A 61552-nucleotide genomic window follows, 5' to 3' on the forward strand; every position below is an offset into this window, starting at 1 on the left:
TGAAATGTTTCTAAGTTGCAAACATATTCATAGCCAATGGAGGTGTTGTGTAACAGTAATGTTTTTATAGTCTTTTTCTTCCCCACACATCCAGGAATAGATGTGTTGTACATACAGATGACAAGCTTATAAAAGTTGAGTTTTGAGAAGTCACATAGAACACATGTAGCAAAGCCATAGCAGAAACTCTGCACCTTCCAAATATGCCCATCATCATAGGGTGAAACAGAGAAATGCAGTGATTAGGAATGCAAGCACTGAACTGGACTGCTGCATTGAAATCTCAGCAGGGTGGCCTGAGGGATGTTATTCAGTCTCTGTGCCTCAATTTCCTTACGGGTAAATTGAAGATAATTATAGTATGTGTCACAGACTAAAACATGTAAAATGCTTAGCATAATGCTCAAATTACAGCATTATATTTATAACAATAATAGTTATGACTATCTTCTGACTCACATGCCCAGCCACCATTCTTAGTCTTGCTGCTTTAACTCTCCTTTATGAGCAAGCTTCTTGAAAATCTTTTCTATATACACTATCCCTACTTCTTTCAGCCCATTTCCTCTCCAAGCCTATTCTACTTCGTTTTTGTTTTCCATTCTGATACTGACAAACACAATAGATACTTTTTGTTTGTTTGTTTGTTTTGAGATGGAGTCTTACTCTGTCACCCAGGCTGGAGTACAGTGGCACAATCTCAGCTCACTGCAACCTCTGCCTCCTGGGTTCAAGCGATTCTCCTGCCTCAGCCTCCTGAGTAGGTGGGATTACAGACATGAGCCACCGCACCTGGCTACTTTTTGTATTTTTAGTAGAGATGGGTTTTCCATGTTTGCCAGGCTGGTCTTGAACTCCTGATCTCAGGTGATCCTCCCACCTCAGCCTCCCAAAGTGCTAGGATTACAGGCGTGAGCCACCACACTGGCCCCCAATAGATACTTTTTAATTGCTGTTTTTACTTGAATTTTCAGAGACATTCAATATAGTTGTCTGTTTCTTTGTTTTCAAACATTTCTGATTCTATTACTACTTCTCTGACCGCTCTTTACCAGTCTTCCTTAAGAGACTCTCCTTGTTCCTTCTCCCCAACCTTCAAATATTAGGATAATTTGTATCTCAGTCCTGGGATATCTGCTCTCCTCACTCAACATCTTTACTCCAAGCTACTTCACCCATTTCTGTAGTGTTAAATTCCATCTATATGTCCATCACTGCTATGGTACTCTGTGGCCGGGACTGCCCCAGGTAAGAGCTTAAAAGAACATAAATGGGAAATGTTCAGGTTTTATGACAAGAGTCTCAGATAAATTGAGATTGCAAAATTGCTGGCACAGAAGAATTTCAAGTCCTGGAACCTGGTCTTTGGGCACATATGATATGCCTTTGAGTTGCAGAATTATTGCCTTATATAGCAGCATAAGTTGTTTCTGACAAGGTCTCTCAAAAAGGAGAAGATTTGATTGTTCAGGGCTTCTCAGATATAGTGTACTTCTCACCCCATATGAGGTTGCTGAATATTACCACTGTCTTGAGTGAACTCTAGTGAAGAATAGCAGGGAAACTTGCTCAGATGTATAATTTGGTAGATATCACTGTTGAGTAATTAATAAAATATCCATGAGTCTTGTGTCTTTGAATTTGTCTCTGATTTCTTTGATCTAGGTCTGAGACATTTTTTGCATGTGAGTTGGATAGTAAAAATTATCGAAGAGCTTATGTGGGAGGAGAGGAAACAAGGTTAACACAGCACTCCTCTCATGTCAGAGTGCGCTAATGTTAAGCCTGGTACATGATGGTAAAAGAATCAAAGACTTATTAGGCACATTCAGTTATTGAGGGAAAAAGGGGAATTTATCCTGATGGATCCTAAAGGAGGCAAATTAAAGACTAACCCTTTCTTATTGCCCTAGAATGGTTGGAGGGCAGAAAGGCAGAACAGTGAGAAAGAAAAAGCAGAAGCAGACAGCAGTAGCCCAGGTATTCCTGGAGTACATCAATAAATCAAAGGGGGAGTAGTACATGGAACTGCTGATCACCAGGGCAATGGCGACTCATGCAGAAAATACAATGTCCTCCACCATCTTTAAGAAAGATGTAACTGAATAAACGGAAAGCCCTGGAAGATCTTGGACACAGAATATGATCAAATATGTCAACAGCTGAAAAATTTGATCTTCTGAGACTTCTAAAGTTAGTGGGTGCCCCCTTCTTCTTCTGTCAATGAATAGAGTATGTTTCACATTATCCTTCACCACAACCAGCAGTTTCAGCTTAGGTCTTCTAGTAGGAGAATAATGTGAAGCATCTGAGATTGAAATAGACAGTATACCTGCTTTCTTCCACAAAAAATGTCTCCAGCAGCTGGGTGATATGGTTTGGCTCTTTGTCTCCATCCAAATCTCATGTTGAGCTGTAATCCTTAATGTTGCAGTGTGGGGTGACCTGGTGGGGATTGGTCATGTAGATGGATTTCCCCCTTGCTGTTCTCATAACAATGAGTGAGTCTCATGAGATCTGGTTGTTTAAAATTGCATACCACTTCCCCTTTCACTCTCTCTCCCACTCCTCCACGTGAAGAAGGCGCTTGCTTCCCCTTCACCTTTCTGCCATGATTGTAAGTATTCTGAGACCTCCCCAACCATCTTTTCTGTACACCTATGGAACTGCTGTACAGGAAGATTAAACATCCTTTCTTCACAACTTACTCAGTCTCGTGTAGTTTTTTTATTGCAGTGTCAGAATGGACTAATAGAGAGAATTGGTACCAGATAAGTGGGGCATTGCTATAAAGATCTTTGAAAATGTAGAAGGGAGTTTGGAACTGGGTAATGGGCAGAAGTTGGAGCAGTTTGGAGGGATCAGAAGAAGACAGGAAAATGAGGGAAAGTTTGGAACTTCCTAGAGACTTGTTGAATGGTTGTGATCAAAATGCTGATAGTGATATGGACAGTGAAGTCCCAGCTGAGGAGGTCTTAGATGGAGATGAGGAACATATTGGGAACTGGAGCAAAGGTCACTTTTGCTATACTTTAGCAAAGAGACAGGTGGCATTCTGCCTCTGCTCTAGAGATCTGTGAAACTTTGAACTTTAGGGAGATGATTTAGCATATCTGGTTAAAGAATGTATCTTGGCTAAAATGGGCCAAGGTATAGCTCAGGCCACTGCTTCAGAGGTGCAAGCCCCAAGCCTTGGCAGCTTCCACACTGTGTTGGGCTTGTAGGTGTGCAGAAGGCAATAGTTGAGTTTTGGGGGCCTATGCCTAGATTTCAGAGGATTTATAGAAATGCCTGGATGTCCAGGCAGAAGTCTGTGCAGGGGTGGAGCCCTCATGGTGAACTTCTACTAAGGCAGTGCAGAGGGGAAATGTGGGGTTGGAGCCCCAACACACAGTCTTCACTAGAGCACTGCCTAGTGGAGCTCTGAGAAGAGGGCTACCATCCTTCAGACCCCAGAATGGTAGATTCACTGATAGCTTGTACTTAAAAGGAACTTAACACCAGCCTGTGAAAGTAGCTGCAAGGCCTGTACCCTGCAGAGACACAAAGATGGAGTGTCGGGAGGTCACCCCTTGCATCAGCATTACCTGAATGTGAGATATGGAGTTGAAGGAGATTATTTTGGAGCTTTAAGATTTAATGACTGCCCTGCTGAGTTTTGGACTCACATGGGCCTGTAACCCCTTTGTTTTGGTCAATTTCTCCTTTCTGGAATGGTAGCATTTACCCAATGCCTATATCCCCATTATATCTTGGCAGTAACTAACTTGATTTTGATTTTACAGGCTCATAGGCAGAGGGGAGTTGCCTTGTCTCAGGTAAGACTTTGGACTTGGACTTTTGAGTTAATGCTGGAATTAGTTAAGATTCTGGCAGACAGTTGGGAAGGCATGATTGGTTTTGAAATGTGAGAAGATCATGAGATTTGGGAGGGGCCAGGGGCAGGATGATATGGCTTGGCTCTGTGTCCCCACCCAAATCTCATGTTGAACTGTAATCCTTAATGTTGGGGAAGGGACCTAGTAGGAGGTGATCGGATCATGGGGACAGATTTCCTTGTTGCTATTCCCATGATAGTGAGTGAGTTCTCAGGAGATCTGATTGTTTAAAAGTATGTGTCACTTCCCCTTTTTCTTTCTCTCTCCTACTGCACCATGTGAAGATGGTGCTTGCTTCCCCTTTGCTTTCCTGCTATGATTGCCAAGTTTTCTGAGGCTTCCCCAACCATGCTTCCTGTAAAACCTATAAAACTGTGAATCAATTTAACCTCTTTGCTTCATAAATTACCCAGTCTCAGGTAGTTCTTTATAGCAGTGTAAGAATGAGCTGATACACTGGGACACCAGTTAAAACAGCACTTTGTCCAGTTTTGGTGAATTGAGGTAGGATTTATTGAGCTTCATGGAAAGGAGATTCACTGGATCAAAGGTTCCCTCCAAGAACTGCTAGAATAAGAGCACATAAACCTAAATGAGAGTCAGTTAACTTTTAGTGATGTAAGCACAAAACAGATGAATTCATCTTTTACCCTTGATTATTGGATGTCAAAGGAAGAAGCCATGTTAAGAGTAAAGAAGCTATGAATCTATAATCCCAATGGGTATGTGGTAATTACACTTCTGCAAAATGTGAGGATATTCTTTAACAACTATGGCTGGTAATTCTCAGGAATTAAGGTACCAGAAAGATTGTTATTGCAGGTATGTTTCAGAATCCCAGCATGCAAATTTAGGAGTGATTGCAAGCAATTTAAACATAAAGATTTCCAGTTAAATAAATTTTGCATACCAGGGCCCAGATATTAAGTATATTTCTGTCCATTTGTAACTGAGAATTTGTGGTAATAAAAAAGACACATCCTTTGCCTTGTATATAATTTCACCTTGCAAATATCTAGATAATTCACAGGGGCATGAAAATGTGAGGCCGGAACATTAGTGCATATTGAGCTATTGAATTTTCTGAAATACAAGGATAGGGGAAACTTATAACAAAAATTTTTAAAGAGAAGCAGTTGTATAATTCCCCATCCCACCCCTGATGAGATAGATGATCTAAGGAAAGAAGTTGTAAAGTACTTTCTGTTCAGAACTTTCAAATATGAAGACACATCATATTTATTTACTCCCTGACTTCCTTTACTTACTCTTTTTTTATAAAATCTCTCTATGCTGAAGGATTTAGGGTTAGGAAACCCAGAAGGAATATTTTTCAGCCTTATTCAGAAGCTGTTCCTTTTTGATATTTCATTCTAGTGTCTCAAATGCATTTAAAAATATATCAACTTATTTCCTTTTTTATATCAAATATATATATCAAAATTGGCAATAGCTACTTGTGTTTTTAATTCTGTTCTTTTAGTTTTAAGGTTCTTTAGGTATTTCTTCCTAAAGTTTAGAGAAAAAACAATGTACTTCTTCTGTGAATGGGAAAAGTATAGTGTCTGTAAGTTCCATACAATAATCCTTGATCAATTGTACAGTTTAAGTCCCTGAAAAGGGACTGACCAAAGTCAGCAAAATTGAAGATCATACAAAACAGAGAATTTGGGGAAAAGTATTTTTAAACATAAACACTTCCAGAAAGTATCCATTTCTAAAACATATCTGTTTCTCCTGGTAAACTTTCTCTACAACCACCTTCTCTGAGTTTATTCAGGAAATAGCCATGTGAAGTTGGCTAGTTCCCTAGAAGTTGACCTACTAGGGAAGGGTCAACCACAATTTTATAGTATATAGACAACACTTCTTAGTAAAAATATTCACCTAGACCTTATTAGATTTAAATGGAATGTGTTTTGAAGTTATATCTCCCCTTACTTCATTTGATCAAGACTTCAAAAATGCTTCTGTACCTTCCTGGATTTTTTACTCATCGTAACAGGGGTTATGAGTACCCTTCCTAAGCCTAGCATTCCATCAACACATCAGTAGGTGGGTTGAACTATAGACGTTAGCATCTCCAACACCTCTCCCAAAGGGCTGTCAACTAGATTTACACAAAGAGGAAGGATTAACATTGATAAATTAATCAATTTAGTGGTTCCAAAGTAAAAAAATGCATGTCAAAGTGCTATATAGCTTTAAATTGTATAAACACCCATTAGTCTGCATTATCTCCCAACTGTAGTCATCAACAAGGTGATTAATTTGGAATTGCTGTGCTCGCATTTTCATGCATTATAAAATGACTGACTCACTTCTCCCTTTCTCCCTACCCGTCCTTATTTCATTATGAAAGTGATAATCTATGCCAAATCTGAGTTTCACTGAATGTCAAGTGTAGATCACTAGGGAAAACTAAGGCAAAAGACCATTTGCCATTTGCCAACACTCATTCATGCACAACCACAAGGATGCATTCTATCTTATGAGGAAGTGGTGTCGGTATTTACATTAACATGGGAACACCTTGTTCACATCATGAGTAAGCCAAAATGGGCATGTTAATGTGTTTGAACAGATGTGTCAACGTTATTCTTCAAGAAAGGGTGATGCAGTTATACAATTTTTTTTGCCTAATTTATTTCAGTACATTTTTGAGAGCTATGATGCTGCAACATAACATAGGTGTAAAAATAGGATAGATTTATATAATCCTGACAAATAATGGAATCTTGAGCTTCGAGGCCATAGGCTTGATATTCAGTGACTCTGAAGGCTAAAGATCTGATCTGTCTTCTTCTCTATTGTGTCTCTACCACTTATCAGGGTGCTGCCTAAAACATATTAGATACTCCACAAACATTTCTGATGAATTAATGAGTTAACAAACTCTACTATTCATCTAAGCTATAGCCTTTCTAATTGTTCACGGTGTAGGCGTCATGCATTTGAGCTCTGATTCTGACTTCATACTCCCACTAGCACTGGGCTCCTGCTCTGAACCCTCTCAAGGGGGCCTTACCAACCATCTCCCTTTTAAAGACTTCCTCCTCTGGGGGTTGAACTCTTTCTACCATGTACCACCTCCTAATAGACTAGTTATGTTTGAGATGTTGCAGTTGGCTTTGAATACAATTCATTCTCCACATTTGTCTCTCTTGTGCTTCACCAGCAAAATTTAAATGTATTAAGTATGGAACATATGATCTAGGTCTTGAGGTTTGTGTAGTCCTATTTATTCCCCTTTGTGTCTATAGTGAGGATAGTTATTCCCTTTCTTATTTGTCTTTTCTTTAAAACTCTGCTCATGGTGCTCCAGCTTGTGCCAGCACCAGACTTTCCAGAGTTGTAAACAGTAGAAGAAAAGGAAGGGACAATGGGTAGAAATCAGAGAAAAGCATATTTTAGGTCACTATAAGAAAAAACTTTTTAATAGGCTTACCAGATTACCAAAAATGTTCAAATATGAACTGCATGACCATGTGTTAGGGGAAGAGTAAAATAAAGTTTTATGTTCATAAAAAGGTCCATGTGTACAATATCTGTGGCCAGCGGCTCCTTTCCTTCAATCCCACGTGAAAGGACATGTCAGATGTCCCCCACCTATGAATTTTAAAGGATTTGGCTACATTATGAAGGCCTTACAACCTCAAGGAGATACAAGCTAATGATTTCATTTTTAAGTAGAAAATAGTTAATTTTATGTGATCACCATAGGTTCAGATAAACTGCATCCTATAAAAAGGTATAGACAGTTTTAGAATCAATCATATCCAGTGATGGACTTCAGGTCTAATTCCAACAAGCAGTACAACTGTTGGCAAATTTATTCACCTTCCCACAGATAAAAATTTTATCTATAAATAACTACAAAAATGTATCGTGCTGTACACACACACACACATACACTTAATGTATACATATATATGTTGTATGTATAGTATATATATGATAGACATATATTCACAGTTAATTTTTAATATATGTTAAAATATGTTTTCTTTTCAACATGAATCTGGTAGTAGATGTAGTTGGCCATAATGGCTTAGTTTTTTTGCATTCATATCTTATTTTGCTGGTACCCCATTAAATACCTCCTTATATTGCATCTTTTATTCATCATATTATGTGGGGAAGAACTATGTAGATTAGAAAAACAAGGTTTAGAGCACTTAAGATATTCTCCTAATATGACTAGTAAGAAGCACAGTTGGTGTGACCTTTGGGCAGTTGCGATATCAGATCTAGATTTTTAGTTTCTAACTGATGCTGTCAAACCAGTGCTACCCTGGAAGGAATCACACCATCATTTTCCTATCATTGATAATACCTGAGAAAATTTAGTCTCAATATGTTGATGCTGTGAGTGACGCTGTTTAGTTTACTTTTACCATTCCACAAGTACCTTGTTGCCTCAAAGTATGCAATCCAAAGAGCTGGAAATTGTTTGATTAAGGACAATTAGAGCTGCTCATAATTGGGTAACACAGATCTAAGCAGGATGAAATGCATTGTTTAAAATGCCAGCAGTGTTTGTGGGTGAGTTGTCCAAAGTGCAATGAGCGTTTGCTATATCTTTCTAGAACAAGGGTGTACACCTTTCTACTGTGTTTGAGCAGTGACTCACTTCTCTAGTGAATTCTTTTACGAGGAAAATAATTATGTGCTTATTTTTACTAGGGGCAAATCTTGATTTCTTTTTTTATTATACTTTAAGTTCTGAGACACATGTGGAGAATGTACAGGTTTGTTACATACTTATACATGTGCCATGGTGGTTTGCTGCACCTATCTATCTGTCATCTATATTAGGTGTTTCTCCTAATGTTATCCCTGCCCTAGTCCCCCACCCCAGTGAGAGGCCTGGTGTGTGATGTTCCCCTCCCCATGTCCATGTGTTCTCATTGTTCAGCTCCCACTTATGAGTGAGATCATGCAGTGTTTGGTTTTCTGTTCCTGTGTTTGCTGAGAATGATGGTTTCCAGTTTCATCCATGTTCCTGCAAAGGACAATAACTCATCCTTTTTATGGCTGCATAGTATTCCAAGGTGTATATGTGCCACATTTTCTTTATCCAGTCTATCATTGATGGGCATTCGGGTTGGTTCCAAGTCTTTGCTGTTGTGAAAAGTGCTGCAATAAACATACATTTGCATGTGTCTTTATAGTAGAATGATTTATAATCTTTTGGGTATATACCCAGTAATGGGATTGCTGGGTCAAATGGTATTTCTGGTTCTCGATCCTTGAGGAATCACCACACTGTCTTCCACAATGGTTGAACTGGTTTACAGTCCCACCAACAGTGTAAAAGAATTCCTTTCTCCTCATCCTCTCCAGCATCTGTTGTTTCCTGACCTTTTAATGATTGCCATTCTAACTGGCATGAGATGGTATCTCATTGTGGGTTTGATTTGCGTTTCTCTAATGACCAGTAATGATGAGCTTTTTTTCATATGTCTGTTGACTACATAAATGTCTTCTTTTAAGAAATGTCTGTTCGTATTCTTCACCTACTTATTGATGGGGCTTTTTTTTCTTGTAAATTTAAGTTCCTTGTAGATTATGGATATTAGCCCTTTGTCAGATGGGTAGATTGCAAAAATTTTCTCCCATTCTGTAGGTTGCCTATCCACTCTAATGATAGTTTCTTTTGCTGTGCAGAAGCTCTTTAGTTTAATTAGAACCCATTGGTTAATTCTGGCTTTTGTTGCCATTACTTTTGGTGTTTTAGTCATGAAGTCTTTGCCCATGCCTATGTCTTGAATGGTATCACCTAGGTTTTCTTGTAGAGTTTTTATGGTGTTAGGTTTACATTAAAGTCTTTAATCCATTTTGAGTTAATTTTTGTATAAGGTGTATACAAAAAGGGGCCCAATTTTATTTTTCTGCATATGGCTAACCAGTTTTCCCAACACCATGTTTAAAATAGGGAATCCTTTCCCCATTGCTTGTTTCTGTCAGGTTTGTCAAAGATCAGATGGTTGTAGATGTGTAGCATTATTTCTGAGGCCTTTGTTCTGTTCCATTAGTCTATATATTTGTTTTGGTACAAATACCATACTGTTTTGGTTACTAGAGGTTTGTAGAATAGTTTGAATTCAGGTAGCGTGATGCCTCCAGTTTTTTCCTTTTTACTTAGGATTTTCTTGGTTATACGGGCTATTTTTTGGTTCCATATGAACTTTAAAGTAGTTTTTTCCAATTCTGTGAAGAAAGTCAGTGGTAGCTTGATGGGAATAGCATTGAATCTATAAATTACTTTGGGCAGTATGGCCACTTTCACGATATTGATTCTTCCTATCCATTTGTTTGTGTCCTCTCTGATTTCCTTGAGCAGTGGTTTGTAGTTCTGCTTGAAGAAGTCCTTCACATCCCTTGTAAGTTGGATTCCTAGGTATTTTATTCTCTTTGTAGCAATTGTGAATGGAAGTTCACTCATGAGTTGGCTCTCTGTCTATTATTGGTGTATTGCAATGCTTGTGATTTTTGCACGTTGATTTTGTATCCTGAGACTTTGCTGAAGTTGCTTATCAGCTTAAGGAGATTTTGGGCTGAGACCATCGGGTTTTTTAAATGTACAATTACGTCATTGCAAACAGAGACAATTTGACATCCTCTCTACCTATTTGAATGCCTTTTCTTTCTTTTGCTTGATTGCTCTGGCCCAAACTTCCAATACTATGTTGAATAGTAGTGGTGAGAAAGGGCATCCTTGTCTTGTGCCCATTTTCAAAGGGAATGGTTCCAGCTTTTGCCTATTCAGTATGATATTGCCTGTGAGTTTGTCATAAACAGCTTTATTATTTTGAGAAACATTCCGTCAATAAATAGTTTATTGAGAGTTTTTAGCATAAAGGGTGTTGAATTTTATCAAAGGCCTTTTCTGCATCTGTTGAGATAATCATGTGGTTTTTGTTATTGTTCTGTTTATGTGATGGATTATGTTTATTGATTTGTGTATGTTGAACTAGCCTTGCATCCCAGGGATGACGCTGACTTGATCATGGTGGATAAGGTTTCCAATGTGCTGCTGAATTTGGTTTGCCAATATTGTATTGAGGATTTTCACATCAATGTTCATTAAGGATATTGGCCTGAAATTTTTGTTATTGTTGTTTCTCTGCCAGGTTTTGGTATCAGGATGATGCTGGCTTCATAAAATGAGTTAGGAAGGGGTCCCTCTTTTTCTATTGTTTGGAATAGTTTCTGAAAGAATGGCACCAGCTCCTCTTTGTACCTCTGGTAGAATTTGGCTATGAATCTGTCTAGTCTTGGGATATTTTTGGTTGGTAGGCTATTAATTACTGCCTCAATTTCAGAACTTGTTATTGGATATAATAGACATTTACAGAACTCTCCACCCCAAATCAACAGAATATACATTCTTCTCAGCACCACATTGCACTTACTCTAAAATTGACCACATAATTGGAAGTAAAACACTCCTCAGCAAATGCAAAATAATGGAAGTCATAACAAACAGTCTCTCAGACCACAGTGCAATCAAGTTAGAACTCAGGATTAAGAAAGTCACTCAAAACCGCACAACTACATGGAAACTGAACAACCTGCTCCTGAATAACTGACTACTGGGTGACTAACAAAACTGAGGCAGAAATAAATAAGTTCTTTGAAACCAACGAGAACAAAGGCACAACGTACCAAAATCTCTGGGACACAGCTAAAGCAGTGTTGAGAGGCAAATTTATAGAACTAAATGCCAACAGGAGAAAGCAGGAAAGATCTAAAATCGACATCCTAACATCACAATTAAAATAACTAGAGAAGCAAGAGCAAGCAAATTCAAAAGCTAGCAGAAGACAAGAAATAACTAACATCAGAGCAGAACTGAAGGAGATAGAGACATGAAAAACTCATCAAAAAGTCCAGGAATCCAGGAGATGGTATTTTGAAAAGATTAACAGAATTGATTTTTATATATCTGTTTTGGTTGCCCTATATCTATAGTTATCTGCAGAATTGTACTGTGGCTGCCGTAAGTCACCTCCTCAATACTAATGCCTATGTGGACATTTGTGAATTGAAAAACAAAACAGTGAACACTAAATGTGTAAGGCAAGTTGCTGTATCCAGCATCTCTGTTAATTAATCCTCATCATTAACTTTGGAATGTAGTACAGATAAGTTGTTTGAGCCCTACTATAACAAGACCATTGTGGATGAATTTCCATTCAATACATGAGCAATGCACAGAAATTGGAGAAGACATTGCATTGGCCGTTTCAATCAGCAGGTTAACGGCATTAATTTCTTTTATATGTGAGCTGATTTTGGTAAATTGCTTAGCTTCCTTGGACCTCAGTGTTATCATTGGGAAGTGGCAGTAAAAGTGACTGCTTTTCGTCCTTCACAGAGTTTATCAGAATCAAATGAAAAATGATATGTGAAGGCATTTTTTAAAGCACAAAGTGCTTCACAAATTTGAGTTTTCATAATAATTTTAATTAAGTTTGTGGTGTCTTCAAAATTTCTTTCAGGCAAGGTTGCAGGATATACCTTATTTGTTGAAGTTCTGGTATCTTCTCTTAGAAGCATCACAGAAAAGATGAGTCATTGAAAGAACTATTATAACATTCACAGTAAATAATAATAGCACTTACAGTACACACAATAAATACTCACTTTGGGAGCTTAGAACAAATCAGAACATGGATCCTTAACATGAAGCTGCCCATAGGCAACATTTGCTGCATGTCTCTCCTTCCTCTCTTCTTATATATGAGATTTTTTTCCCACAGGTGTTTCTAGATTTTCATTCCTCATAATCTTGGATGGCTTTCTATCCAAGGAAACTGGCTTTGATTTGATGTCCTGCTTTGTAATTTGCATTAAACTTTCTGCCTTTAAATGTCATGTGCTATCATCTCAAAAGAGTTAAACTAGTAATCTGATAAATATCAAACATATAACAAATTCCTATTAAGCTGAATTGAATAAGGTATTAATGGGATATCTTGAGTTTGATGTCATCATATCCTAATGACATTCTATTTGGTTAGAACCTTCTGAACCTTCCTCCAGAAGACATGAAATGATGACAATTTTAGCTAGAAGACTTTTGACCTCTAATCTTTAATTTTAATTTTTAACCCATATGACTTAAAATTTGAGTTAAAAATTAATTAGTTGCCAACATTTTAAAATATGAACATATGTTACAAACTCCCAGCTTTCTGACTTCTCTTGAAATGTAGCAAGATTGGGTCCTTCCTAGCACTAGTAGCAGCCACTGAGGAGCAGCTGGCTCCTTTGGAAGGGCAAGCTGTGCTCAGTGCACTAGGGTCCCCACCTGTTCCACTTCATTTATATATGTCATCTGTCTGGCCCCTGTAGGATCTGAGTTTATGGCCCTTGTTGAACCCACAGAAATAACCTAATTAAATCCTATCTCATAACCAGTTAGTCATGGGTGAAATCATGAACAGATGGTTTAAGGTGAACATATGTTGTTGATCTGTTTCTCTTATTTCATTAACCATTTTGCCAGCATTTGAAACAGTCTAATCATATGTCACAAACCAGAACTGGAGTAGCAGTTTATAGGGTGATGATCTGCAGCATCTTTGAACTGTTTATTTTTAAATTCCTAGTGAAAGCTGCTTTGAGGTTTGATCTACAGTTCAAGGTAGAATTTTACCAGCTCAGTAAATGTGAGTTCTAGGCATGTTCCAAATTCTGTACCTCACACGTTTCTGTGATTTCAGAATATTAGAAGGGACATCTCCAGTAGGATTTTTAGCACATATATTTATGAAGAGTAAAAGGCCTCCCATGAAATGTCACCACGAGTGATATGTTAGAGGCAAGGACGATGGGGCCTGGAAATGATGTTGGTAGCACTTTGAAGCTTCCAGAATTTTCTTAAGGCTTCACAAACTCCTTCCCTCACTCCCCATGCCTAAGGTGAATAAAATTGAGGCAGGTAAACCTAAGATAAATAAAAATGAAGTTAAGTTAATAGCAGTGGGTAATTTAGCAAGAGAACTATAACTAATATTGTTTGTGAACAATTTCCCATTTTTTTCTTTTGATTTCAAGAGTTCCATTTTTCTTAAATCAGAGTGTGACTATATAGGGGCCTGAGATTAAGGTGTGGGCCTACAGAAAGGGGTCCAAAGCACCTACTTGTTATATGTTAGTGAAATTGGTAGATCAGAAGCACAAAAACAGTATTCATCATTCCACATAGTCTGAAACAAGACACAAAGCTAGAAGTCCCCCATATAAAAGTTTGGGGTTAAAGCATTTCTCTATCTGTGCCAACAAGGAAAACTTCCAAGTATGGCCATAGCCATAGGGTGTGACTGGTAAAAGATCTGGGCATCTTGGATTCAAAGATCTTATTATTGCTCACAGAAAGCCCTTCTACATGTCAGGCTTTGGGCCAGGGCAGGTTAGCCTAATCATCAACAACCTTCCTAATCATCACCAATAAACTGGGCAGTTATCCACTGGGATAGACACAGAGTGCTCTAGGGAGAAATGGTAGAGCAAATACCAAGAGAACAACTCATTTGACATCTAGACAACCATCCATCTTGTGCACAATTAGTAATTAAAATTCTCTCTCAAGACCCATGTAACCTGGTGAGCTACTGGGTCAATAACATACCATGTGTGAAAATATGAAAATCATCACAAAAGAGCATGATGATGGAGGCTCCATACCTTAGTTTAGCATTTCCTAGCTGTGTTGACTCAGATCAAATGTAGTATAATTAGGAAAAAAAAGGATGGATAATAGTAACTGTAATGATGGTCACAGGAAAAGAGCAAATACGTAGGATGAGGGAAGTTACTTTTTCTTCTTGATAAACTCACAGACAAAGTACATGGTAAGATGGCACTCTGTGTCATTCCATCGGCCAGAGCTCAGCATCTCCACACAGTCCTCATGACCATAGGGGTCGCTGGGTTCCCCCTCATTCCAGTTGCTATAGTTCTGCAGTGGAGTGTTGTCTGTGAACACGTACTGTCCCTCCCTTTCAAGGTCATTCACGCCAATGAACACCCGAAAGAAGCCACTCTTGGCAACATAGTCAGCTATGAGTGTGTTGGCAGCTTCATCCTTGGGCATGGCTAGCATTCCACCCCGAATCCTGCAGTGGGTTAGGGATTCCCTGTAGTTCTTCTCTTCCTGCACGATGTAGTAGAATTTCTCTTCAGTTTCCCTAATCCCTGCTATCACTGCAGGGAGAGAAAAAAAGGAGTATCATTATGTATCACAAAAAGATAAAAGGTAATAGAATTATATGATATTGCCAGATTTACATTTATTTATTCAATATTCAAGAATTATTTTTCAAAGTCCTATTATGAGGTAGTCACAGATTTAATCACCCCCACCTCTAGTTATCAAATAGAGAACAAATATCTACCGTTTGTTCTCCCTTCCTTTTCTCTTCAACTTCTCACACACCTGGCCAGCACAAAGTTGACAAAGACGTGTTACGTGAACTTTCAGCCAGCCCATCTCATACTATGTTTCCCAACATTGTTGATGCTTTAGCTCTACTTGTGACCACACAAGCAGACCCTTCTCTCTTGTACTTCCATGCCTTTTATGCCTAGAAATTTTTTTCTACCTGGCAAACTTCTACTTATCCTTTAGATCTCAGTGGAAATGTATCCTCCTATAGGAAGTCTTTCCAATGCCCTCGTGTAGACATGGCAGTCACTCTTCTCTGTGTTTCTATTGCCCCTTTCACTTCCTCCTTCTAGCACTCAACGCATTTTAGTCTCATCGTTTGTCTGCATTTCTCTCCTACTTACCTGTGAATGTCTTAAGGACAATGACCATGTCTTTGACACTCTTTAGCTTCAGTGCCTGGAATACTTATAGGAATGGTAAATGCTTATTGAAATGATGTAGGAATAATACAGATATTTGTCCACATTGGACCAAATTCCTGCGCTGTGAACATGTACATGAATTGGGTTTGTCCATATTTCATCCCAGGTACAAGAGGAAGACTGAGCTACTGAGTTAGCTTCAGGACAGAACTGGAGACTGAGAATCACCCTTCACTCATAATATGGCATGTATGTTTTGGGTGTCAGGGGCCTCTATATATGCATTTTAGGATCCATAACTTTAATTCACAAAGAAATCTATGACCACTAAAATGTTCAGAACTATTGCTCTATGTTCTCCCTGTATGGTCTGGCTTATTCACGACAGTTTAAGTCATATCAGAGACAGAATCTGCAGTACAGATTATAACTAGAGTTATAATTAGTGTGGTTAGTTAATATCAAGTATTTCCTTTGCCTCTAATGTTACAAGATGAGGATGAACATGAGACAGCATCTATGTGATTCCAACAATGTACAACAAATATAGCTGAGTTACAATAAATGAAAGTATATGAAAAAGAAACTAATTTTAACTGTAATTATAATAGTTACCTTATTAATACCATTTCAGAAGAAAATACATAAGCCCTTTCCACTTCAAGGGCTTTTCTGATAACTACTATTAAAAAAATGGACAAGGGATAACAAAAATGACCAATATTGGAAGTTGCAAAACAGATAAACACATAATGTTTGTATTGTGGATAGAGGAGTCAGAGAAGCTTGTAATACATTCCTACTCTACTGCTCATTAGGTCTGTATCATGGGCAAGGTACTTCCTCTAAGCTTTAGTTCGATCATAGTATCTACATACTACATAAACAACTATGAGAACTCAGTGAGATAATGCTAGTAGTTGTTCACTATTCCATGCACTCAAGAAAGCAGCTATTGTTATTATTACCTCTCTTTTCTGAGATGCTAGTTCTGACTCTTACTGTCTCTTTTTATTCTTACAGCATAGCTTGCCACACTCTGCTCTTTTCTCCATTCCCCTCACCTAAGAAAGTCTTTCTCTTCCCATAGGCAATGCACATACATATAAATATATGTAGTGGACTTGAGGTGTCCTGGGGGAGTCTTAGTGGATAATTAGCAATTTGGAAGACCCTTAAGCTGGTGACACTATCTCAATAGCCCTTTGTCCAACTCAAGATATTTCCACCTAAGAGTATTGGAATTGTAGTGTTGATAGAGATTTATCAATAGATACATAACACAAAAGAGAATATGTTCACCATTCTTCACAAATTTCATAGATGTCTTGAGCCGAGCAATACTAATATCCAGTTGTCCAACAAATTTCCGGTATCTTCCACAATCACAGACGGTACCTTTTAAATGACAAAAACTGTGAATTCATGTTGAAGTACATGCAGACCAGTGGAAAGGAACATTTGCTCTCTTTCCAATATTCACTATCGTTTTCTAGTCTGGTTCTACATATCTGTGAATGGCTATACTTTAAACCTTTTATTTAAAATAAGGTTTCCAATTTACATTATTGATAGAATTTCAGAATATATCTTTGTAAATATTTTGAATGAACTATAAGACAATTCTAAACTAGATTATTAAAAAGAAGAATACATACAACAAACCACTGCATACACATTTTGGACCATTTGGCATTTTCTTTGTTGAACACAGAATGAGTCTGCCCAATCTCAGAATAAAATTTTTATAACTTTCTTGAAACGTATTTCCTGCCAGTGTTCTCTTGTGTTATTGCATTATTCACTAGATGACAGTTTTTCCAAGACAGAAGAAACTTTTCATGATTAAATCAAATGTTAATTCTAATTATCCATTTAAAATACAGCTTGCATGTTTCAAGGACAAAGTTTAAATCATATAAATAGATTCGACTTAAGTTTGTAAAAGCCAGTTGCCCAGTTTGTGGATTAACTATGATTTTAATGTGTCTTTCATTCTTCTTTGCTCACCTACCTTTTCAACAACCAGCAAATATTGCTGTGACAGAGAGGGAATTATAAGGAAACTCATGTAAAATTCAAATGATTCCCTTTTTCTATTTAATGGCTGTTGTACATAAACATTTCAATGTTTTTTCCTTTGGTAGCTTGAAAATTAAAAATAATTTTATTAGCCAAAGGAATAAATATGGCCTTATTTATCCATATTCATATGAAATATGAAGAACGTCAAACAGTTCTTAGAATTGTCTTCACCATAGCCCTGTGAATAGAAAACAATTGAAATTACCAATCTTTCTTTCCCTGTGTAAAGCACTGGGAATAAAGCTCCAGGAGAATAACCCTAGATAATCTCCCGGTCATGGAAAGCATGTACTGTAACCAGGGGCCTGTTTGTATCAGGTCAGGCTGCTGCTGCACTCTGATGGCCAGTATTTGGTTGAGATGCTAGTGAAAGGCAAGGCATGGCATGCTGAGGCAGGGCCTAGTGCCAGCTTTTCCTCTTGGCCCAGAAGAATTAGGCTGCTTCCTGATGGACTGGGCTTTCTTCTCATAGTAAGCATGGCAGGGATGAAACGTGCCATCATCCCCATCCCCAGGGCTTGGAAAGTCCCCAGCAGGGAGACAGGAAAGTCCCCTTCTTCCCTTTCTTCTAGCCTGAGGAAAATAAGGTTAAGCATACTAAAAGAACTCTTGCTTTTCATTTAAAATATATTTATTTTTGAGATGAATAAATTTGGAATGGTGCTAGAAATCAAAGAGAACATTGAACATATCATACCTGCTTTGCCTTTTTCTCCAGGTATTCCAAGCAAACCTTTTTCCCCTTTGTCACCTGAATAAAAACAATAGCAACCAAAATAAAATAAAATTAAAGTAAAAGAAGAAAGGAAATAAGGAAGGAAGGAAGGAAGGAAGGAAGGAAGGAAGGAAGGCAGGAAGGAAACAAGGAAGGAAGGCAGGAAACAAGGAAGGAAGGAAGGAAACAAAGGAAGGAAGGAAGAAAAGCAAGGAGGACAGAAGGAAGGAAGGAAGGAGGGAGGGAGGGAGGGAGGTAAGGAGGGAGAAAGGAGTGAATTCACATCTAGAGTCAAAGCAGTTTTAAATTTTATTTGCAATATCTACAACTAATATCTCTAATATCTCTTGGTTTTTATAAATAATGTGATTTTCAATTGGCTACACAGGCACAACTAATTAAATGAGTCATAATTTATTTAGATTGAATATAGAATTCCAGCAGGGTTTGTGAGAAGCATTTGAATTTGTGTAACCTATCCTACTAATACTTTTTTAATAACGTGGCCCTCTGAACAAGGCTAATACAATTCTCAGCATGTTTTCAATTTTAAAAATACCATTGTTTTGTGAATCTCGATCAATTTGTTAGCACACTGCAGTGTCTTTGTACTTATTATGCCCCAAGTTATTCCAAGGGGCTTTGCCCTTGGATTTCCAAAACAAAACAAAACAGAACAAAAAACACATGTATTGTGCTTTTTCAATTTAATTAGACAAATATTTACTATTTACTTACTCTATGAAAAACAAAAGACTGGGTACTTTGAAAGGATATACAGAGACATGACTTCAACCTATGACTTTAAGGAGTTTACAATTTTTAGAAGTGAAGTGTGTATGCAAATACTAATAATGCAAAGTCATGTCAAATATATTATACTGAAATAGCAACCTTGGTACTTTCCCTTTCTGTACTTCTTTATATGTAACCATTTTCTCACTCGCAGGTATCCACAAAATAATTCTCAGAGAAGCAGGATTTTTAAAGCAGAGAGAAAGAATAAAACACGTTAATTTTTTTTCAACTTCAAAATAAGCTCTTGAGGCCCACATCAGACGCAATAATTGAAAGCAAAAGCTTTTGATTTTCAGGAAGAAATGTTTGGCTGAGGTTCTTGAGAATCAAAAGGGAAGACCCTGACAGAAGTAAAATAGAGTTTATGCTTCAATAGTGATCTGGAAAAAAAGAATAAGAAAGAACTCACGAGGGATGAATACAGGATGAAGGTCACCTAGGCTAGGTGTATGGGGCTTACCCTCACAGGAATGTGGTGTGGTCAAAGAATTGGTTATATGGCCCAAGGGGACAATGCAAAAGGGAATGCAGTTGGTATTAAGGTTCTGCCAAGCCTCATCCTTCACCAGAAACAGAGAAAAAGTGAAAGCCACTCTAAAATCCATAGGGTGCCCCATGTTGTGTGTACTGAGGACACCCATTGGCTTTTCTCATCATTGTCTGATGTGTACTTTTCCTTACATAGTTACTCTTATCATTCAGAAGAAGGCATGCCTGCTGGGGCCCCAAAGATTTGCTGAGCCTTTCTAAACTGAGCCATGTGGACACTTTTCTTTAGAGTTGATGCCAGTCATTCGTGTGCTCCCCAAACAGAAGGTGGGGGTCTTTGAAGGCCAGAATACAATTTACACATGCAGGAGGAAGGCTTGGAACTTGTACTTGGAAGAAACGAGAATATGGTGAAATCTATACCAATGGAACATGATACATGTTGTGAGAAAGACATTGAACAGAGAGATAATATACTCTGAGAGGAAGGCAGAAGAGACAGTGCTTCTAGTGGAAGGGTAAAGGAAAGCTTAGCATTTGAGCTTTGCTATGAAAAGCTTCAGCAACTGAATGAAAGTGGGCACAAGGTCAGGTTCAAGATACGGCAGAGGATATAGTTGGGCATGAACATATGTCAAACACCCTACTCAGTAATATCAATCTGCTCACACCTTAGTTATATCCTGCAAATTCCTTATTTCTCTTATATGTAAGTTGGAAAAAGTAAGAATAGATTTTGAGATATTAATGGAAGAAAGGGAATATACATTTTACTAAGTACCCATCAATCATCAAGTACTATTCTGGATACCTTATACATATTATCACATTAAATCCTATGAACTAAGTGTTATCATTGTCTCCATTCTACAACTTGAAGAAATTGAGGATCAGAGAGGCAAAATAACTTGCTTAAGGACATCTAGCCATTAAATGGCAGTGCTCGTATTCCTGCCCAACCATTTCTGACTCCCCTTTCATGGTGCTTCCAAATGAGTTAACCAGTGGTTTAATGAAAAAAAGCAAGGTGTTTGAAAAATGTTATCAAAATTTGCAAAGAATAACAGTCCTCATCACCATCAAAGACATTATGCACTTAAAAGATTGTATGACTATGGGTTTAATGTTTTGATTTTTTAAAACATTATTTTTTCTTCGCATGTGAATACCTTTTAATTCAACATAGATGGAACGTTGATTCCAGTTATGCTATGATCCTAGTTCTGGGCTAAGCTTTATAATGGACATAAAAGAAGCATAAATCGAGTGCCTTGGGCAAATGATGGGCTTTTAAGGAAAGCAAAACACACATAAGAGAACAAAGAGATGAGACACTATCATGTACTAACAGAGTGAAGTAAATGAAAAGCCTGGCAGGAATTCAGAAAAAGAAAAGATGGTGTGGATCAGAGTGGAGAAGACTTCACTGAAGCAGTAGCCTTTAGCTAGAACTTAATAATATAGAAAACAGTTTCTTGAATTGGTATGTGACTGCTTTTTCTGAGAAGATGTAAACTCTGTGACTGCTTTTCAGTATTTTGACATGAATTCTTTTCATTTCATGACAAATGGGAACACCAAAGCAGTGTGGTGCAATGAAAGATCACGAAAGCTCCCCAAAATCAGGGTTTGAATCCTGGCTTTGCCACTTACCGGCTACACATGGACGGGTTACTTAATTTCTCTAAGCCTCCTTTTCTTTATTTTAAAAGCAGAAATAATTAGCACTTAAAATTATGAGATCATTAAGGAGAATAAATTAGATATAGTAATGTTTTCTTATAATGGGATCAGCACTGGGCTTGACTTACAGAGAATGCTCAACCAATGTTAACTTCTGTTTCCTGAATCTGAGTTATGGTAAAGGAATGCATGCCAAGTACTTAGCCAGCTTTTGGAAGATTTGAGCTTAGAATATCTACTTCCCCAAAACAAATTATGATTTAAAGTCATCCACAAAAACTGATTTTGGTCCATGAGTGGGACCATGTCTGTAATAACTGTCCGAAAGTTGAAGAATTAGAGGTCACATTCAAACAAACAAACAAAAAAATCATAATGCTTTCAGCGTAAATGGATTATTGACCTTAAATAAAAGCATTTATTTTGCGATGAGATGGAATTTACCTATACTAAATCACTATTATTTCTTATTCCTAAAATGAAATATTGACATCTAGAAAGCTACCCTATCCATGCAAGTGACAACGTTAAGGTCAGCCTAGAAAGTTGAGATTAATCTGAGTCAGTAAAAAATTTAGAAAGGCAATCATAAAAATGAGGACAATAAATTTCAAAGTACAGGTTAAAAATGAAATTAATCCAAGCGAGCTGGATCATTGTATCTCCATTTTAAAAAATTCCAGGACATGCTCACAAATTTGGTGGCATATCTCTAGAGGAGAAGAAAATCTTAGTAGCTAATGGTGGAAATCGATATTAAGGAAAAGTGGTACTTATAGGAATACGGAGTAGTAAAGAGAGACAAACTGTAAAAAGTAATAAGTTTTATTAGGCAGTTTTTCATGCTTAATGCAACAAACATCGAGAAAGTGTCTATAATATATAATAGGCATTAAGATAAAGTGGTTAAATACTAGGGTCCTGACAGAGCTTATTTTATTTAAACAAACAAACCCAGTGAACTTTTCATTCATTTGTTCTCCCAAGAAGTTCAGAGTCTATGAGGGGAAACAGAGAAGCTAATCAGATACGACAGTGAGTACAGTGACAAAGGTATGTATTAGGTGCTATATACCCGAGCCTTACCGGAGGAATTAGCATGAAGTAAATAAGGTTAGTTAACCCTAACATTTCCAGACTGTTACTTTTTCAACATTTCTGGACGTTCATCCACTTTGGGGCTCAGCTAGTCATACTAAAAACTCTTGAGCCTTTCTTGTCTTCGTCATCTACTATGTTCCCAAGTTACGCAGTCTTATTGTATTCAAGGGTTAAGACTGTGCTTAAGATCATTAGCTTTAACTCTTCTAGATGGAATCCCATCAAGACTTACACATCTAAATCCAGGGAAGTGCAAAATCTAGAATGACCATAAAAAAGAAGTTCTTCAATTCTGGACTTATTCATGGCAGCGATTTACCCTCTCCCTCCACTTCTGCTATCTCCACAGAGCAATACAAGACATAGATGAGATCTTAATCACATTTAGCATAGCTGCATCTCAAAAATTTTGAAGTCCAACATCCCACTTTCCGGCTATACCTTTCTGTCTCTTTAACCACTGGTTTAAGGAAGTTGATACAGATAGGGACAGATCCATGATGCATTTTATCTGAAGCTTATACAATTTGAAGGGACTTCTTTGAAAAAAGATACAAAATTAAAAATGGAAAAGTGGTTGTAAAAATGAATATCTATCATAAGAAATAAAAACAAATCACTAAATTTTAAAAGTAGACCAATGGCACATTACAAAATTCACTAAACATCATAATATTTTAATCAATAAATGAATTATTGTGCCTTGAAAATGCTTTTATTCATAATTATTAGCTATGTATGTTTGGCTGCATTCATATTGCTACTTTATCTGTCCACAAATTTCTAATATCATTTTTAAGAGATGATAGAGGGATAATGTAGTCAGATAATAATCTTTCCCTTAGCACAGTTAACGAAAAATTATTTTATTAAACTTCGCTTACTGAAAAAAACCACAAAGAAAATTTGCCAACACAAAGATTCAGCTTGATGACTTTGTACAGAATAAAATACCCATGTAACCAATACCAAGATCCTCAAGCAGCCGCTTTTGTGTCATCTGCAGATTATTATAGCCCTCCTTTCTAAAGATCACCATACTGACTTAGAACTGTGTTACAAGTTTTCAAGCCATAAATTTTTCATGTTGTTGAAATTTCTATAAATAGAACCATTTGGCATATAGGTTTTTTTTTCTGTATAGAATATTTTCCCCAATACTGTGTCCATATCTTCACTCATTTTTTTGCGTATTGAAATAGTATATTTATTTCCATGGTATGGTGAAGCAAAATATGAGAGTTTCAGTTGTTCCACATCCTTGTCAACACTAGATATTGTCAGTCATTTTTATTTTAGCCATTTTGGTTAGTATGCAGTACTATCATAGTTTAGTCAAATTTCCATCACCCTGATGAGGTTGACACTTTTTAATATATTTATTGATCATCTGAATATGTTCTTTTGTTAAGTGACTATTCTTTTGACCTTTTTTATTCTTTTGGGTTGTCAGTTATTTTTCTTACTGATTTGTATAATCTCTTTGTATGTTTTACATATAAGCCCTTTATTGAATACAAAGGTAGCACATAGCCAACTTTGTGGTTTCCTTTTTTGTTCTCTGAGAAGTATCTTTTAATGAATATAAGCTCTTTATTTTATTTTGTTTTTGAGATGGAGTCTCACTCTGTTGCCCAGGCTGGAGTGCAGCAGCGTGATCTTTGCTCACTGCAATCTCCACCTCCCTGGTTCAAGTGATTCTCCCACCTCAGGCTCCCAAGTAGCTGGAATTACAGGCATACGCCACCATAGCCAGCTAATTTTTGCATTTTTAGTAGAGATGGGGTTTCGCCATGCTGGCTAGGCTGGTCTCGAATTCCCGATCTCAGGTGACCTGACTGCCTTGGCCTCCCAAAGTGCTGGGAGTACAGGCATGAGCCACTGCATCTGGCCAGAAGTTCTTTATTTTGATAGGCTTCAATTTGTTAGTTTTTCTTACATGGTCTTTGTCATATTCTGTTTAAAAAATGTGTTGGCTACCATAGGATCAAAAATATAGACCTCTATATTAACTTCCAGAGGCATTATTGCTTTACCTTTCAAATTTAGGTCTCTCAGATTTGGGTTTACCACCAAATTTAGATCTATAAACCATTGATTTTAGGTACAGTGTTAAGTATGGGATCGAGACTATTATTTTTATACATGAATAACCAATAACTCAGTACTATATATTGATTAGCTTGTGACTTCCATTACAAAATAGTGTCAGCTTTGCATAAATCAAGTTTGGTAGTCTGTTTCTGGACTCTTCCTATTAATTCATTTGTCTGTCTCTTCATGAAATTACACTATTCTAATGGTTTAGTTTCCTAATCAATGTATAAACTCAAACTCAGTAATTTAAGTCTTCTACCTTTGTTTTTATTTTTCATTTTTTCAAGATTGTCTTGGGTATTCTTGGTCATTTTCATTTACACATACATTCTGAATTGGCTTATCAATTCTAAAAGAACACTTCCGGGATTTTTTATTTTTATTTTTATTTTTATTTTTGAGATAGAGTCTCACTCTATTGCCCAGGCTGGAGTGCAGTGCGGGGATCTCGGCTCACTGCAACCTCTGCCTCCCAGGTTCAAGCCATTCTCCCACCTCAGCCTTCCAAGTAGCTGGGATTACAGGCATGCACCACCACACCAGGCTAAGTTTTGTATTTTTAGTAGAGACAGGGTTTTACCATGTTGGCCAGGCTGGTCTCAAACTCCTGACCTCAGGTGATCCATCCGCCTCGGCCCCCAAAAGTGATAGGATTAAAAGCATGAGCCACCACGCCTGACCCACTTCTGGGATTTTGATTGAGGTAGCATTGAGTCAATGGATCAATTTGGGAGAGAATTGGCATATCAACAATATTGAGTCTCTGAACCCATTAACATAGTTTTACCTTCATTACCTTAGATATTTTTTAATTTCTTTCATTGTCATTATGTGGAGTTTATTATGGAGGGCTTGTAACTTTTGTTGGATTCATTTTTACATATTTACTTATTTTGACACTATTATAAATGTCTCTTTTTAAACTGTTTCTATGTAGAAACAAAATTGATTTTTGTATGTCAAGCCATCTAAAAAACGCATCAATACAAATAGATTATCTATAGATGCTTTTGTACTTTCTACGTATACAATCATGTTCTCCACAAATAATAATGCTCAAATTCCTTTATTTTCAATTATGATTTTTATTTTTCTTCCATTTTTGCTGTGGTTAGAACCTCACACATAATGTTGATTAGAATTGCTGATAGAGGGCTATGCTAATTTAATTCCCAGTCTCAGGAGATAAGTGTTCAGTATTTTATTATGGAGTATCATTTTTAAGTAGATTTTTGTTGTTGTTGGTATTCCTTTACAAATTATGTTTCCTTCTATTTCTAATTTGCTAATAGTTTTTAAAAACATGAATAGGTATAGGTTTAATTAAGTGTTTTCTGAAGTAGTATTTCTGGAGTTCTAACTGGGAATATGGGGGCATTTCCTGGGCCACTCCTCTTTGACAGGCCTTGAATATGAATCCAGTTTCAGTAACTTTCTGCTTAAGCCTTTTAGCCACTTAGGGCTGCCCCACTTACGAACTGGTGAATGACTTGGAAGGAAGGTAGTACAGAATGCATGACTTGCCTTAGTATGATTCCCTTCTCCTCCAGATCATGGCCCCTAAAGTTCTATTCATTTTGGTTGCATTGTCATACCTTCAAATATATATTTAAATTTTTTTCTGGACCCAGCTAGTCATACTTAGCAGAAAGATTAATGTAAGGCAGGCAAATCTGTCATGGCCTATAGCAGAAGTCTGAATTTTGTCTTTATTAGTAGTAGTGTCAGATTTTTCTTTCACCATTACAACTTGTTATTGGTAATATATGTCAATTAATAATATTGTCAATTTTGAGAATATACTCTATAGTTTTCATATATAAGCTGTTAGATTTGGAAACTTTTTTTTCCACAGACTAGCTCTGGCCCTGTATATTTCAACCATTGCTTTTTTTCCACAACCTGCACGTTTCGTGGGCTGCATGCTCCAGGACACATTGATATGATGATCTGACCTCTGGCTCAGCACTTTGCATCCTGGCTTTGGATAGAGCTGCATAGTAAGTGGTAGGAGTATTCTTGGAATCTATTTCTACATTGGAATTGCTAGCAATAAGTATAAATGGAAGTCACATCAAACTATGTAAAGATATCTCATTAACTCCAAACTAAACATTTCTCCCTCAAGCTCCTCTTAGCTAGCTCTGAAGATTCTTGTATCCACTCCAAAACTGCCCAGTACAAGAAGGATGATGAGGGAAGCTGGAGCAGAAGGAGAGAGCAGTCTTAACCTGTGCTTTTTCAATGGGGCAATATCACTTAAAGATGCACAAGTTAGTTTTTAGGAAATGGAATTGTACTCTTTTAAAAATATATAAAGCACAAACATACACAGAATACCTAAATAAATATATCATCCATGGGTGGTATTAAAAATTCATGGGGAAGGGCAATTAGAAAAGAAATATGTCTTAAAACCTTGTTAGGGGAGTAGTAACTTTAAAAAATGTTAAGGAGCACTATTTTAATCATTTGAGGTGAATCTGTCTTCCTTCACAAATTTTATCGAGGTATATGACCGTGTGAACCCATTGCTGTGGCTTTTATCTGTGTCTTGGGAAGGACTGAAACACGTGAGGACTCTTCATGGTAAAACCATCACAGACACACACTGCAGCAGGACTTCTGAACCATGGGAAGCTCACATGGCTCTTCCCCAGCTATAAGGATTTCAACCACAGGGAAATACACAATATAACCCACCAGATCAGAAACACCCATAGCAATTTCTCTTCAGTGGCACTGCCTTTCATCCCTGTCTCCAAATGCAGGCTGAAGGGAATATCTCAAATGAGTGAGTTGGAGAGTGGAGAAAGAGGGAGTACTGAGCCACAGGATGGGAAGAGAGAGGCCACAGCCTAAGCTCAGACTACAGTCTGTCAACCTGCCTACAAGGACATACCGCTGGACAAGTAAGCCACATGCTTAGTTACGCAGCTGCTCAAGCATTTACAAAAAGATGGAGGGTACATCAAGGCTACAGAAATTATATTACCCATGGGACTGAGCTTCCCCTAATCTTTTTTTGTACAAGCATCTCTTGCATCTCTCTCTAGTGCATTTTGCCTATTTCCATAATGTTACTATTCTTCAAGACCTATGTCTGTTCTTTTGCATATCAATCTTGCCTTACTCTCCAATATGAGTCCTGGGGTAGTCATGTTATTCAGTATTATAATTATTTTTTTTTTCTTTGAGATGGAGTCTCACTCTATGTCCCAAGCTGGAGTTCAGTGACATGATCTTGGCTGAACGCAAACTCTGCCTCCCAGGTTCAAGCGATTCTTGTACCTTAGCCTCCTGAGTAGCTGGGATTACAGCCATGTACCACCACACTGAGTTAATTTTTGTAATTTTAGTAGAGATGGGGTTTTGCCATCTTGGCCATGCTGGTCTCGAACTCCTGACTTCAGGTGATCCACCCGTCTCAGCCTCCTAAAGTGTTGGGATTACAGGCGTGAGCCACTGCGCCGGGCCTCTAATTCTTTTTAAGAAAGTTCTATCTTCCTGAATAGTCTATGAATCTCTTGGAATAAAATTTTATGTTCATTCAGTTTCATATCTCTAAACTAAGTAAAACAATGCTTGCTTAAATTACTGAATATCAGGAGCAATTAGAACCTGCTACCATTGTGGGGCTTTGTGAGAGGAGGATAGGGAAGGAATGCTTAGACAATACAGAGGTGACTGTCTCTGTTTTCTAATATTCAGGCTTTAATGATGTATAAGATCAGGGCCAGGTGCGATGGCTCATGCCTGTAACCCCAGCATTTTGGGAGGCCGAGGTGGGCAGATCACTTGAGGTCAGGAGATAGAGACCATCTTGGCTAGCACAGTGAAACCCCTGTCTCTACTAAAAATATAAAGAAACAGCTGGGCATGGTGGTGGGCACCTGTAGTCCCAGCTACTTGGGAGGCTGAGGCAGGAGAATTGCTTGAACCTGAGAGGCAGAGGTTGCAATGAGTTGAGATCCCACCGCTGCACTCCGGCTTGGGTGACAGAGTGAGACTCCATCTCAAAAAAAAAAAAAAAAAAAAAAAAAAAAAAAAAAAAAAAAAAATCAGGACATGACTGAAAACAAATGGGTATCCACATATATGCTCCAAGTTTCTATCCTGTTAATAGATCATAGGCACAGAATTTTTGGTTAATCCACTCAGATTAAAAAAGAAAATTTTACTGTCCTCTGCTTACTTTGTACTTTATTAATAATCGTGTATCATTTTGATCATAGCAAAGATTTGTAGCCAACAAGTAGATCCCAGGAGATTTTTCAACATAAAGACTATCAGACCTTGATGCTTGATTCTGTTTCCAAAATCTTGTTTCATTTTTTTTTTTTTTGAGCTGTGAGATATATTGCTTATATATGGGAGGAAGAGACAAACTATGAAGACAGAATTATTAATTTAAAAGAAGAAAAAGGAGACATTTTTTATGATACAAAACACCTTAAAACAATTAAGGGTATCCTCAATTTGCTTTATTTATTTATTTATTTATTTATTTATTTTAGAGACAGGGTCTTACTCTGTCACCCAGGCTGGAGTGCAGTGGTGTGATCATGGTTCACTGCAGACTCAAACTTCTGGGCTCAAACGATCCTCCTACCTCAGCCTCCTACGTAGTTGGGACTATGGTTGTGTGCCACCATGCCCAGCTAATTAAATTTTTTTTTTAAGAGACTGGGTCTTGCTCTGTTGTCCAGATTGATTTTGAATTCCTGGCTTCAAGGTATCCTCCTACTTTGGTCTCCCAGTGTTGGGATTACAGGTGTGAGCCATTGCACCCAGCCTCAATTTGCTTTGAATTGCTACTGGAGAATAGTAAGATGCAACTTACCCTTCTTGCCAATGGGCCCAGTCTTGCCAATATTGCCCTGATCTCCTATATCACCCAGTTCTCCTTTAATTCCTGAAAAGCAAACATGTTATCTTTTTATCATAAGGTTTTATCTTCCCTTGAAACGTGGCTAATGTGACATTCACTTGAAAGAAATACCAAAAAGTGTATTCTTCTGCCAGTGATAGCTAATATATATCCCGTGCTCTATTGTCTAGTTTAACAGACTTATAGTGTATGTATTAAAATTAACATGTGAGTGAGTATGAATATATACTATGGACATGATGATATTAAAATACTTGCTGATGTAGTATTTCTGGAATTACTATGGCAGAGGATGTTTAAAAGAAAGGTTAGAGAAGGGCCGGGTGAAAGTATTCTTGATTCAATTCTGTTTTTTTTCTTCTTTAGCTGCATTCTGTCTTCCTTTTGGAATTCTATTTCTTCTCTATTTTAAAACAAGATTTGACAATCGTGCCACTTAAAAACAGGGCGGGGAACGTGCAGTCATAAAACCTAATGATCAAAGAAACATCAGACATGGTCCTGCTGAATTTTCTTTCAAAAAACTACGGTCAAGAATCACTGAGCTTTTCCAATATTATTTCGTTTTACAAAAATCTAAAAAAAAAAATTGCCAATTAAAAATCTTTGTTTTCTAAGAATAATTTTGGAATTGACATTCATATTTATAGATAGGTTTAAGTCAGCATTTCCCAAATTGAGGTCTCACAGGTCTGTGAGTCTTTCTTCCTTTTAAATTATTCAAGATTTAAAAATAAGTGGTCTAGGGCAGCCCTCTTTTCGCAGTTGATGAGAAATATTTTAAGTGTTCAGAAGGTGCACACAAACACATCACAACCCAGAAGCTATATTTTGGTAAGGCCAATGCCCAGCTTTGTGAGTGAAGATACTTCCTAATCACCTCTGTGTTACCCTCTTCATCTTTAATCCCACTTCTCCCATACCCCACCATTTCCCCACTGTGTTATTCTTTTGTGTTATGAAATGGGCGGGGGGCGGGAGGCGGGGGTGGGAATTAAAGAAATAAAGAGATCTTGGGGAAAGATGAATAGATCAATGAATCAGGTAGCTCTTTTTGTTCTTTTTATCTTCCTCCTTAAACTCTACGCCAGCTTTAAAAAAAAATGCTGCTTAGCAGTGGCTTTAGAAGGGAGACACAGGTATGAACACAGCTCTATAACACATCGTTTCTTAATATTCTCAGAGACTGCTTTTCCCTGGGGCTCCCAGTGTCCCACACCAGCCAGCCCTAAGAATGCAACTTGAGAAACTCAGAGTCTTGTTGACAGGTAATCTCAGAGGGGCATTCAGATGGTGAGTTAATTCATGTGTGAAATATATTTCAGGCATTGCTGGGGCAGAGGGCATTATGAAAGCTGCTAATTTCCAGGGCAAGGGCCAGGAGAGAAAGAAGAGCAATTATGACATTAAAATGTCAGTTTCACATCATTTTAGTTACCTTTCGGCCCCATGCGTCCCACTTTGCCATGCTTTCCCTCTTCTCCTGGATCTCCTTTTTCACCATCATCTCCTTTTGAAACAGAAAATGAGACAAAATGAAGCATCTCGAATATTTACATGACCACATTCTCCCAGGGGAAGGTGGAGATGGTTACACTCCTTCCCTCAGCTCAGTGCTTGCCTCACAACCCAGCCATGAGTATGGACATATGTTCACACAGACTTGACACTCAGGTGAAAGGAAGAAACTTCCAATATATTTTATTTTTTACTTTTCTCCACATCCAACTCTATGTTTGAAGAAACATCCTTGTTGCTGAATTGAAATGTTTGGCCTGACAAATCTTTATTCTTGCTGTAGAATCTAGCAAATTCTTGATGGACAATAAACATAAAACTTACACACACACACACACACACACACACACAGAGGTACACATAACTTATTACTCTCTGACTGCATGCTTGGGAACCCCAAAATTGTAGGCATGACCTAGGAAGTTAAGAACAGGAGACTAGGGATGGGGAAGCCACAAAGCAGTTTTCTGTGAGTGGCAACTGTCTTAATTATAGGCAACTGTAGCTCCAGCACCTTGAAGAATTAAAGATTGAATGAATGGTTTAATGAACAGTGCCCAGACTGAGAATCAGGGGTCTTGGATTTTAATGCCATGTTAGTCACTGATGGGTTGAACAAATCTTCAACAGGCCAGTGATTGAGTGTATTGACTTTGGACTAGGACAGATTTGACTGAAGTCTCAGCTCCACCACTCACTACCTGGAGAAATTTGAGTACAGAACTTCCCCGAGTCTCACTTTTCTCTCCAGCAAATGGATCTAATAACACCTACTGGAGTGGGCTTTTAGGTAGGTTAAATGAGACAATAGACATAGAACACCTGGGATATAATCAGTGCTTAGCAATGATGGCTGCTGTTTTTGTTTACTTTATGCTTCCTTTCCTAAATCTGGGGATAGTATCTGCTCTCCACACCTCACTCAGTTGTTTTAGGATCAACAAGGTGAGCATGTGAATGTGCTTTGAAAACAAAGAGCACAACATACACGATATTATGACCAGATACTCGCATTATCACCACAGCAATCTCAGGGCATGAAAAAGCCCTGTCCATCAGCAGAGGAAAGGAGGAGAAACAAAACCTTCTAAAGACAAAAATGAAGTTCTTGGGATTAGACAATTTGAGTGTGAGAAACTTGTGTTGTTCATTGATTTATCCAAGAAAAAAACACCACCAGAGATTTTCCCTCTTTTTATTTTTATTTTTTCTGAGTGCAGAATGTTGACATTTTAAATGAAAGCAAACACAATGTATGGAAGAGTTGGATTTCTGGGTTGTGAGACTGATCAGACATTGAAATACTTCACAAAGGAAGCTATAAATGCCTCCTAGGATGGTTTTCAAAAAAGAATGCACAGGTGATATCTGTGGTCAGACCAGAGGGGAGAATTAGGTGAACTAGATGACATTTTTCTTCTTTTTCTTTTCTTTTCCTTTTCTTTTCCTACCTCCCTTCCTCCCTCCCTCCCTCCCTCCCTCCCTCCCTCCCTCCCTCCCTCCCTCCCTCCCTCCTTCCTTCCTTCCTTCCTTCCTTCCTTCCTTCCTTCCTTCCTTCCTTCCTTCCTTCCTTCCTTCCTTCCTTTTTCCCTTCCCACTATCCTTCCTTCACACTATTCCTTCCTTCTTTCTCTCCCTCTTTCTCTCTTTCTTTCTGACAGTGTCTTTCTTTGTCACCCAGGCTGCAGTGCAGTGGTGCGAACACAGCTCATTGTAGCCTCAACCTCCGGGACTCAAGTGATCCTTCTGTAGATGACATTTTTTCTAGCTAAAGTTAACAGTGAATGTCTATTGAGCAATTATAAAGTCAGTCAAGCACAAGCTAAGGACTTGACATGTAGTCATCACAGCAATTTAGGAGATGGAAACTCTCATTGCTCTATTTTATGAATGAAAAAAAATGAGACTATGTGGCTAAGTTGCTTGCCTATTGTCATAGAGCTTTTTATAGTCAAATGAGGATTCAACAACATGTACGTTTCTATCCCTCTAGAATCCTCATGGTATACAGTTGTATCTTTTGGCCTAGATTCTGTAACTCTTAGCAGATAGTGGATTTTACAGACTTTGGCATTCTGTCAAATTTTTCAGGGAGAAGAGGGGAGTTGCAGAAAGAGTGATAGTTTTTGTCTCCTTTTATACAAGAAAGATAATGGGAGAAAAGAAAAAAACCCAACTTATTCCTTAATGACTTTATTCACAGGAAGTGTTTCCTTGGGATAGGGATAGGGTAGCATAACTGAGACACCACTTTGCCATTCACTGAGGGACTTTGGGAAGTCCTTTAACTTTTCTGAGCTTTTTTTCATGCATTCATAGAATAGACAAAAATTACACTTTTTTTTTCCCCAGAGGGTGTTTAGCAAAGGTAAAGCTAGAAAAGTATTTTCCTTCAGGAAGTCCTTTCTAACACTCCCAGACTGGGTTAAATTCTCCCTCTAATTACCTTTGTGGCTTAAAAATAACACTTTATACCAAACGTGTTGGCGTATCTCCACTTATCTCTTACATCTCCCTGTGATCCAAAGCATGGTGGGATCATAAGTGATTTACTCTAGCATCTCCAGAATTTAGCACAGTGCCTGGCTCTGGTGTTTAATAAATGTAGTTGAACTGAGTACACTTTGTGTGAACCATAAGACATTCTACAAATATAATAATACTGTTTATCAAATACTTTGTGCCAAAAATATTCTCAGCACTTGGCATACAATCTATCATTTGATTCCCACAGCAAGCTTTGAGATGTGTACTATCCTTTGCTCCATTTTACAGAAGAGGAAATAGGGTCACAGAGAGGTTAAGTAACATCCAGGTCACATAGCTCATAAGTGGTAAAGCCAGGATTTAAACCAGGGTCATCTGTCCTAGCCCATGTTCTGAACAAGCTGGATGATTTAGAGCAAATTCCTGCCTTAGCATTTCTGGGTCTTGGATTGCCCTTCTGTACAATGGGACTAGTGATGCACGTCCTGCTCATGAAAAGGCAAGATCAAAAACAAGCACGTATGTGAAGCCCTTTGAGAATCAAAATGCCACACAGATGTGATTATTGGTGCCATTATTCTTTCTCCTTCCTTCTTCCCCTTTTATAAGCTTTCCCATTCATTTTCAAGCAAGTGTCTCACTGGAGGCACCCGGGTGAGTGACTTAGTCATCTCCTGCTCCCTGGTGGCTATTGATGGAGATCTGGGAGGGTGAAATAGGATTATTTATTATTCTTTGACCCATGTGACTGCATCCCAGCCTGGTGGCCAAGCAGGCTGCGGGTAGAGATGAAGTAAACAACTTGAGCCCTAGCCTTCAGCGTGGGTCCTGGGTTTGTTTGATCTTTTACTTGCTTTAATGAGAACAGAAGGGAGATGTAAAAGCAAGCTTTGGCTAGGGCTCTCCACCTGGCTCACAGTTGTTTGTTTTTATATTTATTAGATGAGTAGGACCAATTTGGACTATTTTACTTCATTTAGAAATAGCCACTTGTATTTGAAAATTAAGTGAAAAGCTATAAATTGAAATGAATTAATTTCAATTTTACAAAAATGATTTGCTTTGCTCACACTCCCTCTCCAAGCCACCAGCAGAATTCCAACAGAGTACACATTTGACCACATTTTCTTAGATAGGACTTTCCCCCCGCAATTAGCAAAAAATCTTTTAAAATTGAATTCTAGTTGTAACCCAGGCCAGTACCCTTTACTCAAAGGAAATACTTATTGAAAAGTTGTGAATTGTTTTGGAGATGCTAAAAATAATTAATTAAAGTCCTTTTCCCATTGTCAAAACAATCTTATAGACTGGGGAGTTGTTAGTAACCTTTGTTCTGATCAGCCTTAGAATTGAATGGGATAGGCTGGGCACAGTGGCTCACGCCTGTAATCTCAGCACTTTGGGAGGCTGAGGCGGGTAAACTGCTTGAAGTCAGGAGTTCAAGAACAGCCTGACCAACATGGTGAAACCCCGTCTAAGAATATAAAAATTAGCTGGGCATGGTGGCAGGTTTCTGTAATCCCAGCTACTCAGTAGGCTGAGGCAGGAGATCGCTTGAACCCAGGAGGTGGAGGTTGCAGATTGTGCTACTGCACCCCAGCCTGGGTGACAGAGCGAGACTCCATCTCAAAAAAAAAAAAAAAAAAAAAAAAAAAAAAAAAAAATTAAAATAAAAGAATTGAATGGAATAGGTGGTATGTTGTGCTTTCTTAACAAGGCAATAACTTCTGCCTAAAATATATCCTTCCCACTCCTACTTACATTTTCTTCCCATCTATGCCAATTGCATCCTCATTCTTGGAAATTTCAGTAGTCATCAATTATGCCCCATACCTCTTACATACATGACATGTACCAGTAGAGTCATAAAACAGACCACTCCCTAGTACTTTTACTTCCCCAATCTCAACCTCATCACTTCACTGAAATCTTCTGGCCTCATTGGGACCTGCTATTGTTTGCCTTCTCCCCATTCACCCATTTAACATTCCCTTGGTGCCTTCACCTACCCAACCTGCCTATTCCTGGCTATCCTGAATTCTTTCAAGTCAGCCACTTCTGCACAGCTTTCCCTAAGGTAAAGAAAGTGCAATGCCTTGGTTAAGAGTACTCTGGAACAAGCCATTTCGTTTCTTCAAATCTCAGTTTTCTCATCCATAAATGGAGACAATAGTCCCAACCTCATAGGATTGCTGTGGATTAATGGAGACAGTGGATGAAAAGTGTTCAACACCATGCCTGGCTTAGTTGGTAAACTCATCAGTGTCTGCTTTAATGAGAATAGAAGTAGATGAGTGATTATTTCTTCATATTCACTACCTCAATCTCTATTATATAATCATTACTTACTCTTTTACTTGGCTGTATGTTTTTTTACCCTTTATTGTGAAACTTTTTCACATAATTAAAAATAAAAACCCATTACTGAGATTGACCAATCTGCACATTGTTATTGCTTCATGTATTTATTTTTGCTATATTTTTTTAAAAAGTAAATTATAGACATGAACATATCTCCCTTAAGTACTTCAGTGAGTGATTCTAAAGGGTAAGAACAAACTCCCATATAAACATATTATCCTTATATCAATCTTGCTTTTTAAAGGGCTGTAGGCATTTGAAAAAGTCACCTTGATAGACTTCTGTGATCTTGTTCATCTCAAGCCCACACTGCTGTGCTATATATAATCTCATACAAGGAAGAAATGAGTACTTAGAAGAGAAGTAGACATTCAGAGGAGTAAGTCTAAATCCTTTGAAAACAAATCATGACAAATAATTCCATTTTCTCTTCTGAAAGAACTAATAGATCAAGAAACTGCCTTGGACACAGTTGTTGGAAGACTAAAAATTTCCACTGGTGATTCACAGAAGGGAGTCATTCCTGGACAGTTAGGATGACATATTGATGAAGCCCCGGAGAGGGTCCTGACCTTGCATATTCAGGAGTCAAATCTTAATCACATTGCTTATCAGCCCTGTGAACTTAGCTATGATATTTAAACTCTCAGTGCTCCCATTTTCTTATCTATAATTGGAAATAACCAGAATGCTTACCTGTTCTAGAGTCTCCCATCCTGGGGGTTGCTCCCTCACTCTGAGACCCATGCTACTTCGATTTACTTTAATAACTTTGTGATGGAAATTTAGGGGAAGCTTTCTTTGTATTTCTTTTAATAAAAACATAAAAAGCAAGCGAGCATGGATTTTGAATGAAGTCTGATTTGTAAACATTATAGGTTTGCAACCATCATTGTTGTGAGGCAGGTTATCTGTGGAAAACGGAGGCCCAGACCCTGGCAACGTTGCTCAAGAACAAATAAACAACAGTGTGCTTCTCGGGAATAGAAAAAAAATAAGTACATGATAGTGGGGCAAGGGTCTTCTAAGAGATTTTTCTGAGATTCTATCTAATATGGTTTGGCTGTGTTCCCACCCAAATCTCATCTTGAATTGTAGCTTCCACAATTCCCATGTGTCATGGGAGGGACCTGGGGAAAGATAATTGAATCATGGGGGCAGGTCTTTTCCATGCTCTTCTTGTGGTAGTGAAAAAGTCTCATGGGATCTGATGGTTTTATAAAGAAGAGCTCCTCTGCACATGCTCTCTTCTTGCCTTCCGCCGTGTAAGACGTCCCTTGCTCTTCCACCATGATAGCGAGGCCTTCCCAGCCATGTGGAACTGTGAGTCAATTAAATGTCTTTCCTTCATAAATTTCCCAGTCTTGAGCATGTCTTTATTAGCAAGGTTAGAACAGGCTAATATGGTATCCTAACATTATCTTATGTTGAATGTACAGGAAATGAGATTTTTCATATAAAACAATTAGCACTTTTCCTAACACATTTAAAGCATTCAAAAATGTTGTTTATTATTGGCTTAAAGTAAGGATATGGTTTAAAAAGAACCAACTGCATCTTAGTCCGTAGAAAATTATGTGTCTTTAAGGGGAAAAGCTGTCTCAGGAAGAGTCTGATAAGAAAGATAGCAACTCCTTACAAAGATGCGATTTGCCAAGGAACTCCACCTTTAGGAACCATGTGTGTATTGGCAGATAGGGCACTCATTCAAATTCCCTCTGAAAGCTCAGAACAATGGACAAAATAGGAATTTTATAGTCACACGTACTTAGGCTCAACTCCTGAACTTCCTGTCTAACAGCTATTACATTTTAATGTAATAGATAACTGAATTTAATAAATTATTTAATTTTAATAATTTTATTAAGTAATTTGTTAAATTATTTGATACATTATTTAAACTTTCATTAAATCTTACACTAAATAATTAACCTTCCTGCTTTAGTTTCCTATCCGGGAAAATGGGGATGATGACCCTTTTCTCATGGAATTACCTAAAGATTAAGTAAGATTACGGATGATAAAATTCATCAAAGAGCCCCTTGCATGGAATGTACTCTCATTGCTGCATAAATATTGCAACCATAGTGAGCGTTTTTTGCTTTCATTTTCTTGGTATCCACTCCCTGGGCTTCAGGTAACAGCTCCACAGTTTTCTGTAGGAAATCACACTTACTCATTCTCAATCCATATGGTTTAGACCATATCCATAATAATTCATTCAGCAATTCACGTGTGACCCAATAAGAGCCCACAAGTCTCATTTTGAGGATATTATTTAGAACTTTCAAAAATGGAGATTTGCTTTTTCTGCAGGAGTCTCAGAGAGGATAGACTATCATTGAAGAATCTGAATCTATTTTGACACCATTAAGAGAGAACTCACATTACAGTCATTATAGAGGAAAGCAGAATGGTGTGATGAAGACTCTGCCCAGAAGACGTGATTCGAGCAGCTGGACCTAACTCAATTTGAATCCCCTCCTGTTATGTGAGTCTGTGAATTCCCCTGCTTTTCTCTGTGTGTTTGGTTGACCAGTGTAAGTTTGGTTTGTGTTGACCTCTGTCACTTGGCAACACAAACTTCTGTACTAATACAACCACTTGATAATGATTAGAAGAAGTTCCTTCCCAGGAAGAGGTCAAAGCCTCAGGACAAGATGGACAAAAAAGCAGATAATTACTGTGATAAATGCTAACAGTCACTGCTGTGGGAGCACAAAGGAGGAAACACCTAACCCTACCTGCCCACACTTAAAATTCTCCACTATTCTTTGTCAAAAAGAAGTAAATAGGATCCTTTAGACTGAGCTCCACCAGAATAAACTTACATTATAAGGTAAATACAAAGAAAATAAGCTAAAATACAAATTTGTCCTTATATGAGGGCAAGCTGGTACTAAAATGTCTTTGCCAATGAAATTTTATGTGGATTTTTGTCTTCTGTTGCACTCCTTGGACCTCGTCAGTTCAGCTCACGTGTTACCTCCTTTCCCAAGGAGTCTTCTCAGTACAGATTTTCCTAGCTCCATCTCCCTCTTCAATGGTCACAACTAAACTAACTCCCTGGAGGGTAATCCCCTCTCACTTTACAGCGTCCTATTGCATTGTGTCATAGGTGATGAGACAGGTCAGGGATGATAGACTGTATTCCTAGCACTTGGCACAGAATCTGAGAATCTGTAAATAGGTGATTACTCAATAATTGTTTTCAAAATAAAAGGAGTAACATCCTTAAAGACAAGGTAGATAGATGTGAGCTTAATGACAATACAGTCAAATGAGTTTGTAATTGATTGAAATGTCTTTCTCAATAATGGCTGATTAATGGATCGACTCCAGCCTGCTGGGAGGTCTGTGCTGATGGCCAATAATCTCATAAGGCAGCCCAGGAGGCAAATACACACACCACTGCCTCTACTGCTTCTGTCCACTCCATATTCTTGTTTCTTCTTCCAATTTACCTTTGTCTCTCAATATTACAGTCATGGTCTAATTTCCAAGGCTCGGTACCCAAATCAGCTTCCTCACTCTCATCTTGACTCTTAATTTTCATATGTTCACTCTGTCTTTCTTTTTCCTCCCATCCCTGCTGCTGTTATTTTATGCCTTCCTGTCTTTATGCTGTAACCCTGTTCCTTACAGGTGATTCCTAAAGATTTTTATTGATGTATCTCAAGTGCCTAGATTAGTGTCTGTTCAATAAATACTTCTTGAAATATTGGTTTCCTTGAATCTGAACTTTACTTTTCCCAACTATCTTGCAAATTAATCTTTATTAAATCATATTTTCATCATACTACTGCCCAATTCAAAATGTTTCAACAGTTCTTCTGTGTTTATAGGCCACTTCAAACTAATTAGTCTAGTATATGAACCTTCACAGGCTGGCATCAATGGAACTTTCCCACATTATTTTCTGACATTCTGATAAATGGCTAATTTATATACACTCATTACAACCCAGGAGTTTCTCTGCTGCATAACCTTCTATTCCTGCCCAATCTGTTTATGCATTGTTCATCAAAATGTCTTTCAGTTCCCACCTCCATTGAAAAACATTTTTTTTTCATTTGCAATTAATCTGTTTAGAGAAGAATCTAAAGGTCGTAAAAGGAAAGACAGACATATATAGCATATGAGAAATTAGTAATATTGTAATATGCAAAGAACTTTTGAAAATTGCTTTGCAAAAAGGACAATAAATAAAATTTAAAAATCTAAAAATATAAGCAATAAATAATAGATGAAAATGTCCAGACTATTAGAGAAATATATGTATGTATATGTATAAGTCTATGTCATATTTCATCATGGAATGTTATCATTCATTGTTCTTGGCTATTCTATTGCAACCTAGCAAAAGAGACAACTGAGGATTTCAAGTATCCTACAGTCTCTCCTATTTGAATTACAAAGTATCTTCTTTTTGTTTTCAAGCTTATTTGGCTTAAAAAGAATGATCACTTGGAGTCTGCATTTACTTTGCAGTCATCACATGTTTGAGTAAGTGGGTGGGGGTGGGAGGGTGGGAACTAACAACACTGTACTTAATGAAAAATGCAACATTAAGGTTTGTTAGGCAGGTTTCCTTCTGCCTTCACATATCATTCATTATTAAAATGCATTCTCAGCCAGGCCCATAGAAACAAAAACAAAGAGAAATCCCATCAATTCGGGACTAAGTGGCACGCTTCTGCAATGCAATGCAGTTGTTAAGAGCATAGGATCTGGGATCAAAGCGCTTAGTTCAAGTCCGGGCTCCATCACTGACAGGGTATGGGACTTTAGCAACCCATTTAAATTCTGTAAGCCTCAATTTGCTCATCAGTAAGTCAGAATAATGAAGTGCCTCCCTCACAGGGTTGTTGTGAGGAGTAAATGTGGTCATGCACATGAAGAGCTTAGAAGGGTGTTTAGAAGGTAGTGAGAACTCCGGAATATTACATTATTACATTATGCCAGTAGCATCCAAGGGGCCATGAGGAATATCTAGTCACTAGAAATGAGAGAGGTACAAAGAAGAGGACAAGGGGAAGAAAGCCTCTGTGAGAACTTATCCTGTCGTGCAGATTTGCAACATCCTGGTTGGGGTTGGGGTGTGTGTGTGTGTGTGTGTGTGTGTGTGTGTGTGTGTGTCTTCCCAGAGCAGATTTATGCTTTTGGCATCTAAACATTTACAACACTCTGTATATGTAACATACAATATTCTCCCTAAAATTAATTTCAGCACAAAGTGAGTTAGAAACAAATTTAAGGAAAAAGTGTAGTATTGTTATTAAATGTAGTTATTAGGTTGGTGTTAAAGTAATTGCAGTTTTTGCCATTACTTTTGATAACTGTATTATTATGTATACCAACATCTCAGTCTATGAACATCTCAAGTATCTGTGAGAATGGTAGTATCCTCTTTGATAATCATCAAACATTGAATGAGACAAAATATAAAAACTGTAAGTCAAGATAATGGGCTATGTGATTAGTTTTTCTAGAAAAACAATGTCTAAGAAATATTTATGGTATCTATTCCCAACTGCCGACTGGAATTTTCCACTGGTGTTCACATGCAACTGAAACACAATTAAGAACTCATAATCTCCCAATTTACTTCTGAAGTATCTCTCTATTGCACCCCATTCTCTCTATTCCAGCAACCCTTATGCAACTCTTATCTTTCATTTATGTCCCACTAAGACCTTCTCATATCCTTCAGTCTATCTTCAACCCTGCTAAGAGATTTCTCTGCCTAAAAAGCAAATCTAATGTTGTTTTACTCAAAGACTTCCATTGGTTCCTCTGGTTTAGACTATCATTTGGTTGACTGGACCAGATACAAACAATCTCACAACTTCTGCAAAATAACTCCGAAAATTATGTGGAAAAGAAAACCCACTGTTCAATGAAAATTAGGTTAGCAGATGACATGGTTTGATGTTTGTCTTCTCCAAATCTCATGTTGAAATACAATCCCCCTCGTTGGAGGTGGGGCCTGGCAGGATGTGTTTGGGTCATGTAGGAGGATCTCTTATGCCTGACTTGGTGCTTTCCTTGTGGTAATGAGTGAGTTCTCGCTCTCAGTTTACACCGGATCTGGTTATTTGAAAGAGTGTGACACTATCCTCCTTTCTTTTGCTCTTCTGCCATGATTGTACTTTTCCTGAGGCCCTCACCAGAAGCAGATAGTGGCATCACACTTTTTGTACAGTCTGCAGTAGCATGAACAAAATAAACCTCTTTTTTATAAACTACCCAATTTAAGGTATTCCTTTATATTATGGCAACATAAAATGGATTAATGCAGCAGACAAGTATAATAAGTTGTTATTTATGTTGAAGCCATTGGAGTTAAAACAAAAAAACAACAAAACTAATTCTGTGTTCTACCTTATTAAAATGCCAATCCTATCCACTTAAAAGGGGGCAGGATAGGCCGGGCACGGTGGCTCACGCCTGTAATCCCAGCACTTTGGGAGGCCGAGGCGGGCGGATCAGGAGGTCAGGAGATAGAGGCCATCCTGGCTAACACTGTGAAACCCCGTCTCTACTAAAAAATACAAAACAAAATTAGCCAGGCGTGGTGGCGGGCGCCTGTAGTCCCAGCTACTCGAGAGGCTGAGGCAGGAGAATGGCGTGAACCCGGGAGGCGGAGCTTGCAGTGAGCCGAGATCGCGCCACTGCACTCCAACCTGGGCGACAGAGCGAGACTCTGTCTCAGAAAAAAAAGGGGGTGGGGGCAGGATAACACTTAGTTAGCTCCTCCTCCATTGAATATCCTTTGCTTTAAGACTCAGAGTCTTTACTAACTAGAAAACTGAGTCAATAACTTTGTTGCACTGGTGATGTTTTTTGATGCTATAGAATACCATGCTCTAACCTCTCACTTGCCCATTTTTCTACATTCCCAAAATTCAGACAAGAAAAGATATAGAAAAGGCAGTGATATGATGTATTTTAGGAGATTATCTTCCCCTTAATAAAGCCCTGTGGGCAGATGGTGGGACACCTTGGCAGTTGAGAATGCTGGACATTTTAGTTTTGGATATCAGAAAGAGGGAGCAGAAAAAAATTTCACATTGGTGTGGATAGGCCACATTAGAATAATACCAACATGATATTGTCTCCCAAATCATGGAGAGGCAAAATATATATATATATTGTATTATATATATCATTCCCTACTCGGGCTAATCAAAATTTCAAGCTCATTTTAATTTGAAAAGTAAAATGTCATCTTAAGTGTGCTCCAATTGAGGAAAGCAGGTCATATCCCTTGCCTTTGTACATTCTATGTGAGCTTTATTCTTGGTCTGTGTCTGTGGTCTAGCACTGGCTTTGCCCCAAAATCATTGGTGACATTGTCCAGCTTTGCCCTTCAAGTGAAGCATGGTGCTAGGGTTACAATGATAAATTGGTTCCAGAGACTTTCCCTTGTGGTGTATCAAAGTTCCCCGACCCACGCACATTTCTTTGGGGGCTTTCACTTTTGTCTAGAGTATATTGTCACACTTGCTGCTACACTGCATCCCTCAACTTCCCATTGGACATATGGGCCTCCTTCTTTTGGTTGTCCTGTCATTTGGTCACCCAGTATGTGGTCTGATGAGAGAAAGATGACTTTTTCACAGCTTTTGGCTCTGACTGGAGAAATCTTTTTCTAAATCCTGGTTCATCTCAGGCCAGGCAGAACAACACTATCAAAACTATTTTTGACTGCACTCGATGCTATAATGTCTTGCACATACACTTATCCCTGAGCAGCATCAAATAAATGACCTTCAAAGTCTATAAGCTCTGAATGCAGGTAACAATAAGTTATCTGTTTAAAGAATTTTGTGTCCTCAGCACATCTAGCCTGTCTTCTTAAGATATGGGTGATTTTTCCTGAGATGACATTATCTCATTTAACAGATCTCAGCTTCTCTCACCAGCTCTCTCTCTAGGGCTCCTCTCTTCGTAATTAGGGAGGTAGAATGGGTACAGGGTTTCTCCTCAGAAAACTTTCTCACAGCTGTGTGGTGAAATCACATGCAAGAGCAGTATGCTTTAGTTTCCTTCTCCTTAAAATAAAGGTGATGATCCTTATAGGTGTCAGTTGAGCTAAAATAGAATAATAGATGAAGCTTTGCAAATTCTGAAGAATGACTTCTGTTCATATAATTTGTTTAACAGATACAAGCATCTTCCCGTAACCACAAGAGACCTAAACTGATGCTTCCAGAGCTGTCGAATCAAGAACAATCACAGTAAATAATGTGAAAAGAAACCCCACATTATTTAGATGCTGCTTTACTTGAATCTCTGAGTGTCCGATTTTTACTGTGTGTATGTATAATTCTTTTCTAAAAGAGCAGAGAAAGCTATAAAATATAATTTAAAGAATTGTATAAAATTACAGGATATTGCAAGTCCAATATGTAATGCAAAAATAACAGACAAATTGGTTATGGGTTGAAATATCATGAAGAAACTAACAGAGTTACCAAGTTTCTACAAGTAGAATTTTATAAATATAAACAAGAGGAGTAAGAGAGAAAGAGAGAATTTGTGCCTGGCCTATACGTCATCAATGACCCAAGGCCAGTAGAATAGCCTGCCTATATGACATAGACAGTAGCTAAAGGAAATATTTCTTAAAGGAAGAAGGAAGAACAATAAACAGGAAACACAATCTCATTCTCCCTTGGGTTTTGCTCTCCCATGGTTTGCTCTTATTTTACAGAGTCCCTGAGACTACAGGTGCTAAGAGTTTTATGTGGCTTAACTCATTTTTTTCCTCACCACAACCCTATGAAGAAATCACACTATTATCATCCTTATGTTACTGATGAGAAATCTGAGGTACAGTTTTCTGTTTTCACTCATGTAATCCCCATGACAAACCTGAGGGTATTTACTAGTTATTTCCATTTTACTAATAAGGAACGCCAGGATCAGTTGGAGAACTGGAGAAAGGAAGCAATATCAGCGAAGAGAAGAGGTGGTCTCAAGTTTGTGAGCTCTTGATAAATAAAAGTTGACTTTGGAGTAAGACTGAAAATAGGCAGAAAATTGCGATAAGTAGGAGAAAGGAGCTGTCTTTCCCTGGTACATTTCTATTTGGGGAGCTGACTTCACAATCTATGAGCTTTTCTTTAGGAATGGGGGAAGAGAGCCTATAGTAACAAACAGGAGTGGAGACTAGTGAAAGAAATGATAGGTAAGCTATATACTAAACATGTTTCAATTTCAAAATAAGCATTTGAGGTGGGCAATATGATCTCCATTGTATTTCTAATTTTTTTTAATTTTTAATTTTTGTGGGTGTGTGGTAGGTGTATACATTTATGGGGTCCATGAGATATTTTGGTACAAGCATGCAATGTATAACAATCACATCATGGGAAACTGGATATACTCAACATTTCTCCTTTGTGTTACAATGTAATTATACTCTTTTAGTTATTACAAATGTACAATTACATTATTACTGGCTATAGTTCAGCTGTTGTCCTATCAAATATTAGGTCTTTTTCTTTTTTTCTATTATTTTTGTACCCATTAATTGTCCCTATGTCCGCCAACTCCCCTTCCTAGCCTCTGTTAATCATCTTTCTATTCTCTATCTCCATGAGTTCAATGTTTTGGCCATTTTATAGATGAAGACATTTAAGCTTAAGATCGTATAGCTAGGTAAGTGGCAGAGCTCACATTCAAAACTATACATATATATATATGTCCATGATATATACATATAAAAGCCCATGATCTTCACATACATGAAAATGCCTATCACTATGATCTCTACTAGTGATTAATACATATCCAAATTATTATGTAAGAGTGTTGAAGAGAGACATGGCTTATTAATTTCATATTAAAATGAAACAAATTATTTTATTTTTTTTGAAACGGAGTCTCGCTCTGTCGCACAGGCTGGAGTGCAGTGGCGCCATCTCTGCTCACTGCAAGCTCCGCCTCCCGGGTTCACGCCATTCTCCTGCCTCAGCCTCCTAGTAGCTGGGACTACAGGCGCCCGCCACCATGCCCAGCTAATTTTTTGTATTTTTAGTAGAGACAGGGTTTCACCATGTTAGCCAGGATGGTCTCGATCTCCTGACCTCGTGATCCACCTGCCTTGGCCTCCCAAATTGCTGGGATTACAGGCGTGAGCCACTGTGCCCAGCTGAAACAAATTGTTTTTTATCATTACCATTTAGTACTACTTCCTGACTCATCTTTACCCACACTTTTATTGACTGGAATTTTATTCTTCCCTTCCTGACCTAAACTTGAAATGCCTTCTTAGTATCTACCTAAAGAAAAAAAGATGAAAAATTGTTCTAAGTATCGATACACTGAAATACAGAAGTTAAAAAAAAAACACTGAAAATATTGTTCTGTCCTTATGCAGAAAATACATATTAAAACACATAATGAAAGAATCTAGTGAATTAATACAATTAATACAAAGTTTTGGGAAAACACCTAGTTGTTTACCCTTTCTGATAGCTACCGAAAAAGAATCAGCAACTCAACTTGCATCAGGGTGACTGAGTTAGAATAGTTCTGTGTCATGTTTATACATTGATCTCATGGAACTCCTTTTCTAATGTTAATTTATAAAACCAACTAATCATTTTATGTTTAATGAGAATGATATAAGGTGAGGAAAATGATGTAACATGGTGGAATGGAACAATGCCTGCTCCAAAAATCTGGAATCTGAGTTCTAGTTCTAGCCCTGCTACCTATTAGCCGCTGTGTGACCTAGAACAAGTTATTTTACCTCTCCAGGCCTCAGTTTTCACAAAAGTAAAAATAACTGGAGTTAAACAAAATTATCTCTGAGGGTGACCTCACAGGTAGTAAGACTTCCAGTTTGAGTATGAAAAAGATTGGACTTTCTTGGGCGTTTCTCTCTATCCATTTGGGTAAGTCACAGAATGTCTTATTTGTGTTGGAGGCTAAGAAGTATCTTGGTAAATTATTCAAGTTGTGTCAATTGCTGGGATCCAGAGCCATGTCCAGTAAAATAGTGGATGGCCAAATAGAAATCTAGTTTTCAGTAGCTAAGAGGTCTTCTGAGAAAGGAATTATCCCTGAGGATAGGGGTGACGACTGTCAGGCTTTACTCATGGCATAGCCTCTCTCATCAGAGAAGAGCAGCAACTGTGCAGAGCTTGTATTGTCTGACACTCAGGTGTGTGCTCTGGAGTTCCATGGGGACCAAGGGGGGTTTAAGTAAAGAGACTGAAGTAGCCATTTCCTCTGGCCCCATAAAACACTGAGGTGCCGTCAACACTGTGTAGGGGCCTCTCTGGCTTGCTAGTGGGTTTAGCAGGTTGATTGGAACATAGGGCCCAACTAGAACTTAACTGGGTTTTAATTTGCCTCTTCTGGCTCTGTGGACCTACATTAGGGACTTAATAATTCTTACCTCAATTTCTTCATCTGTCCAATGGGAGTGATAAAGCCTTTTTTTCTCAAAAGTCCATTGAGATAATAAAGTATTTTTTCTCAGAGTTCACTGAGATAATAAAATCTTTTTGCTCAAAGTCCATTGAAGTAATTAAATTTAAACATGGTTGTAAAGCACTCGCACAGTGCTGGGTGAATGGCAGCTACTCAATGTGTGCTAGCAATCTTGCTCCTGCCACCCCATTGGATGTGGTGATTAGAGTCATGCTGAAAGGGAAAGAGCTTTGCTCTGCCTTGTGGTTTCATCACAGGCCACACTTGTGGAGGAGTCATGACGGTTACCCATGAGAATCACAGTATCCTCAGAAGTGTCGGAAAGGCTGCCTTAGTGAAGGAGGCAGCAGTGTGTTACTGGCTAGGCAGAGACAGGGGCACCTGGGAAGCAGAGGCACTATTGTAATTATGAGAAAGGCAGTGGCCCCTGGCAGGGAGGTTCTTAAGTTGTTGGGGAAGTGGCACAATGGCCATGGCCCCCAGGAGCAGTCCTTTTATGGGAGCATGTGCAACAGTTTTTAGGAACTTCAGGACATACTTAGAGGATATTATGAAAGAGTTGTGTTAATAGATCAAGACCTCAAATTAAAATGTTGGGGGTCTTTCACGGAAAATGTGGGTAGATTCATTTAATCACAAATACGTATTGAGCACCCACCCTGTGTTGGGAGCTCTTCCAGGTTTAGAAAACCACGCTCAGCAAGAAGGACTGGCATCCTTGTCCATTTGGGAAGCCTGCACGCCAGGACTGACTATACATACATCAATACACAAGAGATTTTCACTTAGTACTAAGCCTGTGAAAATAAAATACCTTGGAACTATGACAAAGAGTACAGGGGTAGGTAGGCAGGGCCTTGCTGCACGGATAACACTTGAGCTAAGACCTCCATGAGGAGAAGGAATTATCCTTGGGAAGATTTGGATAAGGGTGGACCAGGCAGAAGAGCCATCAAGAGCCAAGGTCCCGAGTCAGGAAGGAGAGCGAAGACCAGCATGCCCATTGAGAAGCAGAAGTGAAAACAGCAGTTTGAAATGATGGGGGAGAAGCTGAGAGAAGTCAGTTGGAAAAAAGACCTTGTAGGTCACGCACAAAAAAATGTCATTGAAAAGGCCCTACTAAAAAGCTAGCAAACACCAAAATAAGTAATAGGGTAAAATAACATTATTTCCAAACAAATTAATGAAGTAATGAAGTTGATTATCAAAGAGAAGATATACCATCGTTTTCAGCATATTTTAGTACCCAAGACAGTGCCGGGCTGTGAGGTTTCATGATGCCATGTTCTTTGACTTTGCCCTGTACATTTTTTTAATCACCAAAATGTGACTGGTGGACTGTATTTTCAAACCTGATATATAACTAGTACAAACTAGTGGATATAATGAAATGACACTGGTCTTGGAGCCAGAAGGCCCAGGGTCAAGTTCAAGATGCAAGATTCCACCTGCTGAAAGACCTTGGGCACTCCCCTTGGCCCCACTGGTATTGTTTCCTTAGGTCTAAGTTTAAAGAAATTGCTACCACATAGGGAAATTATGGGAATTAAACAAGACAATGATTTTAAAGGTCCTTGAAAACTGTAAAGCATCATCCACATTAATTGGTTAAAATCATTTTTTAACACTTTTTGTTTAAAACTTGTCTCTCTTTTGCTTTGTGTTCATTTATTTTTCTTTTTAATTTTTTATGGATACTTAATAGTTGTACATATTTTGTCATTGTTATTTTCAAGGGAAACCACTAGAGGTCAGAATTTCACATAAATTGTTTAAAGAAACCACCAAGATGGGGGAGGAGGGAGAAAAAGAGAAAGGGAGAGAGGGAGAGAAGGAGAGAGGGAGGGAGGGAGGAGGGAAGGGGGCGGTGGGGGGAGGAGGAGGGGGGAGAGAGAGAGAGAGAGAGAGAAGAGAGAGAGAGAGAGAGAGAGAATGAATTTCATTTTCCTATTAGGTAACATAAACAACAAGTTTAAGGCATAGAAAGAAAAATAATGATGGCTTGCAACAGAGATGTTTTGATAACTTATTCTCAAAATTGTTATTTGACAGACTTAGATAGGGAGAGAAGGGAAAGATAGAATACAATTTGTTAAAATTTCTATTGATGATGTCTACACAACTTAAAGTTCACATTGGTTATGATAATTCTGAAAACAGGTCTGTGAGGAAGGCTCACTTTGCAAATGAAGACACTGAAGTGTAACAGATGTAACAACATGCTGAAGATAGTCAGATTGACTCCAGTGTCTTTCTTTCCACTAAGCCATGTCTGGGAAATAAGACTTTAAAAATAATATCTGTATATTGGTCAATATATACTATGATTGGTTAGCATTTCTGGGTTTTCACAAATGGCATTCTGTAATTCTAAATAAATTATTTAGTTTTCACTCTCCCAAATGAATTTAGGGAAAATTCCTTTCACAATCTGTTTCCCAGAGTATCTAGAAATTTCTGAGCACCATGCTGCAGTGCTAGAAAATACAGTAATGAGATGATTAGCCATGGAGAAAAGTATTAAGACTAGCTTGATCTTAGGGAAAAAATATTGAAAAAACAGTAATAACCCAGTCCTTTAAAACATTTGCTCAGCCATCATACTATTCTTTTTTAATTTTGTAGAGGTAAATATACATATCTGCCTTATTTTGGAGTAGGGAGGGGTTGTGTATTCATGAAGGAACAAGGTAGAGTAGATGGCAGTGTGTGTGTGTGTATGAGAGATACATATATATACATATATATATATGTGTGTATATGTGTGTGTGTGTGTGTGTGTATATGTATATATATATTGAGATGGGGGTCTCACTCTGTTGTTCAGGCTGGAGTGAAGTGGCATGATCAGGGCCCATGCAGGCTCAACTGTCTGGACTCAAGTAATCCTCCTGCCTCAGACTCCCAAGTAACTGGGACTACAGGTGTGCACCACCACACCTGGCTAATTAAAAAAAATTATTTTAATTTTTGTAGAGATGGGGTCTCCTTATGTCACCCAGGCTGGTCTCAAACTGTTAGGCTCAAGCGAGCCACCTGCCTTGACCTCCCAAAGTGTTGGGATTACAGGCAACACACCTGGCCCACTGTTCCTATCTTAAGAGAAGGTATCATGTCTTTGTTTCTGGTGTACTCATATCATCTTGCACAATTCCTAGAGCAGAGGAAAGGCAGCGATGAATATGAATATACTCATGTTGCTTTAGGTGCATTTAGGTGTGTAGGAAATTTTCAAAGAAAAAGCATAAATTAACTGGTGCCAACCTCAAGAGTCTGTAATAGAATACAAAGTTTGGTATGTAGATGCAAGAGCTAAGACAGGTTCCTTATCTTAGTTTCCAGCCCCTAGCAGCTAACATGATGCCTGGAACTTAGTAGGTATTCAGTACATTCGAGGATCATGAATTTCTTTATTAAGAATAAAATTTATTAACTTTTATTAAGAATAAAATTTTATTAAAAATAAAATTTAGAGTCCATTTGATGCAGTTTCCAAGCTCTAGATGAAGAAGAGGAAATCAAACCCAAGAACATAACAAACAAACTTGGTTCTAGAACCCAGGGTTCTAGAGCACCGCTTCCCAAATCCTTTTCCCCAGGAGCACTCACTTCATTTTGTCACAGACTGGCTTGTAATTATCTCATAATGTCTGCACGTGCTCAGGAGGAAAGTTAGTGAGATTTCCACTGTCTGAAATCTTAACAGGGTTTCTAATGGGAAAATGGGGAGGGAGAAATTTTCTACTAAGTAAAAAATAGTGCTATTCTCAAATGGATTCTCCCATTTGCAGGGACAAGGAAAACTTTAATTTTCGATGCCTCCCATGACACCCCAGGAATAATCTAAAGTTTCCTATACTCTAAGGAAAGTTCAGTACAGGTTTTAAGTAAATACTTTATTTCTAATCAAAACTTTCTTTCTGAACATTTGCCCTCACATTATTCATTTATTCACCCAAGAAATTATTTGGAAGCTCTAAGGTCTCATTGTTCCTTACAGCATTTATTTTATCGTATCAAAGGTTAAAACTTGGATTGCAATCTTAGAGGAAAATTAATTCAGTGATTAAGAAAAATGCACTTTAAGCAATACACATTTAAATAACTGACAAGCATGGGGCAACATATTTCTGATTTAAAAGAAAAAAAAAAACACTTTTTTCTACTTAAAATTTTAGGCAGCTGCAATTCTTCCACCCTATAGCCTGGAGAAACAGCATGAATTACTAATAAGGGAGCACCAATCTGCAGTGCAGTGACCACTATTCAGAACAAAAGGGTAAAAGCTAAAACCAGAAAAATAGATTTTTTTATCTACTAGTTGCTTAAAGCATATTTGGACCTTGGCTCTACTGGAGAACATTTTGCAATATTCTACCATTCTTGAGCAGAAGGCACTTGGCCCCAAAGACTACACCTCCAAAGAAAGAAATGGTCATTTATCTACTACCTACGATGCTTGACAGAATGTTTCCATCCTCTACGTTGGAACTCAGGATCCCATTAACTCATGAAATATATATTTAAGATTTAAGTTTTATTTTACTGACCCTTTGCTTAAACAGCTTCACCAGCATCAGTATTAGAAAGGAGGAGAATACAAACAGCTCAAAAATAGAGATCCTTTTAAGGAAGGAAAGGACTTCTGAAGACTCATGCTTGGATTGTGCATCTATCCCGGAGCAGAATGGAACAGGGACTTTCCCCCTGCCCCGGGTAAGTTCCCTCAGATCTCTGTCCTGGGTTTCCCCTTCCCAACATCCTCTTACCTAACATCAAGGGAGAGCTTTAAATAAGTAACAGACCAGATTTGGAAAATCCTGATTTTCCAAAATAGAAGGGAAGTGGGAGGAAACTAGAGAGGAGAGAAGAGAAAGTCATTGAAATCTAGGAAGGGGTTCAGAGATGAGGGAAGAGATCATATTTATTATACATGAAAATCGTGGTTTTCTTTCCTCACCTTTGGGTCCTGGTGAAATTGTGTGTGTGGCACAGACTTCAGCGGTAGGACGGCTATCGATATCCAGACCCAGACTCTGAATTTGCAAAAGAAATAGTACCAGGAGGATAAATTGGTTTCTTCGAAGCAAGGATGCAAGGCCATTCATTGCTGTGGTTCCTCAGAAAAGGGTCTCCCAGAAATGCCAAATAAACAGCTTTATTTTAAATAAAACCTCCTGCTTTGGGGAAGAACGGGAAGTATTTGGAACACACATTCCAAAAAGGGCTACAGAGGCAGGAAGGAAGCATATCCTAGATTGTTTATTTTCTCAGTGTTCCAGATGGACCATACATTGTCCAGACTGTTTATTTTCAAGTGACAACAGTTTATTGAAAATTATCTCTGGACTCCAGTGTGCATGTCAGTAGAAACATCCCTAAGAGCAAAGAAGATAGAGATGCCTTCTGCTGAGTACTTGAGCTGACAATTTAATAGGCTATATTGCACTTAAACGCTGAGTTTCAGAGAGGTTGTGAACCAGAGAGGTCTTCAGTTAGCAACATGTTGTGCAAACACCATGCATGGCTTTGAGCTTTTCATAAAGTGATATTTATTACCTGCTTGTGCGTGTTGAACGCTAATGCTTCCAATGCCCTCCATGGCCTTCTTTCTCTTGCTACCAAGATTATTCTCTTGTGATTAAGTTCAAAAGGAAAGAACAACCAGCTTTTCTGTGAAGCAACTTGGTGATAAGTATTAGGAATGTTAAAATGTTTATAACCTTTGGCCTGGTTTATAGCTTTTAGCCTTTCTGTGCACTATCTCAAAGAAATACTCTGAAATGTGGGCAAAGCTTCATTTGAAGGGACGTGGCAGAAAGGGGAAAGGCCTTCAATTGTCTAACAACGTGTTAACAGAGGGCAAATTATGGTAAATAAAAATGTATGAGAGGGTATGACATGACGATTTGATTAAAGTGGTGTTTTCAGCAAGTTTTTTATAAAATAAGGGGTAAAAACTTGTGGTATGTTTCACAGAAAGCTCAATAGATTTAGATGTAGAGTATGTAGATGACATATAGATAGAGATACAGAGATCGGGATCTCTATCTATTCCACAAACCTATAACCTGTACAAATAGTATAGGCATAGCAAGATATTGGAAGATTGGAACCAGAATCACATATATTGGAGAGGCCCCTTACCTTCTCCATTCTTGAACAGGCATCTCAACTAAGAGTTAGGTGAAAGGGATTTTGAACCTGCTTTCCTTGAAATTGGAAAAGAAGGACCTTACAGATCCTGATACAGACTGACTGCTGCAAAACTATCCCTAAGAAATGTCATCATAAGTTAACCATCAATCCAAGAAATACAGGTGCATTAGTTTCCTAGGGCTGCCATAACAAAGCACCACAAACTGAGTGACTTACACCAGTGGCCAGTTGGCTAAAACCAGTGCCAACCCTTTTGACACCAGGGACCAGTTTGGTGGAAGACCATTTTTCTATGGGGGAAGATGGGGAAATAGTTGCAGGATGATTCAGGTACATTTTTTTTTTTTTTTTTTTTTTTTTTTTGAGACGGAGTCCCGCTGTCGCCCAGGCTGGAGTACAGTTGCATGAGCTTGGCTCACTGTAACCTCTGCCTCCAGGGTTCAAGCGATTCTCATGCCTCAGCCTCCCAAGTAGCTGAGATTACAGGTATGCACCACTGCACCTGGCTAATTTTTTGTATTTTTAGCACAGTCGGGGGTTTACCATGTTGGTCAGGCTGGTCTCCAACTCTTGACCTCAAGTGATCCGCCCACCTTGGCCTCCATAAGTGCTGGGATTACAGGTGTGAGCCACTGTGCCTGGCCTCAAGCACATTACATTTATTGTACACTTTATTTTTATTATTTACATTGTATTATATAATGAAATAATTATACAACTCACTATAACGTAGAATCAGTGGGAGCCCTGAACTTGTTTTACTGCAACTAGATGCTCCCATCTGGGGATGATAGGAGACAGTGATAGGAGACATCAGGCATTAGATTCTCCTAAATATCAGGCAACCTAAATCCCCACTTGCACAATTCACAATAGGGTTTGCGCTCCTATGAGAACCTAATGCCACTGCTGATCTGAGAGGAGGTGGAACTCAGGCAGTAATGTGACTGATGAGGGGCAGCTATAAATAGAGATGAAACTTGGCAGGCTCACCCGCCACCCACCTCCTGCTGTACAGCCCTGTTCCTAACAGGCCCCAAACCGATACCAGTCTGTGGCCTGGGGATTGGGAACCCCTGACTTAAAGAGCAGAAATTTGCTCTGAGGTAATGGGGATCAGAACTTCAACACACGAATTTTGAGGTGGGAGGGAGACAACTGAATACATCACAACAGGTTTATAGTGTAACTGACTGACTTTTTTATAAGCCGTACAGGGAAGGAAACTGGCACTGATTGAATAGTCATTATATGCAGGCTGAGAGCTAGTCTCAACTTGAGTTTATTTTGTCTCAAAATAGTCCTGTGGATTATATAGTAGTCCTTTCATTTTGCAAACAAAGCAGCTGAGGCTCAAAAAAATTAAGCAGTTTGAATGAGGTCATCCATTGAAAATGTGACCAAAAAAAAAAAAAAAAAAACAAAAAAACTCAAAAACAAATTTATTTCCCAAAATCCTGCTTTAAAATACTATTTGGTTTCCATAAAGATGAACATTCTCAAGCATTGAGGATGCATTAATTTTCCACAAACACTTAAAACGTCTAAAGTGGATGCATTTGTCAGGTTAACAGCGATAGAAAAATCATGAGAATAGAATGATGTTAGGAACCTAAAATTTTACATCTGTCACAGCCAGATATGTGATATAGAGCAAATCACGTAATGTCAATTGCCACGAGGCATATAAAGTGAGTTTGGACTTCATATTTAACATTCTTTCTAAATTCTATGATTCTAAGAAAATTGGTACTCTTTAAATTGTTTAGACTACCCTAAGTCTATTTCACTATTTGTTTATTTTCAAACATTTTCTGGCATACAATGAGAACAGAATCATTGCATTTATATATAGAAATTAACTGGTCACCATTTCAAACAAATAATAGTCCTTAAAAATTTTTCTTGGCATATTCTGTCCCCTCCCTTTTTTTTTCTTTTTTTTTTTTACTCAATAAAGCATAAAAATATATTCCTATATAATGTAGAAAATACTACATCAAAATTTAAATTGCTACAGAGAATTCACATATTTTATATAAAACATTACTTAATTTTAAAATGGGAAAGATGATTGAATACACAAAAGAAAGTGGTTGAATGATGTTAAGTATATCGTCTCTAGTGTGCAAAAAAATAGTGCTTCTCAGAAAGATTTCTACTGACATTTAAAAGGGTTCAGTCTTGTTTATTCAGAAAATGAAGTCGCTGAGAACAACAAGCCAACACTGTTTTTGCCTTAAAACGTCGTTTTAAAATAGACAACAAGCCAGTCAAGTTTACAGATGGCATAAAAGTGGAAGAGGTTAATGGTAAATCTAAAAAGAAAAGAATTAGTGGCTAGTTTATAAAACTGTCTTCATAGTTCTACTTTTTCTGACTGCTTTCATCTTTCAATTCCCAAGATATTGGAATTCCAGGCTTAGCTTTGTGTTTGTCCAAATATGACCTGTCATTAAAGTAAATAACAAGTGATATTTGCCCTGTTATTTCTCTACTCTTTGCGTGTGTGTGTGTGTGTGTGTGTGTGTGTGTGTGTGTGTGTGTGTGAATTGAATTGTGGCCTTAAAAATATATATATATCCACATCTAACCCAGGAACCTGTGAATGTGACCTTATGTGACAAAAGGGTCTTTGCAAACATAATTAAGCTAAGAGTCTCAAGATGAGATCATCCTAGATTATCTGGGTGGATCCTAAATCCAGTGACAAGGGTCCTTAGAAGAGACACCCAAAGGAGGGAGACAGAGACGAAAGGAGAAGGCCATGTGCAGACCAAGGCAGAAATGAGAGTTACACAACAACAAACTAAAGAATGGGCTTGCAGCCACCATAAACTGTCAGAGGCAAGGAGTGCTTCTCCCCTCCAGCCTGCAGAGTAGAGTTCTCTACTCCCTATACCTTGATTTTGTACTTGTGGCCTTGAGAAGTATGAGATAATAAAGTTCTGCTGTATTAGGGCACTAAGTTTGGGGTAACTTGTTATGGCAGCCCCAAACTAACACTCCATTTTTGTGCTATTCATCCACAGTAACTAGAAAAAATGACACATCAGAACGTTTACTCAGTGCTTGACAGACACCCAGCAACATCTGTTCTTGTGCATTTTAATGATCATGCATCCAGCTTCATGATATTTTCCTGGAAGGAAAATAAATTCCAGGATATGAAAAAAGCATATCCTAAGGCAGAAGTATTTTACTAGTTAAAACAGGATAGCAACACAAGGACAACCTCATCTCCAGAAGGGGTTTCTTGACAAATTGATATAACTCAACTTTGGACTTGGTTTCAGCTTTGTCCATTCACGTAAGTACTTAGTGGATTAAAATTCTCTCTTGTGAGTTAATTTAACTTTATACAGTTTGTAAAAGATGAAACTTAGTAGAGTGACTTTTAAAATAAAGCATTTAGAAAGTAACATGCAAACACATAATAATTTCTTTTTTACATTTCAAATTTCATATTATAAAACCACATTTAAAAAATCAAGGCTAGGCATGGTGGCTCATGTCTGTAATCCCAGCACTTTGGGAGGCTGAAGTGGGTAGAGTGCTTGAGGTTAAGAGTTCAAAACCAGCCTGGCCAACATAGTGAAACCCCATCTCTACTAAAAATATAAAAATTAGCCAGGTGTGGTGACGCATGCCTGCAGTACCAGCTACTTGGGGGGTTGAGGTAGGAGAATCACTTGAACCCAGGAGATGGAGGTTTCAGTGAGCCGAGATCACGCCACTGCACTCCAGCCTGAGCAACAGAGTGAGACTCCATCTTAAAAAATATATAATAAAAATTTTAAAAAAATCAAATATTCAACCTGGGAAAGCTGATTTTTTTAAAAAAAAAAAGTCAAATGGTTTTAACAGGCTTATGAGACAAAATCAGAAGGCCTCCCACTGTTTGCTCTCCACTCGAGTCTTACTCCTGTAAGAATACCTATAGGAGTATTTAATTATTAGTAAAATAATTATTTTAGTGCTTCTTAATTTATCTCCTTTGTATTTTTAAGTAACAAACTTGAACTGATACTCTGCTTTTTATTTTTTTCTCATTGACTTCTCAATATGGAAGATGGAGATGTTTCTCTCGTTCCTAGGTCTACATCTTCCACACACATTTTCCTTCTTTTAATCCTAGTAACTTAATATTACAATTTTAATCCAATAATGTTTATAATATAATGGGCCTGTAACAATTATTCACAGCAGAGGTACATAGCACATTATGATTACATTGTGTTTCATGTACTAATTTTGTTTCTCCCTAGGTTTAATGATTGCTTTTTTTTTTTTTTTTTGGCATAGCTTTCTATGTACCAAACCCATAGTAACCACCAATTATTTGAGATTTGTCAGTTTTGTAGAAATGTAAAGTCTTCTATTAGTTTCCATTACTTTTCTTAGAAATATCTTTGGGAACCCTCAAACTTATTGCTCCATTAAGAGTGGAAGGCTTGTTGGCAAGCTGTTATCCTGAGACTCATCTTCACTATTGTCTAGGAATTGATATTATTATTACGCAACTCCTTTTCTGACATCTGCATCTTTTTTTTCCTTGGTTTCATCCTTCATTTTAATATAGTATGTCTTCTAGTAGCTTCCTGAAAGGGAGTGGACTCCAGATAAATTTTTGAGACATTGCAGGTCTAAAAATATAGTAATTGTACCTTCAAATTATATGATATTTTGGCCGGATATAGGATCCCAGTATGAAAATAATTTTTACCCTGAGGTGTAAAGATATTATTCTATTTTCTTTTAGCTTTTAGTGTTGCTGCTGAGAAACTTGATGTTGTTCATATTTTCTCCAGTTTCTACAGAATATGTTTTTTCTCTCTTTAGAAGTTTTCTGAGTTTTTTAAAACACCAGCTATTCTGAAATTTCAATGATATGGACTTAATGTAGACCTTTTTGCATTTACTGTATTGGCTAACTGTAGATCCTTTAAGTCTGGAAATAATTGTCCATCAGTATTATAAATTTTCTTGCGTTGGCTCCTTATAATTTCATTACCTCCACCTCTCTGTCCCCATCCCTGTCTCTCAAGACCATTTCTCAATGTTATATTGGATCTTTTGGATTAATCTTCTAATTTCTGGTGTATTTATCCACTCATGTCTTTCAATTCTTTTGTTCAATGTGTGTTTTACACTGAACCATTATAAATTATTTATAAATATGCACATCCTTTATAGTTATAAAAATTCAATTCATTCAACGAATATTTATTGAGCACCTATTATATCTCAGTCTAATTTTTCTTCCTTTATAGCTTTTGTCTTATTTTTATTTTATTAGCTCTCTAAATCTACCCATCACAGTTTTTTTTAAGAATCTCTTTTGTTTCTTGGATTGTCACTATTTAGTCTAAATTCCTTGTACTTCTGTTTGATTTAATTTATATATTTCTTGTCACTGACTTTAATAAAATGTCTGGATATCCTACACTGATCCATTCATAGTTAGGAGCCACTAAACCGATACTTGGAAGCTCTGTATATGCAAGTGGAGTTAGTTGACTAATGACAATATGTACTGTATTATAGGGCAAAGAGTTAATGACTTGCCTAATTTGTGGGAGCCTCTCATTCTCATTACCTGCATCTCTGTTTTTTGAACTGTAAGATTTATTTAGCATACTCCAATCCTTTGTTTAAGGGGATGTGTATATTACTAGTAGCATTCTGATTAAGAAAGGGATTTAAGTATCTCAGTGTTCTTACTTTCTCTTAATCTTCTGTAGCTCACTATCACCTCAGCTATGGCTGATCTCCCTCGGTGTCCATGGGTTAAAATCTCAGTCTTGTACTCAGATATACCAGGTGTAGTTCTCTAGCAGCACATAGTAGGTTTGGAAATCAATAGCCATAAATGTTCATTTTAAAGACTTTCCCAATATTCCTTTTCAGCCTCATTTTGCCACCATTCAAAACACATAGTATATGGTATCTTCAGTTCCTGAGACCTCTGAATTTCTGGTGTGTTATCAACTTACATCTTTCTGTTGTTTCCAGTGATAGTTTTCACGTTTCTCTGTTCTGTTAAGACAGTGACCATTGTCTAATACTTTTGTTAGCTTCCAAAACACTTTTTGGTTGCTTTTCTTGTTTCCTTACGGTCATTTTGGGTTTTTTAAAGTTTTATTACTGCTATTTTAGTGACATTGTGGAGGTAGCAGAGAATAAACATGTAGATTTAATCTGCCATATGGACCCAGGTGTTCCAAAAATTACTTTAAATATAATTTCAAGCAACTTCTGTGGGTAGGTGTGCTGAGATGAGGCTCAACAGCATATTCTTCCCCTTAAAAATTAGTCATGAAAAGGAAGTTTCAGCCACGGCTATGTGAAGAAGTCAGAACACCCTTTCCACAAACATCTATGAAACTAGATGAAGTTATCAAAATAATCATTTCAGGGCTCTATTTTCTTTTGATTTGTTCAAAATTATGGGGTATATTTGCAATTTTGTTATATGAATGGATTGGGTAGTGGTCAGGTCAGGACTTTTAGGGTACCCATCACCCAAATAACTTACCTTGTACCCACTAACTAAGCATTTGTTCTTGAAAAGAAACCCTGGCTTTGTGCAAGAACAATAAAAGTATGAGGCCTTCATGTATGGAGAAAACTCCACCTCTCTCCTCATTGCAGTTGGTGAGAATTGCAGTTTTATCAGCACAGGGACAGCCAGAAAATCCAGCAACTTTGCTTTCACAGAGATAGGCTCAGTATGGAGGGAGATATGCAAAGTACTGATTAATGTAACCAACTAGTAAGCCCAGAAATACATTCTCACATTCATGGTTCATTGATTGCTAACAAAGGTACCAAGGCAACTAAGTGGGGGAAATAATAGTCTTTTCAACAAATGACGCTGTAAAAATTAGGTAGCTACAACATGCAAAGAAATGAAATTGGAACCTATCTCACAGTATACACAAAAATTTACTGAAATGTATCAAAGGTTTACATATAAAAGACAAAACTATAAAACTTCTTTAAAAAACATAGGAGAAGACCTCTGCAACCTTGGGTTATGTAGAAGTTTCTTAGATAGTACACCAAAAGAACAATTCATAAAAGATTGATGAATTATACTACATCAAAATTTAAAGCATTTGTGCTTCAAAAAACACCATTAAGAAAGTAAACAGAAAAGTCACAGACTGGAAAAAACATTTACAAATCATATATCCAATAAAGAATTTGTGCTTGGCTAAATAATACAATCAAATTAAAAATGGGCAAAATATTTAAATGGACATTCAGCAAAGAAGGTAAATAGCTAATGCACACATAAAAAGGTGCTTACAATTTTTATTCATTAAATTTCAATGAGATATCACTATATACAGGTAAGACTAGCCATAATAATAATAATAATAAATGTGACAATACTGAGTGTTTGCTGAAATGTGGTAAATTGAAGCCCTCATTCATTTTTGGTATGGATGTAAAATGTACAGTCACTTTTGAAAGCAGTTTGTCAGCTTCTTAAAAAGTTAAATATAAACTTAAAGCATAATCCAGCAATTAAACTCCTAGATATCTACTTGGAAGAAATCAAGACATGTGTCCACACAAACACTTCTTCATAAATGTTCATAACAGTGTCATTCATCATCGCCAGAAATTGGAAAAAATACAAACATCCACGAGTAGTAAGTAAACAGAACATTGTATATCTATACAATGGAATGCTATTCAACGATAAAAGTAACAAACTGCTGATACATGCAACATAGATGGCACTGCATCTCCAAATTATGCTAAATAAAAAAAGAAAAATCAGACACAAATGGATACATCATGTATGACTCCATTTATATGAAATTTCTAGAAAAGGCAACCCTCTACACATAGAAAGCAGATGTGTGGTTGCCTGGGGCTGAGAGTGGGAGCAGGGATTGTTTGAAAATGGACACAATGGGACTCTTGGAAGTGACAGCTGTGTTATAAATCTACAGTAAAGTGATGATTGCACAACTATATAAGTATACTAAAAAATCCAAC

The 61552-nt window shown here is 37.8% G+C and overlaps 1 protein-coding gene and 1 long non-coding RNA gene across 2 annotated transcripts; one reads left to right on the forward strand and one right to left on the reverse strand.

Annotated features, from left to right (window-relative positions):
- Window positions 1–7270: 7270 nt before the first annotated feature.
- COLEC10 (collectin subfamily member 10) lies at window positions 7271–52646 on the reverse strand. Its single transcript, XM_050802107.1, has 6 exons — window positions 52338–52646; window positions 30999–31070; window positions 29513–29584; window positions 18484–18537; window positions 17004–17099; window positions 7271–15095 (listed from the first exon to the last, which is right to left on the reverse strand). The coding sequence occupies exons 1-6, from the start codon at window positions 52483–52485 to the stop codon at window positions 14704–14706; spliced, it is 834 nt and encodes a 277-aa protein (XP_050658064.1). The 5' UTR covers window positions 52486–52646; the 3' UTR covers window positions 7271–14703.
- Window positions 46679–56868, forward strand: LOC126961566 (uncharacterized). The gene is made up of 3 exons (XR_007728335.1): window positions 46679–46836; window positions 51556–52093; window positions 56569–56868. It is a non-coding gene; the product is annotated as an uncharacterized LOC126961566 (long non-coding RNA).
- Window positions 56869–61552: the final 4684 nt, after the last annotated feature.

This window comes from Macaca thibetana, chromosome 8 (genome assembly GCF_024542745.1).
Source record: "Macaca thibetana thibetana isolate TM-01 chromosome 8, ASM2454274v1, whole genome shotgun sequence".
In the NCBI taxonomy this organism is placed as follows: domain Eukaryota; kingdom Metazoa; phylum Chordata; class Mammalia; order Primates; family Cercopithecidae; genus Macaca; species Macaca thibetana.

What these genes read in the sequence shown, in the direction of transcription:
- COLEC10 (XM_050802107.1), bottom strand. Translation starts at nt 52,485, where the DNA reads ATGAATGGCCTTGCATCCTTGCTTCGAAGAAACCAATTTATCCTCCTG. An exon ending in GGGACGCATGGGGCCGAAAG is followed by an intron (nt 29,585 to 30,998) that starts GTAACTAAAATG and finishes TTTGCTTTTCAG; the next exon opens with GAATTAAAGGAGAACTGGGT. An exon ending in TGGAGAAAAAGGCAAAGCAG is followed by an intron (nt 17,100 to 18,483) that starts GTATGATATGTT and finishes GTCATTTAAAAG; the next exon opens with GTACCGTCTGTGATTGTGGA.